Source organism: Schistocerca americana, chromosome 2, assembly GCF_021461395.2.
Source record: "Schistocerca americana isolate TAMUIC-IGC-003095 chromosome 2, iqSchAmer2.1, whole genome shotgun sequence".
Taxonomy (NCBI): domain Eukaryota; kingdom Metazoa; phylum Arthropoda; class Insecta; order Orthoptera; family Acrididae; genus Schistocerca; species Schistocerca americana.
The window spans coordinates 188,673,066-188,745,154 of record NC_060120.1 but is presented as its reverse complement, the minus strand read 5'-3'; positions in this window follow the sequence as shown (position 1 = coordinate 188,745,154).

Sequence of the window (72,089 nt, the reverse complement as noted above, 5' to 3'; positions counted from 1 at the left end):
GAGCAAATCTCCAAGGTCATGGAACGTGTCAGTACTTGAACTAACAACATAAAAGTAATAACAGATAAAAATAAATGTTCATGAACCTGAAAGAAAATCAGTCCATAAGTTTAAGCAAACGCTATCAGCAATATAATGAGAATCGGCTTAATTTTTCAAGGAAATCTTCGACAGAATAGAAGGAGTGACCCATGAGGAAACTCTTCAGTTTCGATTTGAAAGCGCGTGGATTACTGCTAAGATTTTTGAATTCTAGTGGCAGCTTATTGAAAATTGATGCAGCAGTATACTGCATACCTTTTTGCACAAGAGTTAAGGAAGTCCGATCCAAATGGAGGTTTGATCTCTGCCGAGTATTAACCGAGTGAAAGCTGCTTATTGTTGGAAATAAACTAATATTGGCAACAAGAAACGACAATAAGGAATATACATATTGAGAGGCCAATGTCAAAATACCCACACTCATGAACAGAGGTCGACAAGAGGTTCGTGAACTCACACCACTTATTGCCCGAACCGCCCGTTTCTGAGTCAAAAATATCCTTCTAGAATGAGAAGAGGTACCCCAAAACATTATACCATACGACATAAGAGAATGAAAATAAGCAAAGTAGACTAATTTACGTGTCGAAGTATCACTCGCTTTCAATACCGTTCGAATAGTGAAAATGGCAGTATTAAGCCTTTGAACAAGATCTTGAACGTGGGCTTTCCACGCCAGCTTACTATCTATCTGAACACCTAGGAATTTCAACTGTTCAGTTTCACTAATCATACGCCCGTTCTGTGAGATTAAAACGTCAGGTTTTGTTGAATTGTGTGTTAGAAACTGTAAAAAATGAGTCTTACTGTTATTTAACGTTAGTTTATTTTCTACAAACCATGAACTGAGGTTACGTAATGCACTACTTGAAAGCGAGTCATGTTGCACACAACATCCTTTACTACCAAGCTAGTATCATCAGCAAACAGAAATATTTTAGAGTTACCCATAATACTAGAGGGCATATTATTTATATAAATAAGGAACAGGAGCAGCCCCAACACTGATCCCTGGGGCACCCCACACTTGACAGTACCCCACTCAGATTCCACATCACAGCCGTTATCAACATTGTGAATAATGACCTTTTGCTGCCTGTTGCTAAAGTAAGAGGTGAACCAATTGTGAGCTACTCCCCTTATTCCGTAATGGTCCAACTTCTGGAGCAATATTGTGAGATCACACAGTCAAATGCCTTTGTTAAATCAAAAATTACGCCAAGCGTTCTAAACCTTTTGTTTAGACCATCCAGTACCTCACAGAGAAAAAAGAATATAGCATTTTCAGTTGTCAAACGACTTCTAAAGCCGAACTGTACATTTGATAGCAAATCGTGTGATATAAAACGATCAATTAACCTTACATACACAGCCTTTTCGATAACTTTTGCAAACACTGATGGCATAGAAATAGGTCTAAAATTATCTACATTATCCCTTTCTCCCTTTTTATAAAGCGGCTTTACCACTGAGTACTTTAATCGTTCAGGAAACTGACCATTTCTAAAGGAAAAATTACAAATATGGCTAAATACAGTGCTAACATGTGCAGCACAGTACTTTAATATTCTACTAGACACTCCATCATAACCATGAGAGTCCTTAGTCTTCAGTGATTTAATTACTGACTCAATCTCCCTCTTGTCTGTATCACAGAGGAGTATTTCAGACGTCAATCTCGGAAAGGCATTTGCTAAGAAATTTATATGATTTCCTGTTGAAACTAAATTTTTATTTAATTCACCAGAAATGCTAAAAAAATGATTGTTAAATACTGTACATATATCTGATTTATCAGTAACAGAAATATATTTTTACTGCAAACTGACTTTATATCATCAACATTGTGCTGCTGACCAGACACTTCCTTCACAACTGACCATATGGGTTTAAATTTTATCCTGTGAATGAGCTATTCTATTTGCATACCACATACTTTTTGCCTTGCTAATAACATTTTTAAGCACCTTACAATACTGTTTGTAATGGGCTACTGTAGCTTGATTGTGACTACTTCTAACATTTTGATATAATTCCCGCTTTGTTCTACATGATATGCTTATCCCACTAGTCAGCCAACCTGGCTGTCCATTACTGCTAGTACCAAACAGCATGAGAAATGTGTTATGGAAAGCATTGTATTTATCATCTATGTTATTGGCACTATAGACATCTTGCCACTCTTGTTCCTTGACAAGTTTTGAAGAACTCTCTATTGCTGATGTATTAACTTTCCTGTGTAGTTTGCAATCAAATACGACATTGGTTAGAGTACAAAAACCTTTTAGTGTTAAAATTTGTGCATCATGGTCTGAAAGGCCATTCACCCTTTTACTAACAGAATGCCCATCTAGTACTGAAGAATGAAGAAAAATATTGTCTATGACTGTGCTACTGTTCCCCTGCACCCTAGTTGGAAAAAACACAGTTTGCATCAGATCATATGAATTTAGGAGATCTACCAACATTCTTTTTCTTGCACAATCATGTACAAAATTAATATTGAAGTCACCACATAGAATTACTTTCTGGTACTTCCTACAAAGTGAATCAAGAACCCTCTCTAGCTTAAGCAAAAATGCTCTGAAGTCGGAGTTAGGGGACCTATAAACAACAGCAATTAGAAGTTTAGTTCCACTAAATTCAACTAATACTGCACAACTTTCAAATATCTGTTCAGTGCAGTGTCGTGTTACGTCTATGGACTCAAATGAAATACTGTTTTTTTACGTACAGAGCCACTCCCCCACGCCGCAAGGAACTCCTTGAGAAACAGCCAGCTAATCTGTAGCCTGGTAAAGGAAGCCTCTGCATTATCAAATTATTTAAGCGGTGCTCTGATATACCAATAATTTCAGAGTTAACATCTATTAGCAGTTCACTAACTTTATCTCTAATACCTCTTATATTTTGATGAAATATGCTAATTCCTTCTCTACTTGGAAACATTACGTCCTCTGGAGGTGAGCCCTTAGTTAGAGGCACTTCCTTTAAACAGGTATACCTATCAGCTGACTTCAGTCTAAAAAGGTGCAGCTCTAACACCAACTACTACAGGAATTTTTCCATGAGTGATACCACTACCCACCACCACCACCCACTACACTGTCACCTATAAGCTTAGCCAGCCTCCCCTTCTCATACCTATTGAGGTGCAGGACATGCCTAGTGAAACTCCATCTACTGATAGACTCAACTGGCACCACGAGATATGATCCATGCCCTCCACCATCAGTGCCCTCCCCAGCCCCACATTAACGCACCTAACAGCCGCATGAATGTGAGGCCGATCATGACGCTGAAACAGTTGCACGAAATGCACATTAGTGCCACCAGTTTGAGTAGCTATCTTAACCAAGTCACCACTGACATCATATTCCCCGTCCCTATCGAGAGTATTACCTGCTCCACCCACTATCACTACCTGATCCTCTTTCGTAAAATTCTTACATAACTCCCCTATACTTTCAGTCACCTGAGCCAACCCTGCACTAGGCTTCACAATGCTGGTGACCTGGTACTCACTCCCCAACACTTCCTGCAACTGCTGGCCCACACCTCTACCGTGGGAACTACCTAGCAGCAGAACCTTCTTTCTGCTAGACTTTGCAACTAACCTAGGCCTCCTAATTGCTGAGGACTGCTGCAAGTTATGTACATCTACGGCTACACGAGGCTCCTCTCCACTCATCTCTGACAGTTGGTCTTATCTATTGCATGTATGCAAAGTAAAACTGTCTGAATACCTCCTCTTCCTACTTACCTTCTTGCCAACTGCCAGTTCCCATTCCCCACCACCCTTCACCCTCCTCAACCTATCTAGTTCCTCCTTTGCGCATTGTAACTGCACCTGAAGGGCACAGATCTTACGCTCCTGCTCCTCTATTAACTTGTTTCTACTACAGATTCTACATTCCCAGGAGAGGATCTCCCTAAAATGACCACTGGCTTCCCCACTGCATTCCCCCCAATGAAAATACTTTGAACAAATCCCACACCGTAATCCACTACTCACAAACCTACGACAGAGCCCACACTTTTCACTCATGGTAAAATTTTACAGTTACTGTAAAAGAAACTATACGTCTACGTTACCAAAGTTCAGTTACACCAGTAGAACTATTTAAGGACTAACAATAATGGTCTCGAAATTCTCTGCCTACTAAGAAAGCAGCTACTTGTATTAGTACTACTACAACACATCCGATACCAATACCAGCAAAATTTCACAAAATTATTAGCTAAAACCAAAAAATTAAAACGACCACTGTAACACTAAGCGAAGTTAAAACACTAAATTAAATTTTACTGAAATATTTCACTAGAAAGAATAATAAACGTCAGTTGAAAACTAAAGCACGAAATTTACTAAACGACTTCAACGCACTGAAAACTCTATAAAACACAGCGAGCGAACGATTACAAAGTTTATTAAGTCGTTATTTCGCAACAAACGGCACGCAACACCGCTGAAATCTAGTAAATTTAATAACTGTATTACAGAGCACAAATAAGTTTGTCAGTACTTAGCTTATAACCGCTACAGCTGCAGTGCACGCCGCAAAATGTAAACACATTACTAAGGCGTGAGACTTAGACGAACGACGAAAGCAGACTCACAAATAATAGACCGCTCGAGTCAATAACACATGAAGAAAGACTGAGATTAATGAAAGTCCACTAATAAGTTACTACCTCTTGCTTTTATGAACTACTTCGTTTGTATCTTGTGGGTAAATATATTTTTCGATGATCGTGAGTAGCTTCGAATAACATCTTCTCTTCCATCCGAATGTAACTGCGAAATGAATCTCGATCTTGAAACCCATGTGATGAAGTACGCTAATTCAAAGTGATGGTTGTGAGTACACTGTTGAGAACATGCATATTATACATGCGAAAACAGACATTAGACGCTAAACTTTAACTACATTCTATTTGAAACCGAAAATGTTACACAGATTCGAGTAAACTAGCGAATAACTCCTACTACTATGTGTGGACCATATGTAGTGTTACTATACGAGAAATTTTGCTGTTCAAATCGTTGACGAATCCAGAATCTTCTACTCTATTTTCACCACTCTTCCTCGACGCTCAGCTAACGATCGAATGCATCTATTTTACGTGCATTGGGGTGCAAGTCGCTATGGGGAGCACCTTCCATGAGACGTAGCACGTCGTTTCAGGGCGTATAGAAACCACAACGGCCACGATGACAAACACGTCGCGTGTGAGGATGGCTAGTGAGATGCAAGGTCGCTTTCTACGTCAGAAACAGCACGTAGACGCCATATTGGATTTATTTTGTAGTTTGAAGACTGTATATGATGGCCGTTATATTACAACTTACGTGCTATAGATATATGCTTTACCAAAACACGACCCCACTTGAGGATCCCTTGGTGCAATAGTTGCAATTACGGGGGCGTCTTGAAAAGTAAAGTCTCCGAATTTTTTGTAAAAATTCTTAATTCTTTTTACATCAAACAAACGTTATTAACATTCTACAACTTTGTTCTTCATTTCTACACACTCGTAGGTCTCTGCCGCTAGAGGGCTCCGAGTTGTAGCATGTAACATGACGATGTGTAACGTAACTATGTCGGTGCGTGAGAAACAGCTTGTTGTGATTGGGTTTCGAATTCGTACAGTTCGTTCAGACATGGAGCACCACCCCCTCCTTCAGCATGACAACGCAAGAGCACACGCGACTGCTGTGACACCTTCAACAGTTCCACGCCTGTCATCGATCATCTTCAACACAGTCCTCACTTGGCCCTATCAGATTTCATCTTTTTCCAAAACTTAAAGAACATCGGAGGCATTCGGAGGCATTACTTTTCAGCATGCTTTCGTATAAATTTATTTCAATAAGTAATATATCGATGGTTAAATCAATACGTTGTAAGATATAGGCTTCAGTTGGCACCTTGCTGTTGTATTGTAGCGGATACAGGCGCGGAATGCGAACTCAATGGTTGCCACTTAGCATCTTGTTTTCGGCGCATATTTTTTATTCGTGTTCTCTAAATAATTAAAAAATATTCGTCTTAATTTTGATAGACGTATAGTCTGTAATAATCAGTGTTATGTATATATAAGAGCGTTAGGTGTGAGTTGTTTTTACACGAGGGTTATTCGGAAAGTAAGGAACGATCGGTCGCGAAATGAAAACCACAGTGAAAATCCGATGAAGTTTTGCACAGGTGTGTTGGGCAGTGTTTCTAGTATGCCCGTCGATTACGTTACGTCGTTTTTTTTAGTTCTGAGCACACAGGGAACACGTAAAGACACCTAGAACAATAGTGTCTCCCGCCAAGTACGAGGGCATGGTGAGAAATTTCGCCTGAAGCTTTGCAGCCAACATTACATAACGGTCGTGCGTTTTCTTCTTCAAGACACTTCTCAGCCGCATTCTGCAGGGGCAATGGAGATGCTCCTGCATCGTTTTCAGTTGGAAATGTTTGATTACCCACAATACTGCCCGCAATTGTCTCCCCCTGAGTTTCATCTCTGCTCACATGAACCGCTGGCTATGAAGACAACATTTTGGCACAGACAACGAGCTGTAGGCCAGCATAGAGAATTGAGGGAAATCACTGGCGGCTGCCTTCTATAACGAGGGTATTGGAAAGTTGGTGCAACGCTACGACAAACGTCCAAGTCGGATCGACGACTACGTAGATAACTAGCTGGAAGTTGTAGCTAATTGTTGCAAATAAAACAGTTATGATTTTCACTGTGGTTTCCGTTTCGCGACCTATTGTTCCTTACTTTCCTCTTATATTATGAACATGCCAAGGACCTTAGACCAATGGATTACAAGATAGTTATCTACGTTACAGCCTGATACGATCTCAATTCAATATTTATTGGTTTATTCATATAAAAATCTTTCCAGATTATGGAATGCATCATTTTTGCAAATATTATGTATGAATGTACGCAAAAATGTACAATTACTGATGCGTGTACACACATACAAACACGCACACACACACACACACACACACACACACACACACACACACACACACACACACACTGACTCTTACATGAAGTACAGAAAATTTAACAGTAATATTGCTGTAAATAAATGAATTTGTTGTTGCTTTATCTACAAGAGATCTTGCACTACTTTCTGTACGAGATTTTTGTCTCAAGTCTCTTGCATTTTACATGTTCTAAAAATTCTTCTACTGAACAGATGCAGTACCCTTAGAATTTTAGTAAAAATTGAGGGTGTTGAAATAATTTTCATCTTGTGTGGAAGACTTACTGACCGGAACTGGAACTTTGCTTTTTGCCTGTTAACAGGTTAATGAATATTTATGTTTCTGTTTGTGTAAGCTACATACAGAACACGATGGCTAACTTATGGTCAAGGAAGCAAATCTGTATTTTAATGGAGACTGCGTAGTAATATTACACGCGTTCAATTTTCGTAAACTGTGTGGTTTTCGCGCCTGATGCTGCTGGCAACTGCCACTGGACAGCGCTACAGTCGCTAACCACGATGATGAGCACGTTATGTTCTGTGTGACGTATCATCTCATTTCCGAGCGTGCGCCAATCACGACGTAAACGACACTTGGTGTGCTGTTCCATGGGAGAAGGTCCCGTGTGAGGGTGGTTTGGTGTACGCCTGTGAGGTGGCTGGCTAGAATCCAGGCGGTAGAAGAAATGTCCATCACCACTATTAAGCTGTAAAAAGGAGGAGAGGTAACGGGGTAAAATTCCTGACCACCTGTCTTTGCGCTGTTGCGGTCAATTAGATTCCAAACATCTACGCAGGGTCTCACGAAGAGAGGGCATGTGATGCTTCCGATGGTGAACCGTCCGTCGGGCGGGGACGTTAAGTCTGGGGGCTCGTTTATGCTCTTCGAGAGGAGCAGACTGTGTTTCGGCTCCGGTCTCTACCCTCTACCTTCCGTCATCATCGTACAACGCAAACGTAACACCATACTACAGTCACCCATACTCAATGGATACACTTAGGACACAGCTCTCAGACATCACGTAGAAAGGGGTCACTGTGCTGATAGGAAAAGAAAAGCCTTACCTAACAAGTAAAATTAACCAGTGGAAGTAATAAAAAGGGGAGGGAAATGTTGGAGAATATATTGTACTACATGAACATTCATTTATTTGCTACTAGTAAACTAGATATTCGATAAAAGACAAGTTATTACAAAGTAATTTCTCCTTTGAACTAAGGTTAACTGATTACCGTATTGTAGAACGGTGGCGGCGTCTGTTTTACGAGAGCATGAAAACTATTTTTGTGGTCAGCCAGAAAGCGATGGAGAACATACTGACCATAGGATCCAATCTGCAAAGCCACTGCCTTCTTTTGTCCACTGAAAGAAATGTTTCTACTCTGTTTTCTCAGCGGGATCAGGAACTATTATTGAGTTCTAACTGATTAAATTATATTTAAGAAAATTCCAAGCGCACAACATAGTAATATTCCTGATAACAATAATAATAATAATAATAATAATAATAATAATAATAATAATAATGTTTGTGTCATAAACAGCACTATGAGCAGTTCGGAGACGACCTCTACCGTAAGTTCGCATTAAATGGCCGTTCGCCCTGACTTTTGATAATCAGAGTTAACTGCTCGCCACCAAAGTGGAAAAATAGTATCACCACCTGCCATGCGGGTTTGTTAACACTACGGACGGCACACAAACAGTTACTTCCGTGAAATCTCAGCGATACAGGACGGTGTTCAGTCCTCGCGAGTTCACTTCCTATTTGTGCCAAAAACATCTAACCCAACATGCTGAGTGCTGAGCTGCCATGACGGCGTATCTGGGCGCAGCGGGCGGGCGGCAGAAGGAAACACCTGCTGTTATCCGCTCTGTCCCCAAGTAGCAGCATCTAAATTTTTGTATGAATGGAATCAAGTTTGCTATAATCACAGAAAAAAGATTTAAACTTAGACGTCTAGAATTTCTAGAATGGAACTGAGAGTAGAATATGACTTCTGAACTGCATCTTTAAAAGACATATTGACTGGTATTTGCATCAAAGTCTTGAGACTTGTTATAGCTCTATTATTTAATGGATGTAATTAAGTGTTGTAGTTAGAACTGTCTATCATTAATATAACTGATACTAAATCTGCTACAAATAACGACGTTTCTGTTCCAAATTTACTTTTCAGTAAATTACTCGAAAACTATTAGAGGTAGCCTAACGGGTGTCCGATAATTAATGTTTTTACATCAAACTGACGCTTAATACGAATTTTCATCTTTTTAAGTGTAATATTTAGCGCCTTAAATTTTTCTTAAAAACGTGAATTGTGACCAAAATATTGCTCCAATCAAGTTGAGACCTGTAACGTTTGAATTTGACATACATTTGCACATTCTGAGCAATTTTTGACTTTCTAGCTTTATTATTTAGCGTCACTTTCGGATTATGTTCAAATCAGTTATATCATTGCAGCAGAGTGACGTCATCGACAACCATAAATATTTCGACAGGAGCACACCCTACCATTTTCAAGCCATAAATGCAGCGAATAAGCGCCGTGTAAAGAAATTTAAAACATCAGTTTTCAGAGAAAGTCTAGAAAGATACCACTAACACATGCCGTAAACACTAGCGTCATCACAAACCAAAGATGACCGATGTTAGAAATTATCGATAGTGAAATTAACAGTCGATGGGTGAGGTAGCATTAACTCTGTCAGTCTGTTTTTGACGAGGGAGAGAGCAGGATTCCATGCAGAATTTAAACAAAAATCACCATCTCTGTTTGTGTCCGCCCCGTTAGCTGAGTGGTCAGCGCCACAGAATGTCAATCCTCAGGACCCGGGTTCGGTTCCCGGCTGGGTCGGATATTTTCACCGCTCAGGGACTGGGTGTTGTGTTGTTCTAATCATCATCATTTCATCCCCACCGACACGCAAGTCGTCGAAGTAGCGTCAAATCGAAAGACTTGCACCCGGCGAACGGTCTACCCGACGGGAGGCGGCGTACTCTTGACATTTCATCTCTATTAGTAAGGTTACTTACTAATTTGATTTCAACAGTTTTCTCAATAACACTATCACAGTAGCTGGCAGTGCATGCCAGAATCTCTGTGTTGTTATAGTACATACAATGACCAGTGCCAAGACAATGTTCTGCAATGGCGGATCTTCTGAGCTGTTGCACACTTGTGTGACGCTTGTGCTCAGTATACCAGTCCTCCACATTCCTAATAATCTGACCAATAGATGACATTCCAAAACTGCAAAAAATACGGTAGACACTAGCGTTACGTAAACCGAGATCATCCCATATGGAACCTGAAATGACCCTGATGTTAGACGGTGGTCGAAAAACACCACATTATTTTAAAGCGAAATGCGACCAATCCTTTTCTAAATGCTTCCTGCGTGACGCAAAAAGGCCGTAAACTTTGGTGCTAGCTCGGTATTATCATCACTCATCCAATGCACAGTCGGTCGACAGCGCAAGACACGTATGATCTATCTCTCACTACAGCCATTCTGACGAAAGGTGGGTTCGAGATAGGCTAGCTCAGCTGACAAGGCCGGCCGCTGTGACCGAGTGGTTCTAGGCGCTTCAGTCCGGAACCGCTCTGCTGCTACGGTCGCAGTTTCGAATCCTGCCTCGGGCATCGATGTGTGTGATGTCCTTAGGTTATTTAGGTTTAAGTAGTTTTAAGTCTAGGGGACAGATGTTAAGTCTCATAGTGCTTAGAGCCATTTGAACCATCAGCTGAAAACCACTCAGGGACCGAAATGACATGGTCTACGTGAGTCGAGGTACGAAGTACCCCTTCACGTTGAGCCGCATGGTGACAACGGGTCAGGCTGCAGATAAAAGTTAGTGTGAGAAGGCTTCCTATAAACGGCATGTCCCAACGTGCCATCAACCTTCCTCCTGTCCAACACATCTTGAAACAAATATTCGAGTGGATTGAATTCAGATGTTTTAAAAAGTCATTCAAATTCTCACCGGCATGAGGACAATCAGCAAAAGTATCGTCTACAAATCTGGAAAAAAAAAGCAGGTTTCAAGGCCGCAGACCCCAAGGCACATTTCTCGAAGTCTTCCTTAACCCATTCGATCATCGTGTTGTCAATCGACACCATCATGTTTCACCGACTGCTGAGTGGAAACACAGAATCTCTGCGTTTCGTCATGCTTGTGGTGCATGACAATCTAGTACAGGCGTGAACGACATGGAGCGCTTTAGTCTCCTTTGTCGTGCTGTGTTACGTGTGCTGTAGTGTGTGGAAACATGCTTCACATTTTTTACTTTCTGTTTCGAGCCTGTCGAAGATTTATAGAAGACAAAGGTGTTACAAGTTTCTTAAAAGTAATGTTATTGTATGATACTTTGGTGAATGTTTTTTTGTTACATTGTAGCTACATTTTTTCAAGTCTGGTTGTTGTCATTTGACACCATTGTGATGACGTGCGTTCATGTTGCATGGAAATTCTCGTTTTTGTAGATAATATTTTTGATGTTCAGTCGAAATAATTTTGAAAGCTTATCATTCTTAATATTTTCAATGGATATTCCGATTATTTTCACATATCACATACCTCATCTCAGTAAAAATTTTAATTTTTGAGACTCTGATATGGCGAAACTTTCCGACAAGGAAATTGAGTAGATTCTACTGGAGCTCAATGACAACGAGCTTCCAGAGTTCTCAGAAAGTGAAGAGACTGGACCTGAATCTGTTGGAGTTGCAGCAGATACGAGAAATGAAGGAGCACAACGGGAGTGCCGGGCCTCACAACATGAAAGAGATACTCTAGAACCTGAAAAAGAAGTTTCACAAGCAGAAAATGAACAGCCGCAAGGTAACTTCATATGGAAAAAAATATCTTTCACATGCCTTGACACTACTTTCAGTGGTCCAGATATTATAGCTCATGAAGTGAGAAGTCCTGCTGAATATTTTTCAAAATACTTCACCAATGATTTTCTGGAATTGATTTTGGAACAAACAAGTCTGTATTCAATGCAGAAAAAGGGAAGTGCCAGTGAAATGTACCAGCTCTGAAATACAAAAACTGGTTGGAGTGTATAAATTAGGATTTTACAGATTGAGTACGTATTGGGAGCCTCAGACAAGAATGTCTTTGATTGCAGACACATTTTCCGTAAATAGAATATTCAAACTGAGAAATCATCTTTATTTAGTCGACTATGCGAAAGGTGGCTCTCTGGAAGACAAACTTTGGAAGGTGAGGCCACTGCTAAATAGAATCAGGGAAACTTGTCTCAGTATGAGAAAAGAAGAAAGGCGAAGTATTGATGAGGAAATGGTCCCTGTCCCTTTCAAAGGAAAGACTGTAATGAAGCAATATGTCCGTGGTAAGCCAAACCCTGTTTGTCTAAAAAATTTTGTTCGTTGTGGAATTTCCGCAATTGTATATGGTTTTGAAATATATCAGCGCAAGAGTACGGGAAATCGAGGCGAGCACAAGCACCGGGGCCTTGGTGGTTCCATTGTGATGCGACTGAGTGAACACATTCCACAAGACTCTGGGTACAAACAATACTTCGATAATTATTTTACATTTATGTAACTGGTGCGTGAATTGTTGGAAAAGAAGATCTTTTCCATTGGGACCATCGGAGCTGACAGGTTACAAAAGTTCCCACCGAAATCCGAGTCTGAACTGAAGAAGGACGGAAGAGGATCTGCCGATGTTTGTGTGACCACTGATAAAGGTCTCTGTGTCGTTCGCTGACTCGATAATAGTGCTGTCAGTCTCACTTCCTCCAACGTGGGTGCGGACATTATCGATTAAGTAAACAGGTGGAGTGCAGCACAGAGGCAACATCTGGCGGTCATAAGACCACCCATGGTAAAGGATTACTGTGCATTTATGGGGGGCGTTGACAAAATTAATGTTTTGATCTCTCTGTACAGAATACGCGTGAAAACTAAGAAGCGGCCTGTAAAAGTAATTTTTTACGTGGTCGATCTCTCCATATGCAACTCACGGCTACAATACCTGAGAAATTTGGATCCAAAGGAAAAGGACGTAAAGAGAAAATGAATGTGCTGAAGTTCAGAAGCCGGGTAGCTGAAGCTTTAATTCTAATGGAAAAGGAAAACAGTTCTAGGAAAAGAGGACGTCCGCGATTGACTGAGGATGAGTTTGAAGTTGAAGAACCCACAACGGATGCAGTAAAAACATAGCAGAGAGAGGTGAGGCCAGTTTCAGATGCCAGATATGACGAGTTTTCTCTTTGGCCACATTACACTGAAGGGAGGGAGCAAAGAAGCAAATTAGAAAAACGCACTGGCAGAAGCCGAGTTCAATGTTCCAAATGCCATGTAACACTCTGTTAGAACAAAAATAACAACTGTTTTGTTATATTTCATATTAAATAATTTGTTGCAATAAATTGTGTCACTTGCATGTTGTACTAATTATTTCTGTGCCAAGAAACTGTTGACCGCCTTCTTTAATTATATATACCCGTAGCGACACACTGGTGCCAAATGACATATTTTTCAAACACCATTATCGAAATTTCTTTTTTTCAGAAAACATGTTTAGATAAATCATTTGATCAAGTAGAACGCAAAAATAAAATTTTTCTTTGGCGAAGAAAAAATTGTGACTGAAAAGGATAAACAAACGGCCAATATTAGGTGACACAGGGCTTCCCATCGCAACTCCATCTGTCTACTTGTAGTCTACTCATTGAGTAAAAAGTAAGTAGTAGTCAACAAACGTCGAAATGGGTTCGTTAATTCAGCACCCAATCTAATCGCAATCAGCCATAACGAATCAGACGGAGGAACACGACTGAAGAAAAACATCATTTTATTTGAACATTGTATCCGCCGGGCTGTGTGGTGCTGCAATCTACCTTTGAATGTATAGCCATTAGCAGCCAACAGGTTCTGTGTTTGGCTCCCAGTGCGCGAGGTACCACTTAATTGCATCAGTTGTGCATTGTGTGCCTTGTGTTTTGGCGGTATTACGCAGTTTCTTCCCAGTCTGCTGTAGATAATCTCTGTAAAGATTTTTATATTCTTTTTTTTACAACGATTAATAGAAATCTACAGATGTGTTCACAACAGAAATTTATTGGTTCAACAGTGTCATATTCATTTAATGGCTTTGCCTTTTTGCCAGTGTATTTAGACAGGTTCTATTGGTGCCGTTTGTTCATACCAGCGTCTAAATTTTTACAGTTATACGTATATTTTATTCGGAGCTGTAATCTTATGTTACTTTCCTCGACTTGATACGAAACGGAAAACTTCACAAACTACTGGTTTGTTTTTTTCGCTGAATGCATGCCTTCCCCCTCTTTTCACATTTCTCCGAGTTGAAAGCTGCCTTAGAAGCACAAGATGAAAAGAAAGCTGGTCACATTTTCCCTCATAATTACAGTTCCACGTGACGAAACAGTTTATTATTGCAACGTCCAAAAGTAATTATAAAATAGTTATCTTCTGCCAAAAGCATTTTTTCCGCTGGTCGAACCGGTCCACAGCTGCCATTACAGGTGCGTACACTGCCATGGATACAGGACAGGATATAGCGGGGGTTGTACCACCCCCTATTTTTTTCTTTTGACGAATCTTGGACCTTTCGGGTGATGAGGAGTCGACAAAATTGTAACTGGCTTATTAACTTACCATTTTATTGCAGATACACGCCCTTTCGTACGGGTGTGATGTGCGCTTACAGGCAGTTGGAAAACTTTTCCAGGAAGGAGCACGAGGAGGCGATGCAGACTGTGCAACACATCGGAAGCAAGAGATAAGAATTGATTTCATAAGTGGCTACTGCAAAGCGCCACTATGTATTCAGCCACGCTTTGAAAGATATTATAAAAATGTTAAACTTAGAATAAGTTAATTTGTTTGACGTAATAACGGTATTTACAGCTCCTAATCGCTAGTAAAAAAGTTATTTTAAGTGGAACGTGTATGTATCGCTGAGGTCGAATAGGAATAAATTTAGAGAATCTCCTATTCCTCCTCGAGTCCTAAGGGGCATAAATGTCCACTTAAACTGATTACAGAACTACTAGCATTGCTCTTGAAACTGTATGGTCTGCACAGACTATTTTTTCTTTAATCGAATTTTTATGTTGTTCTGAATGGCAACAACGTGCAAAAATTTCACGCTAATTAAGGCCGTAGAAGCGTGGTCTTTTCCGAATATACTTCTGATCAAAATATGAGTCTGGTAGGTGCAGTCCAAGGTTTTTGTTAATCATGCCTTTTGTGTTCTTGTGGGGATGTTTTCATAGAACCTTTCATCCCCTAACACATATTTGTTTATGTCTAACCGAGAAGTGAAGTAGCAGTTTTCATAGATTAAGTTTAAAATTTTTTTTAGTACAGTGAAATACTTTCTTAAAAATTTTCCTCGGCCATTTCACCCCATTAGGGGTTGAATTTCCAAATACAGTGAAACATGAAACTTCCTGGCAGATTAAAACCGTGTGCCGGACCGAGACTCAAACACGGGACCTTTGCCATTCGCGGCCAAGTTCTCTACCATCTGAGCTACCCAAGCACGACTCACGCCCCGTCTTCACAGCTTTACTTCTGCCAGTACCTCGTCTCCTAACTTCCAAACTTTACGGAAGCTCTCCTGCGAAAATTGCAGAACTAGCACTCCTGAAAGAACGGATATTGCGGAGACATGGCTTAGCTACAGCCTGAGGGATGTTTCCAGAATGAGATTTTCACTCTGCAGCGGAGTGTGCTCTGATATGAAACTTCCTGGCAGATTTCTACAGTGAAACATGTTTTTTTATTTCTAATAGCGAAGCCAAATGCAAATTTGCACAAAGAGATGACATCACAGCAGCTGAGAAGAGTGCTCCACCTACCATCTTCGAAGGATGCCATGGGTCTGATGATGGTCATGTGATATGACCGAAACCGGTCACCTATGTTCTTGTAACATACGTGGTGTGATCAAGACTGAATTTTGAAAACAAAAAATCTAAAAAATATTGATCACTGTTCCAAAAATGTTTATTAAAATTGTTCAAATTTGCACAGCTTTATCTTTGAAAATGCTTTCCTAATGAAATTACTTCAAAAATCTTTTCAGCCCTATTCCACTACCTTAGGGGGCAAATTTCCAAAAACACTGAAACTCGTCTTTTTTATTTCTAACCAAGAAGCCAAATACCAATTTTCATAGATACACGCTTTAATGATTCTTTAATAATGACTTATTTTCAAAAATCTTTCACCCACCGTTTTACTCCCTTAGTGGCTGAGTTGCAAAAATGCTGAAATATGTATTTTTGTTATTTCTCGCTGAGAAACCATATACCACTTTTCGTAGTTAGAGCTTTAAAATTGTCTACACAGTGACATATTTTCAAAAAGTCCTTCATCTCCTATTTCACCACCTTAGGAGAGGAATTTCGAATAACCCATTCTTAATGGATGTCTACAGTGTAAGATCAACACCCTCTCCAAATATCAAGTCTCTGTCCTTGGCGGTTTGGGCTGGGCGCCTATGGGTCAGCCAGTCAGGATACTGTCTTTTATATATATATAAACAGCAGTCGGAATTTAGATACATGGACCGACTCAGCAGCCATTCCAAAAGCGAGAATTAATTTTTACAGTAATATGCAAAATTTTGATTAATTCGATTACACAAAGGTTAATCCGCATCTCTCTTCTCCAGCATGACTTCTGGAAAAGCACCAGAGAAAAGGAAAGAAATAGTAATATTACTTCGAGTTTCATGGGCTGGCGGAAGAGGCGCGTGTGGGAGAAGCTACAGGAAAAAGGAATGTAGAATGAGGGAGGGGGGGGGGGAATAGAAGGGGGAATAGATTATCGGGCGGGCAGCTGTGCAGCACTGGCCGACCACGCCGCCAACGCAGATGTGCGTACGTATGCGTGAGTTTGCTGCGCTAATGGTGAGCGACAGGGGCGTTGTGCAACGTGATTACGCCTTCTCTGTGTTCCCGCCTCCCACACGCGTCCGCCTGTCACGTCGCGTTTTACTGCACCGGACGCAAATGTCAGTGTCCACTACCTGTGATACTCGTCAGCGGACAAAGGATCGATCCACGATATTCCGCTGACAAACAAAAAAATTGCTTCCCATTGAGCTGGAGTGACTTACCAGCATATTTCCAATAAAAAACCAACTACCGACGGCAGGTTACAGAAATACCTTACAGACAGTAAATACTAAAGTCTTATTATAAACAATCCTGTCGGAGAAATATCCGCAACTGAGCATTATACCAGAGGTTGAAAATACCGCTACAGTTTTAAGGTTCTTTTATTTAGAACACGACCGGTTTCTGGCTCTTATGCGCCCATCTTGAGGTGTCGTACTGAGAATAGCGAGAGACAGCAGATCATTTCGATACGGAGCAGTGCACATGAAAAACAAAGCTCAAAACATTCCATAAAAAAATTAAAACATTTAAAAACCACAGGTCGGGCCAGGAGCTGTAAAACCTAAGTCAAAGCCAAAGTGACACCAGGCAGTACTAAAGACGACTGTCTGGATAAAGAAATATGCCAAGAGTACCAGGACACTTACACCTGGTGCTGTGACTCTGAGCGCCGCGCTGGACGAGTACAAGACGCGGTGTGCTACCAGAGAGTATGGCGTAGCGGACGCGAAGGAGGAAGCAAACTGGTAAATCAGAGTGGCAAAAGTACTGCCATCTGTTGACGGGAAGAAGAAAGCGGGGCCACTAGCCGTTCACAATTTCAATTGGAATGAGCGCCTGGTCCCCGGCACGAATCCGCCCGGAGGACTTGTGTCCAGATCCGGTGAGCCGGCCAGTCTGTGGATAGTTTTTAGGCGGTTTTCCATCTGCCTCGGCGAATGCGGGCTGGTTCCCCTTATTCGGCCTCAGCTACACTATGTCGGCGATTGTTGCGGAAGCAGGTTCTCCACGTACGCGTACACCATCATTACTCTACGACGCAAAATAGGGGTTACACTCGTCTCGTGTGAGACGTTCCTTGGTGGGGAGCTCCACTGGGGGCCGAACCGCAAAATAACAATGAAAGAGTGGTTCGGTGTGGGGCGGTGAGGGTGGGGGGGGGGGGGGGGGGGGTGAAGTGGACTGCGGTAGTCGTCGTGGGGTTGAGGGTTGTGGACCACTAGGCCCCCAGCCAACATACAATACAAATCAACATAAAAAGCGTTAAAAGTGCATTACGCGTGGCGAAGGAACATGTTGAACAGGGCAGTACAGAACTGTAGTAAAACTGAGTGGAAACTGGCGAAATAATATTTATTTATAAACCGTAAAACACAATGAAACTTGTACTCGTCCACAACGGACCTCGGAATCACAGCATCAAGTGTAAGTGTCCTGGTATCCTTTGCATATTTCTTTACGCAGGCAGTCGTCTATGGTACTGTCTGGTGTCGATTTGGCAGGGACTTAGGTTTTACAGCACCTGTGGTTTTTAAATGTTTTAATTTTTTTATGGAATATTTTGTGTTTTGTTTTTCATGTGTATTGCTCCATATAAAAATGATCTCCCGTCTCTTACTATTTTTAGTATGACACCTGAAGATAGGCGTATAAGAGCCCGAAACCGGTCGTGTACTAAATAAAATAACCTTACAACTGTAGCGGTATTTTCAGCCTCTAGTAAAGTCTGATTTTTGTTGTGGTCTTCAGTCAGAAGACCGGTCTGATGTAACTCTCCACACTACTCTCTCCTGTGCAAGCCTCTTCATCTCTGCCTAACCAGTGCAACCTGCATACAATGAAACTACTTAACATAGCCAACCAAAGAGTCCATCCACAATCGATTACCAAGTTAATCACTCGTTGATTCATCAGGACATGTCCTGCCTTCCTTTACTCGAGATATATCAAACATCTTTTCTCCCTTGTACTATTCAGCATCATTTCATTCATTATCGTATCTACTGGCCACTAAAATTGCTACACCACGAAGATGACGTGCTACAGACGCGAAATTTAACCGACAGGAAGAAGATGCTGTGATATGCAAATGATTAGCTTTTCACAGCATTCACACAAGGTTGGCGCCGGTGGCAACACATATCAAACATCTTTTCTCCCTTGTTCTATTCAGCATCATTACATTAATTATCCTATCTACACTACTGGCCATTAAAATTGCTACACCACGAAGATGACGTGCTGCACACGCGAAATTTAACCGACAGGAAGAAGATGCTGTGCTATGCAAATGATCAGCTTTTCAGAGCATTCACACAAGGTTGGCGCCGGTCGCAACACCTACAACGTGCTGACATGAGGAAAGTTTCCAACCGATTTCTCATACACAAACAGCAGTTGACCGGCGCTGCCTGGTGAAACGTTGTTGTGATGCCTCCTGTAAGGAGGAGACATGCGTACCATCACGTTTCCGACTTTGATAAAGGTCGGATTGTAGCCTATCTCGATTGCGGTTTATCGTATCGCAGACATTGCTGCTCCCGTTGGCCGAGGTCCAATGACTGTTAGCAGAATGTGGAATCGGTGGGTTCAGGAGGGTAATACGGAACGCCATGCTGGATCCCAACGGCCTTGTATCACAAGCAGTCGAGATGACAGGCATCTTATCCGCATGGCTGTAACGGATCGTGCAGCCACGTCTCGATCTCTGAGTCAATAGATGGGGACGTTTGCAAGACAACAACCAACTGCACGAACAATTCGACGACGTTTGCAGCAGCATGGACTATCAGCTCGGAGACCACGGCTGCGGTTACCCTTGACGCTGCATCACAGACAGGAGCGCCTGCGATGGTGCACTCAACGACGAACCTGGGTGCACGAATGGCAAAACGTCATTTTTTCGGATGAATCCAGGTTCTGTTTACAGCATCATGATGGTCGCATCCGTGTTTAGCGACATCGCGGCGAACGGACAATGGAAGTGTGTATTCGTCATCGCCATACTGGCGTATCACCCGGCGTGATAGTATGGGGTGCCATTGGTTACACGTCTCGATCACCTCTTGTTCTCATTGACGGCACTTTCAACAGTGGACGTTACATTTCAGATGTGTTACGACCCGTGGCGCTCTAGCCTTCAGTCGATCCCTGCGAAATCCTACATTTCAGCAGGATAATGTACGACTGCATGTTGCAGGTCCTGTACGGGCCTTTCTGGATAGAGAAAATGTTCGACTGCTGCCCTGGCCAGCACATTCTCCATATCTCTCACTAGTTGAAAACGTCTGGTCAATGGTGGCCGAGCAACAAGCTCGTCACAATACGCCAGTCACTACTCTTGATGAACTGTGGTATCGTGTGGAAGCTGCATGGGCAGCTGTACCTGTACACGCCATCCACGCTCTGTTTGACTCAATGCCCAGGCGTATCAAGGCCGTTATTACGGACAGAGGTGGTTGTTCCGGGAACTGATTTCTCACGATCTATGCACCCAAACTGCTTGAAAATGTAATCACATGTCAGTTCCAGTATATTTGTCCAATGAATACCCGTATATCATCTGCATTTCTTCTTGGTGTAGCAATTTTAATGGCCAGTAGTGTACCTACCTTATTTTCTCCTGCAACACGAAATTTCAAAACTTCTTTCCTCTATTTGTCTGTGCTGTTTATTGTTCACCTTTTAAACTGCTTTATTGCTACTACATTCTGCATTTTATATACTACTGACTACTGCTTTCAGTGTCTCATTTCCTAATTAAATTTTCTCAGCGTCACATGATTTGTATTCGACTAATTTCCATTACTTTTGTTTCGTTTTATTTGGAGGTCCGCCTTAGATCTTTTCAAGATAATATCGATTCCATAGGATTGATCTCCCAAGCTGTTTGTAGTTTGTGACAGAATCACAGTGCCAGTGGCAAAGTTAAAATTTTTATTTCTTCCCTCTCTACTTTTCAATTTTATGCTGACGTCCACACACACACACACACACACACACACACCCACACACACACACACACACACACACACATATATATATATATATATATATATATATATATGTGTGTGTGTGTGTGTGTGTGTGTGTTTCATGTACATATTGGTCACCACGGGTGACAGGAGTAGGAGTACCCATAGGCATGCCATCTGCCAGTTCAGAGTAATGTCCTTATATCTGTTCGGAGTAATATATATATATATATATATATATATATATATATATATGTGTGTTCAGAATAATGTCCGTGTATATACGGACATTAATTATTTATTTATGGACGTTACTCTGAACAGACAGATGCATGCCTACGGGCACTCCTCTGTCACCTGTGGTGACCAATATGCAACATGTACATGGAAGACTTTCAGGACGCGGTACTAGACTCAGCACAATTAAACCGACAGTTTTTTACTGATACGTTGACGATATGTTCGTCATTTGGCATCACTGGAAAGGTGAGCTTTAAGTTTCTTGCAATATCTGAATCTCCACAATTAAATTCAGTTCACCATGGAGTTGGAGCAAAACGGTGAGCTGACATTTGTTGGATGTACTGGTACGGAGAAAGACGGGCGGAACAGTGGGACATAGCGTCTATCGGTAATAACAACGGACCAGTACCTTCACACCTCCTGCTGTCAACATCCGTCACAAAGGAAAGGAGTGCTAAACACGCTGGTCCAACGAGCTCGTGCGGTCTCTGACACAGAAAGCAAAAAACCGGAGCTGGACGTGTTGCAGATAAACGGCTATAGCTACCGCCAAATCCGACGCGCCTCAAGCGGAACACCATATCACAGCCAACACCCTATGAACCAACGGGAAAAGGTAGCCTACATTCCATACGCGGTCCACGTATCTGGAAAAATCGGTAGAATTTTACGACGACGAAATATGAAATGCGTGTACCGCCTACTGGCGAAGACCGAAAGTTAATACCTTTTAAAGACAGTGAAACGCGACCTGGGACTCAGGAAATTTAGAGTATATTACATAGCATGCAAGTGCGGAGATGCGTGTGTCGGAGAAACTATTCATACAATTGAAGAAAAGTGCACGGAACACAAACGGCACAACGACCTCCAGCAGCCCACAAAGTCATCATTGCTGAACATGCCTTAAAACCACAAAATGAAACACGAAGATTCTGCACGACACGTACCACTTTTGGGACTGTGTATACAAGGATACTATCGAAATCCGTCTACATGAAAGTCTCATCAACAAGGACAGTGGATAGTTAAGCGTGGGCTCCGGCACTGAAAATTCTCCAGACGCAGCAGAAACGTATCGCCGAGAACGGCGAAGGCCGAGCGCGGACTCAGGACCCGAGCGCGATCCACCCCCATCACCATGGTCGGCTTATTGTGCGGTCCATAAACGGAGTCAGTGGAGGGGGAGACGACTGGTATACATACCGCACCCAATGATCCAGAACGTCAATGGGGAGGATGATGATGATGGGACGTTACGCCTTCGAAAATTCGTTCCACAATAGTCAATCAACCCGGCTGCAAGCCCGACATACTTTCAAGCAACTGGATCAGTATTATCCCAAGCACGAAGACATCGGTACACCAGAGTGTCACACGACACTCTGTTGTAAAATCTGTTGTCGCCGACAGAGCGATATGGACGTCTCAGGTGGCTCGCGAGTAAGCTGATGCTTCTCACCATCACACGCGCAGTAGAAATAACTCACGCTGAGGTGACAAAAGTCATGGAATATCTCCTGATGTCGTGTCGGACTCCTTTTGTCCGGTGTAGTGCAGCAGTTCATGTAGCAAACCGATGAAAAGCCCCTGCAGAAATAGGGGTCATGTTGCCTCCATAGCCGACCGTAACTGCGAATGCGTTCCCACTGCATGGTCTTGCGTACGAACTGACCTCTCGATCATGTCCCATAAATATACAAAGAGATTGATGTCGGGAAATCTGGGTGGCCAAATCATTAGCTCGAACTGTCCAGAATGTTCTTCAAACCACTCGCGAACTACTGTGGTCCGGTGACATAGTGCATTGTCATCCATAAAAATTACATCATTGTTTGGCAACATTAAGTATATGAATGGCTGTAAATGGTCTCCAAGCAGCCGAACGTAATCATTTACAGTTAATGATCGGTTAACTTGGACCAGATGGTCCAGTCCGTGTCATGTAATCACAACGCGAACCGTTATGGAACCACCACCAGATGGCACAGTGCCTTGTTGACAACTTGGATGTATGGCTTCGCGAAGTCTGCGCCACACTCGAACCCTAACATCTGCTCTCACCAACTGAGATCGGGACTCAGCTGACCAGGCCACGGTTTTCCAGTCGGCTGGGGTCCAACCGAAATGATCAAGAGAGCAGGAGAGGCTCTGACGGCGATGTCGTGGTGTTAGCAAAGGCATTCACGTCGGCCGTCAGCTTCCATAGCCCATTAACACCAAATTTCGCTTCACTGTCCTAACGGTCACGTCCGCCGTATGTCCAACTTGCAGTGTTGCTTGTCTGTTGGTACTGAAAACTCTGTGCAAACTCCGCTGCTACTGGTCGTTAACTGGAGGTCGTCGGGCACTGTGCTGTCCGCGGTGAGAGGTAATGCCTGAAATTTGGTATTCTCGGCACACTCTTCACACCGCGGACCTCGAAATATTGAATTCTCTAACCTGTTCCGAAAATGAAATGTCTCATGCGTCTGGCTCCAGCCACCATTTCGCGTTCAAAATCAGTTAATTCCCGTCTGGAGGCGATAATCATTCCGAAACCTTTTCAGAAGAATCACCAGAATACAAATGATAGCTCCGCCAATGCATTGCCCTTCTATATCCTGTGTACGCGACACTATCGCCATCTGTATGTGTGCATATCGCTATCCTATAACTTTGGTCGCCTGTGTTTCTAAGACTTGGTTAATTTAATTTGTGAAATAATTACTACATTATTGTACCTGGATTATTAGTAATTTATGAAGAAGAATGAATGTAATATAAATTAAACAGACTAATAATGACATAAACTGCAATATCCGTGAAGAAATATTTTCAAATTTACCTTCATCTTTCCATCCTGGCACACAGTTTTTTCCCCCATCGGCGTCCTAATCTAGATTAACAATAAATCGAGAACGTCCCTCTTCTATTATCCTTAGTCCATTATTGTTAAGATACACTGATGCGCCAAAACGTTTTGACCCCCTGCTTAATGGTTTGTCTGCCCGTCTTTGGAACTAAATACATCACCGATTCTGTTGGTAGGTTTGTGGAGGTTTGTGACGTTAGATATTTACGCACAGGCTATGTAATTCGCGTAAATAATGGATCACTGATTTTCGTATGCTGTGATGGAGCCAGATATCGCCCCAGACGAGTTCCGTAGGATTTATATCAGGTGAATATGGTCCCCGAGACATCAACGTAAGTTCACTAGAATGCTCCTCAAACCACTGTAGCACGGTTATGGCTCCGAGACACGGACAACTTTACTGCTGATAGAAGAAATGCCGTCGAGAAAGACATCAAGGATGCAGGGACGCAGGTGGTTCGCAGCTATCAGCGTGCCTTCTATTACTACCACAGGTCTCATGCAAACACAAGGGAATGTTTCCCACAGCATAATACTGTTCCCACCAGCCTGCATCCGTCACGCACTGCACGTTTCGAGCCGCCGTTCTCCTCGGTGGCAGCGTTTGTGGAGAAGATCAACGACCTAGTGCAGTAAAAACGTGATTCACCAGAGGAGCTGACATGTTTCCATTGATCGACGGTCGAATCCTGATGGTCCCATGCCCGCTGCAATCGTAACTGACGATGTCGTTGGGTCTACATATGAACACATGGGGGTGGTCTAATACAGAGCTTGATGTTCAACAACGTACGATGAACGGTGTGCTACGAAACACTTGTGCATGCAACAACATACCAGCATTACACTCTGTCGGCACAGATGCCACAGACCTGTCCCACTTTAGCGAGCAGACAAGCCTCCGAACCCCAAGTTCTCTGAAGAGTCGTGGACATCCAACGATTTAGCGCCTAGTGGTAGATTCAGTCCTACCCCATCTTGTAGATTCCCAACACATTAGCATGTGAAAATTCGATCAACTTTGCCGTCTCCGAGATACTCGTTCACAGATTCTGGTTAATAATAATCTGTCCTTTATCAGAGATGCCTATCTGAATGGATTTCCCCATTTGCAGCCCATATCTACGCTAGGATGATCCCCCACCTGTGTCTTCTACGCTTACATTCTTTTGTTCCCGCGTCCCGTGCCCGCAACGCCAGCAGGTGGCATACCAGTGTCACGGTGGGCAGTGGTTATAAAGTTTTGGAATATCAGTGTTGGGTTCCTTTTTTAAGTCTCAACACTTAGTAACCATTGTGGAAATATAACCACTACAAACCGGGAGACGCGTCTATACTGACGTGAAACCGGTAGCTGCGAATAAAGCACATTCACACAGCTACGAGTCTTTTAGAAACACATCATTCTTGACTTTCTGTCATAATTTTATGATAATTTGAGTGATTATTGAATGTTGAGTGTTGTTACTGTTATTCACAATGTCTCTGAGTTGTGGTTGCCCGCCCCGAAAGTTGTTTGCTGCCTTTTCCAATTAGTTTCTATGACATTTCCGGAGCACCCTATTCTTATAATGATAATTTTGCGTACAATCTTATGATTTGCACATTCTTGCACTTCACTCGATTTTCCAACAAATGAATAATTTTATCTAATATAATCACGTCCTCTTCAAAAGGCCTCTATATTTAAGATTTCGGTGTCTGTGATTCTGCTCGTTCTGGCTCTGATGCAGATGGAATTAGTTTCTCCTCCGTGTTGAATTTTGTTTGGACGTCCTATTATCACTGACGTGTTATCTCTTCAGAGAAAGCTGTGAGGGCGTTGATGAACTGGTTTTATTCCAAGTGCCGCGAACAAAATTTCACGTTGGACTCTATCAGAAGTCTTTCTGAAAAAGTCTGATCTATTGAAACTTCCTGGCAGAGTGAAACTATGTGCCGGAAGGAGACTCGAGCTCGGGACCTTTGCCTTTCGCGGGCAAGTGCTCTACCATTTGAGCTACCCAAGCACGACTCACGCCCCGTCCTCACAGCTTTACTTCTGCCAGTACCTCGTCTCCTACCTTCCAAACTTTACAGAATCTCTCCTGCGAACTTTGCAGAACTAGCATTCCTGCAGAGTGGAAATCTCATTCTGGAAACATCCCCTAGGCTGTGGCTAAGCCATGTCTCCGCAATATCCTTTCTTTCAGGAGTGCTAGCTCTGCGAGGTTCGCAGGAGAGCTTCTGTAAAGTTTGGAAGGTAGGAGACGAGGTACTGGCAGAAGTAAAGCTGTGAGGACGGGGCGTCAGTCGTGCTTGGGTACATCAGATGGTAGAGCATTTGCCCGCGAAAGGCAAAGGTCCCGAGTTCGAGTCTCCGTCCGGTACACAGTTTTAATCTCTCAGGAAGTTTCGTATCAGCGCGCACTCCGCTGCAGAGTGAAAATTTCATTCTGTCTGATCTATTATTTACTAGCCATTTCATGTTACTAAAAAAAATATATATTGATCTTCACTAGGTTGCAAGATAACCGTAATGAAACTCCCTCGTAATGCGATGTTTCACATCTCGCAGGGTCTTTACGAAACCTGGAGAATGACAAACTCCCAGTGTCCTTTTTGAGTTGCTGCAATTTCTTGCTTTACAATCGCTCCCTTTAGTAAAAAAATTGTTTAAAAATCAGTGTAAACGATATTAACCGCATATCGTATTCAACAACCTAGCTTACTATACGTTTGGTTTCCTACTGTCGCGGTGTATAACAAACATGGACAGGAGTGTTGCAACTGGATGTGTTAGACTGTGCCCACACTATGAGAACATCTGAAAATGTGCGGGCTTCCATGTAACAATATCTCTCGCCCTTTGATTACTGATACGTCTCGTGAAAGTCTCAAGCGAATGCTACACGGCGATATGCGTGTAATGTTGAAATATTTAATCAGTAAAACGAAAGAAGGAAGGACGCTCTTTTCGATCTTCTTAAACTTCACTTTGAAAGAGAATAATTGAGAGTTCGTTTACTCCACTGCAGTGATCGACCAGTCTATACGGGCCAGCTACGCCAAAAAATAAATTTATACATGTCTGGAGACAATACCGGACAAACGCAGAAATATACACGATGATGAAATGTGAGGAACCCAGAAGGGGAGGAGGAAAAGAAATGAAACTTCGTGCGTTGAGAGAATATGTGATGTAATTTCAGTGATTACAAAACAGAGGCAAATTTACAAGGAACATGACACTATGAGCCAATTTATCGGTATAACGTTGCACGCCCTCTTGCCTGGATTCATGCTCAAGCCATAGTATCTTCTCCTGGCGCAAACTAGCCCACAACTGTTGTAAGTGATCCCTGATATCCTGGATGTTGGCAGTGGGATAGAGTTGACGTCCAAGCTGCTCCTGCGTATGTTCTATCGGGGACAGATATGGGGATCATGCTAGGAGGGGGGGGGGGGGGGGAATACCACAGCTTCATCCAGACAGTTCGTAGAGACGCATCACGTGTGGACAAGCATTGTTCTGTTGTAAAATGGCACCACAATGTGTCGCACAAGTAGTAACAAGAGGACGCAGGCTGTGTGTACCATTGTACCGTCAGAGTCCCCTCAGTCACTGTCAGCCATAAGCTGAGGTCATACCGATGGCTCCCCTCATCAGGACGCTGGACGCAACAGCGGTGCGCCTCTCCAAAACACTGGAGGAATGAAACCTATCTCCAGGCCGTCGCTATACTCGCCGATGATGGTCATCCGGGATACTGCAGAACCGTGATTCATCTATGAACACAATGCTTCGCCATTCATCAACAGTCCAAACACAGCCGTTTGTGTTAAGGTGTTAACAGCACCCTACGCACGGGACAGTAATTCCCTGTCCGTCTCTTGCTACTCACCAACCAATGTTGAGGGATGTCACAGAATGTTGCTGGGAGTCCACTGCTTGTTCTCGGATGGCAGGCGCACATGAGAAGGGATTACAATTTGCTTGGTGCCCAGTACTGCGCTCTTCCCTTTTGCTGGCCAGACATGGTCGACTGCTACCTTCTCGATGAACATGCCTGCCCTCACGTTCCCATGCACTCCAATATGGGGCCACTGACACATCCGAATGCCCCAAAAAGCTGGGTACTGCACGATTCGACCAGCAGCCGTTTCAAAGTTCTGTTAGGTGCTGATGATGCTACCTCATAATACTACGCGGCATCTCCGAAACCTTCACAGAGGTTACTCAATATCTGAAGATACTGACGCCATTTATATACTATATCGGGTCTAGTAACAACGCAAAACACGAACAACATAAATGGACTCTGGCGGTCGTTCTACTTGTCATAGAGAAATGCAGTTCTAATCATTTACATTCCCTCCGTTTGTGCGTACGTGTAACGAAGGTACATTACATCCAACCATTCCTTCTGCGTGCTTCGTGTGTTTCGTCAAGCAGTGTAAATGTGTGTAGCATGGGTTTTATGGGAATAAAATTGCCATGCTTTGCTATTATAAATGATGAATCTGCTCCTGCCTAGTCAGATCGATACAGAATGTACCGCAAATAGGATATGGCAACAGAGAGGCAGTGGCTTCGGCGCCGTTTCTGTAGTGGCGAAATGAGGGGGAAGAGGAAAAAGGGAAGCAGAAAGACGGAGTAGGAGGGTGAAGAACAAGTAGAGGAGGAAGAAAGGAAAGGATTCGGGAGCAATTAAATCATATCTATGCGGCGATGTACGAGAGTAAAGCATTGGAACTTTCGGACTGGACTTTGATTTGATGTACCCAGTCTCATTAAGGTAACTGGACCGTGTACTGGATACTACAATACAGTGCTATGTCGCGTATCGGATAGTACAGTAATGTTTTGTCGTGTATCATGTACTAAAACTCAGTTTTTCAGCCTCGGATGGCAGAAAATAAAACCCGTAGATGAAGAAATACCCCTCAGAATACTATCTCTGACAATCATACTTACAAAGCTCAATTTATTTTATCATCTACATATCTGGAGGTGATATCTTCAGAAGAAATATGATTCTGAAAAAACATGATTGTGGCTAATGGGTGATTTGCTTCGATATTGACTGCGCTCTTTGTAAAACTCAAAGAGTCAACCAAATAATTAAGGAATTCAAGTTAATAAGTAGTTCAAAATCTACACTTCTTAAAAAGTTACTATCTTTTGATAATTCATATTTCACTGGACGACTCAAAGGACGGAATTAACACATTGTCAAAACTCTGAAGCTATGATAAAAATCAGGTATGAATTATATAAATTGCATCTGAAATCGAAATTCTGAAAAATACTTTATTCACACAAATACGGGCACTAACGTCTTGTTTGGATTTTTGTAACACTGACACAATATTTTAAACCTGAAAAGTCAACGTATGTATGAGTATCAGCAACAACCGAAGAGAACAGCTTCTTTCAGCTGCTGAAAACAGGAACGCTAAAGTACATTTACACGAGAAATGATCATTAAAATTACTAGCATCTGCTGAATAGTTGACCTAAATTTTAACAATTAACAGTGACCAGCATAAAGAAGTTAATATGTGAAACTGTGTTGACTCTAGGCAATTGCGACATGTTTGACATGGGAAGAACGTAGAGGCGGAGTCAGCCGGCAAGCATGTTCATGGTCAGAGATATTTTATGATATCTACGTATTTTAAAGTGTAGCACAATATTTTAAACCTGAAAAGTCACTGTACAGACTGACACATAAGAGGCGTCAGAAGCACTAACGTATCATGAAGATTACTGAGACTAATGGTCGTTCTTTTATTTTATGTCAGTTAAATCGATTATGTAAACTGCTGCGAAACTACTGCTATGAACGTGTAGATACTAACTACAAAGTTTACACTTCTGCGCGATCATTAAAACAAAGCTATGCGTATTGTTCTCCCTCATTTTCTTCCACAGAAAAGGAGAATGTAGCGCTAGCACTCAGTTCGGCACTCACGTGCGAATTCCAAACGAGAATTCTAGGTGAGGCCAAGAGCAAACTCAACGAAAATATGAGGCGTATATTTCAGTTTCTTATTTTGTTCGTTACGGCTTTCCATTGATCGGCAGTGAGTAACAAAAAAGGAATCACGTTATTGTTGCAAGCAACTCGATTTTGGACAATGTGTTTGTCCTTGTTTGGAACTGAAGCGTTTAAATGGTGAATTATTGAGACGTTTAACATCTCATTTAAATCCATGTTGATCTCAATAAAAAGGCTAAGCAGCGGTGTGGATCAGCTAGAATATGTATAGCTAATGGTGGGGAAGGGAGGGTGGGGGCGAGCGGGGGAGGGGGGGGGGCGCAAAATGAAAGATTTCCCTGGGCGTCTGTTACCCTAGTTACACCAATGTATGCAGACTAACAACGCAAGAATTTATCACCCTAGAGCTTCGAAGTACACGTTGTTACAAGAAGACATCACAGCGCATTCGGCTCATCAGAATAAGTTTCTGCAGAAGACGTACTTATTAGAAGAGTTTCTATAATTCGTTTAGTTGTGTTAAGTGAGAGCTCGTGTTAACTGGTCCAGACTGTACAGCACAGTCTCCTAATACCTGTCAGTTGTTTCAGCTGTCAAGATAAATGTTCCCACTGCCTAATACCAATATACCACTATTTCTGAAAATTGAATGATGAGGATCAAAATGTAGTTGATCCACGGTTGACCTACAGTGACTGAAAGAAAGGTTAATTGTATAAAGCAGAATAATATTAAGTAGTGCCAGATGTAGCTGTCACAAGCCACGACAGCATTTCTGGTTATGGCGACATCGATCAGACAGGGATTCCAGATAGCTTGTGTCCGAGATCAAAGTTCATCTATACTGGTTACAGACCAGCGTCATGGACGATACGCTGGCCGACGAAACACCGCATATTCCTAACAGCCAACTTGCCAAGTTAATGGATGAGCGAGATAAACCAACGATCGTAGTGCATCTGTACTATTACAACAATTTTTGAGCATCGTACGGGGTAATTACGGCCCGAACTGATCAATCAGAACACTGGTAAAATAAGAAAATTAGCAACTTTGTTGTTGTGGCCATCAACCGCAGCAAATTTATAAATATTCGTTTTATAAATTGAAACAACTTTTTTCTGCTGCAGTGTATATTTATTTATGTTGCAGACTCGTTTCGGCTTTTAGATTAAAGTGGATTTAATGACCGTAGAACGCAGAGATCAGTACAACAGCTGCCAGAAGGACTGCCTACTGAGCTGGTGGTGTCTACAAAAAACCTCAGAGCTGTACATGAAATATCCTCTCTACAGAACAGTAACAACAAGGCCATGGTGGAACATGACATCAAGAGTAGGAGCATCAGACGCCAGATGTCATCTTCCACCCTCTTGTTGTTGTTGTTGTTGTTCTGAGGAGGAAACGTTTTGTGAGCTGTTCTTCTTGTACCTGATTACTTCGGTCATTAAATCCACTCAAGATGCCTTAATATAATAGGTGGAGCGCGTCTGGAACATAAATAAATATAGACTGCTGGAGGAAAAAGGAATTATAGTTCTAAGAAAAATACTAGGACCCAAAATCAGCAATGAATAACAATACAGGTTAAGAACTAATACAAAACTATATCTGACAGTTGAAGAGGTAACAGATACAATGAGAAGAAGGAGATTAAAATTCTATAAACAAATATGTAGAGCGAATAATGACAGAAGAGCTGAACAATTCTGTATCTTACCAAACAATTAGAAATTCAAGCTCTCGTTGGAGAGTGTAGTATTAAGAGATATCGAAAATCTCGGAGTCTACAAGGACACAATCATGAAACACTGTTAAAAGAAGGAATGGAAATGGTAGCCTTTCAGGATAGGAAAAAATTATTAACTTAAAAAAGTGGACACCAGCAGCGAAGGAACAACATTCTCGAAGAGTGAAAGAAGTGTGAGCCAAAAGAAAACTGCAGTTTAAAACAAAGAAGCTGAAACAATGTTGATTTATCGTACCCACTAAAATGGTTTTTCGAAATAAGGAAATGAAAAAATAAGGAGATTAACCTTTATTTTCTCATTTTATACGATCGAGTATGTGAAGAGAAGAAAGAAGATTAGAGTTTAACGTATCGTAGAGGTCGAGGTCATTAGAACGGAGTACAAACTCGAATTGTTTCAAGCGTGGAGAAGAAAATCGACCTTATCAAAGGAACTATGCTGGCATTTGCCTGGAGCGATTTAAGAAAATCACCGACGGCCAAATGGGGATCTGAAACGAATAACCGAATGCGAGTCCAGAGTGATAACCAATGTTCCCCTTAACTTGGTCGAAAATTTGCCGACATTGGTTTCGTGTCCAGTCTTAGTCCAAAACACTTTCAAGTACAATTTCAAGATATTTAAATTGTCCAATTTTACATGATTTTTAAAATTATTGAAAAATGTAATTGTTATTGTCGATGTTAAAAGTTCTCAAATGCCCCTATATTAGTTACAAAGCATTTGTTGTATTTTAAAAGAAACGTTGACAGAAGCCTTTGTAATGAGAATTAAGCACTTCACTAAATTTGCTGCGACATGCGAGAGGATAGTTTGGAGAAACAGAATTAAGTCTTGCTGCGAACAGTTGGTTGGTATTGGAATTGGTGAGTTGCTAGACAAATGATTTTAACAGGTGTAACCAGAATGAAGATGGCAGAAAACGATTGGGTGGGAAAAGAGAAGGAAACCTTGAGGTGAGAAGTGATAGGGGGAACTACTAGGTCTAATGGGAAGGACGTATTTCACTGTCTGGATGGGAAACACTGATTAAATTACACGGGGTGCCTGGAAGAGAAACGCTGGTGAAATTACACGGGGAGATGGTGTGAAGGATTTAGGATCAATGAGATATATTGATACTGACTGAACAACAAGCCATAATGGTACCTAGGGGAAAAAAATCTGCAGGGTTGTTGCAGACGAGGTTTCGGGATATGTACGATGTGCGAAAATGAGGAGACGGGGAGACGGCGGGCGGGATTTGATTTGGTAAAGTGGAGATTAAACATAATATTCCTTTACTAACGCAACAAAATAAATTATCCAATCCGAGATTCCCGGCATCTTAATTTAGGAGAATTGCAGCCAGGCCTTCTGGTGCGAATGCCACCCGAAGCCATGAGTACAACCACGATACGACAAAATTACCGGAGATGCTAGGAAAGACAGGGTTTACAGTGTCGACAGCGGGATCGGTACAGAACAAAACCCTTATATAAGCAAGTCAGTAATCCCCACCAACGATTCTTTAGAGAATCGAACTCCCATTTATAAAACAGATCCGTTTTAACAAAAGTTAATTTTTCACATAGTCAATGTCTATGAAGTCATATGTCTTCAGCTGCATGTTGTACAATGATTTTATTTGCGTGTACATTCAGCTTATATGTGGATACTGTCTGCAGAATGTGTTGCGAAAAGAGTTGGTAGCAAAAAAGTATCGAGGCTGGCGCTGAAGCTTACTGCATCAACAGCGGAAATGTAGCAAGTGATAGATGCACTTGCTCCTGTCAATCTGAAATATGGTATGAATGTAGTCTAGGTAGTTTTAGGGACTCAAGATATACAGGGTGTTACAAAAAGGTACGGCCAAACTTTCAGGAAACATTCCCACACACAGAGAAAGAAAATATGTTATGTGGACATGTGTCCGGAAACGCTTACATTCCATGTTAGAGCTCATTTTATTACTTCTCTTCAAATCACATTAATCATGGAATGGAAACACACAGCAACAGAACGTACCAGCGTGCCTTCAAACATTTTGTTACAGGAAATGTTCAGAATGTCCTCCGTTACCGAGGATACATGCATCCACCCTCCGTCGCATGGAATCCCTGATGCGCTGATGCAGCCCTGGAGAATGGCGTATTGTATCATATTGTATCACAGCCGTCCACAATACGAGCACGAAGAGTCTCTACATTTGGTACCGGGGTTGCGTAGACAAGAACTTTCAAATGCCCCCATAAATGAAAGTCAAGAGGGTTGAGGTCAGGAGAGCATGGAGGCCATGGAATTGGTCCGCCTCTACCAATCCATCGGTCACCGAATATGTTGTTGAGAAGCGTACGAACACTTCGACTGAAATGTGCAGGAGCTCCATCGTGCATGAACCACATATTGTGTAGTACTTGTAAAGGCACATGTTCTAGCAGCACAGGTAGAGTATCCCGTATGAAATCATGATAACGTGCTCCATTGAGCGTAGGTGGAAGAACATACTGACGAAACTAAAATGAGTTCTAACATGGAAATTAAGTGTTTCCGGACACATGCCAACATAACATCTTTTCTTTGTTTGTGTGTGAGGAATGTTTCCTGAATGTTTGGCCGTACCTTTTTGTAACACCCTGTATAGCCAGTGTCTAAGATTGAACCTCTTAATGAACAGATTACACTGAGGAGACAAAAGTCATGGGACATCTCCTAATATAGTGTCGGATATCATTTTTAGTGACTTAGTGCAGAGTCTCCACGTGCCATGGACTTAAAAAGTCGGGGAACTCCCGTGCAGAAATATTGAACCATGCTGCCTCTGTTGCCGTCCATAAATGCGAAAGCGTTTCCGGTGCAGGACTTTGTGCATGAACTTACCTCTCAACCATGTCCCTCAAATGTCGGACGATCTGGGTGGCCAAATCATTCGCTGGAATTGTCCAGAATGTTCTTTAAACCAATGGCGAACAGTTGTAGTCCAGCGACTTGACGCACTGTCATCCATAAAAATTCCATCGTTGTTTGGGAACATGAAGCCCGTGGTGATGGAGTTTCAGATTTGTGTGACCTATCGCGTAATTGAAATTTAGCTGATTTCTTTTAGTACTCATGTCATTCACCAAAGAAGACGAAGTAAATATTCCTGAATTCCAATGAAGAACGACTGCCAAGATGAGAAACATAGAAGTAGATATCCTCGGTGTAACAAAGCAGCTTAAATCACTTAATAAAGGCAAGGCTCACAGAAAGATCCGTACCTAAAGACTGGAGAATTGCTCAAGTCACACCAATACCCCAAAAGGGAAGTAGGAGTAATCCGCTGAATTGCAGACCTATATCACTAACGTCGATTTGCAGTAGGGTTTTGGAACATTTACTGTATTCGAACATTATGAAGTACCTCGAAGAAAACGATTTATTGACGCATAGTCAGCACTGATTCAGAAAATATCGTTCTTGTGAAAGAGAACTAGCTCTTTATACTCAGGAAGTAATGAGTGCTATCGACAGGGGATGTCAAATTGATTCCATATTTTTAGTTTTCCAGAAGGCTTTCAACACCGTTCCTCACAAGCGTCTTATAACCAAACTGCGTGCCTACGGAGTATCGCCTCAGTTGTGCGATTGGTTTCGTGATTTCCTGTCAGAAAGGTCACAGTTGGTAGTAATAGTCATCGAGCAAAACAGAAGTAATATCCGGCGTTCACCAAGGAAGTGTTATAGGCCAGCTATTGTTCCTGATCTATATTAACGACATAGGAGACAATCTGAGTAGACGTCTCAGATTGTTTGCAAGATGATGCTGTCATTTAAAGTCTTGTAAATTCATCAGATGATCAAAACGACTTGCAAAATGATTTAGATAAGATATCTGAATGGTGCGAAAAGTGGCAATTGACCCTGAATAAAGAAAATTGTGAAGTTATTCACATGAGTACTAAAAGAAATCCGCTAAATTTCGATTACGCGATGAGTCACACAAATCTGAAAGCTGTAAATTAGGTATTACAATTACAAATAACCTAAATTGGAATGATTGCATAGATAATATTGTGGGTAGAGCAAACCAAAGACTGCGATTCATTTGCAGAACACTTAGAAGGTGCAACAGGTCTACTAAAGAGACTGCGTACACCACGCTTGTCCGCCCTATTGCGGAGTACTGCTGTGCGGTGTGGGATCCGCATCAGGTGGGACTGACGGATGACATCGAAAAAGTACAAAGAAGGGCAGCTCATTTTGTATTATCGCGAAATAGTGGAGATAGTGTCACAGACATGATACGTGAATTGGAGTGGCAATCATTAAAACAAAGACGTTTTTCGTTGCAACGGGATCTTCTGATCAAATTTCAATCACCAGTTTTCTCCTCCGATTGCGAAAACATTCTGTTGCCACCCACCTACATGGGGAGAAATGATCATCGCGATAAAATAATAGAAATCAGGGCTCGCACAGAAAAATTTAAGTGCTCGTTTTTCCCGCGTGCCGTTCGAGAGTGGAACGGTAGAGAGACAGTATGAGGGTGGTTCATTGAACCCTCTGCCAGGCACTTTATTGTGGATAGCAGAGTAATCACGTAGATGTAGATGTAGATGTAGAATGGCTGTAAATGGTCTCAAAGTATACCAATGTAACTATTTCCAGTCATTGGTCGGTTCAGTTGGACCAGAGGACCCAGTCCGTTCCATGTTAGCACTGCACACACCATTATGGATCCGCCACCAGGCCTCACAGTGCCTTGTTGACGACTTGGGTTCATGGCTTCGTGGGGTTTACGCCACATTCAAACCCTACCATCAGCTCCTGTCAGCTGAATTCGGGACTCTTCTGACCAGACCACGGTTTTCCAGTCATCCATGGTCCAACCCACATGTCGACGAGTCCAGGAGAGGCTCTGCAGGTGATGTCGTGCTGTTAGCAAAGGCACTCGCGTCGGTCGTCTGCTACCATAGCCCATCAACATAAAATTTCGCCGTACGTTCATAGTGCGTCCCACATTCATTTCTGCGGTTATTTCACGCAGTGTTGCTTGCCTGTTAGCACTGACAACTCTACGCAAAGGCCGCTGCTCTCAGTCGCTAAGTGAATGCCGTCGGCCACTGCCTTATCCGTGGTGAGAGGTAATGCATGATATCTGATATTCTCGACACACCCTTGACACTGTAGATCTCGGAATATTGAATCCCCTAACGATTTACGAAATGGAATATCCCATGCGTCCAGCTCCAACTGCCATTCCCCATCCAAAGTTCGTTAATTCGCGTCGTGCGGCCACAACTACGTTGGAAATCTTTTGAAATGAATAACCTGAGTACAAATGACAACTCTGCCAATGCTCTGCCCTTTAATACTTTGTGTACGCGATACTACAGCCCATCTCTATATGTCCATAACGCTGTCCCATGACTTCTGTGACCGCTGCGTATGACAGCATTTTAAATTTTTTACCTCGCTCGTTTATTTTATGAACTACAGAAAATCAAATTTTTCTTGCTCCTAGACGGAATTGGACAGGCAACCTGCTACTGCTGATCGATGACAGTTTCAGCCGTATAACATCTACATCTACACAGATGACAAAATGGTGGATATCGAAATAGACGACAGATGATAGAGAAACAGTTAAAATCGCTCAAAAGAGGAAAGGCCGCTGGACCTGATGGGATACCAGTTCTATTTTACACAGAGTACGCGAAGGAACTTGCCCCCCTTCTTGCAGCGGTGTACCGTAAGTCTCTAGAAGAGCGTAGCGTTCCAAAGGATGGATAAAGGCACAGGTCATCCCCGTTTTCAAGAAGGGACGTCGAACAGATGTGCAGAACTATAGACCTATATCTTAACGTCGATCAGTTGTAGAATTTTGGAACACGTATTATGTTCGAGTATAATGACTTTTCTGGAGACTAGAAATCTACTCGGCAGGAATCAGCGTGGGTTTCGAAAAAAACGGTCGTGTGAAACCCAGCTCGCGCTATTCATCCACGAGACTCAGAGGGCCATTTCACAGGTAGATGCCGTGTTTCTTGACTTCCGCAAGGCGTACGATACAGTTCCCCACAGTCGTTTAATGAACAAAGTAAGAGCATATGGACTATCAGACCAATTGTGTGATTGGATTGAAGAGTTCCTAGATAACAGAACGCAGCATGTCATTCACAATGGAGAGAAGTTTTCCGAAGTAAGAGTGATTTCAGGTGTGCCGCAGGGGAGTGTCGTAGGACCGTTGCTATTCACAATATACATAAATGACCTTGTGGATGACATCGGAAGTTCACTGAGGCTTTTTGCAGATGATGTTGTGGTGTATGGAGAGGTTGTAACAATGGAAAATTGTACTGAAATGCAGGAGGGTCTGCAGCGAATTGACGCATGGCGCAGGGAATGGCAATGGAATCTCAATGTAGACAAGTGTAACGTGCTGCGAATACATAGAGAGATAGATCCCTTATCATTTAGCAACAAAATAGCAGGTCAGCAACTGGAAGCAGTTAATTCCATAAATTATCTGGGAGTACGCATTAGGAGTGATTTAAAATGGAATGATCATATAAAGTTGATCGTCAGTAAAGCAGATGCCAGACTGAGATTAATTGGAAGAATCCTAAGGAAATGCAGTACGAAAACAAAGGAAGTAGGTTACAGTACGTTTGTTCGCCCACTGCTTGAATACTGCTCAGCAGTGTGGGATCCGTACCAAATAGGGTTGATAGAAGAGATAGAGAAGATCTAACGGAGAGCAGCGCGCTTCGTTACAGGATCATTTAGTAATCGCGAAAGCGTTACGGAGATGATAGATAAACTCCAGTGGAAGACTCTGCAGGAGAGACGCTCAGTAGCTCGATACGGGCTTTTGTTAAAGTTCCGAGAACATACCTTCACCGAAGACTCAAGCAGTATATTGCTCCCTCCTACGTATATCTTGCTAAGAGACCATGAGGATGAAATCAGAGAGATTAGAGCCCACACAGAAGCATACCGACAATCCTTCTTTCCACGAACATCACGAGACTGGAATAGAAGGGAGAGCCGATAGAGGTACTGAAGGTACTCTCCGCCACACACCGTCAGGTGGCTTGCGGAGTATGGATGTAGATGTAGATGTAGGTGTGCATCTACATCGATACTCCGCAAATCACACTTAAGTGGCTGGCAGAGTACAGGTGGGAGAGAAAAGCGGCCACTTCCTTTTCAAAAGCACCTTTCGGGCATTTATGTTAAATGAGTTAGGAAAACTACGGAAAAGTGTGTGGCTGAGTAGGGACTTGAACTTCGCTTCTACCTTATGCGAGGTAAGGTCAAAACCTTAACCTCGGTGCCACACTGCCGTGAGCTGCTGTTTTTGCAGAACTTTACACACACGTCAAATCTCTGCTTTTTATGTTGTGGTCAAGTTGCGGATCAGAACGGCGTGGGTTGCAACAAGGTCACACGTGTTCACGTGCACGGATTACTGCCTCCGATAAAAATACGCGTGATTAATATACATATGTAAGCCCATGTAAATCGCTGCGGATTGCGAAAGACGGGAATGCCTTTGTGTGATTAATTAACTGATAATTTAGAGCTTCGTGCTGTCAAACAGGGATTAGAGAGCAGAAGTTGAAATACGGTCTTTCCCTGTCACTGAATTCTGAGACGTATTTATGTTGTGGTCAAGTTGCGGATCAGAACGGCGTGGGTTGCGTGTTCACGTGCAAAGTGACATTCCCGTTTCACTTAGCGTAGTTGATCAAAAACTGCGCATTATTTACCTCATAGGTTCAAATGGCTCTGAGCACTATGGGACTTAATTTCTAAGGTCATCAGTCCCCTAGAATTTAGAACTACTTAAACCAAACTAACCTAAGGACATCACACACATCCATGCCCGAGGCAGGATTCGAACCTGCGACGTAGCGGTCGCGCGGTTCCAGACTGTAGCGCCTAGAACCGCTCGGCCACCCCGGCCGGCTATTTACCTCATTTCTACGTGTAGGGCACTGCAGTCATGTTTCTCAATTACCTGTTATTCATTCTTCGACAGGATAGCACATTTTCCTGTCGTAATAAACTAGCTTATCACGATTCTACATATTACTAATTTTCTTCTAAGTGTACCCAACGATCATGATAATTTTAAAGAACGACATCGTTTCCGTCAGACTTTTACGAGGGCACTTCAAAAAGAAAATTACGCGTGTTATCACACGCTAGGACCATCGTGCAACAAGAGTGGCACTTTGTCACAAGAAAGTAGATTTTTGTGAGACCAGCAGACTTTTCTGCAGTGGTATGGGCAACAGGTACAGGTGGCAATGACATGGCTGCTGTAAGTGGAAACTTACTCCAACGTTGGTGGTGGTGGTGGCGGTGGAGATGTTTGCATGGGCGCACGACGGGAAGGTCTTTAGCACCCGCGCAAAAACAGATTGAGACGAGTGTCAGTAAAATACCCAGAACAGAAAGATAAAACAGAACGTATAACATAGGCAACATAAGCTGGAAAGCTATGTGCGTACCCACACCGGAGCATGGGACGAAGTATTGCATCAGTGATAAAACATGAAACGGACAATGGTAGAAGAAGCTAAAACAATATAGCAGATGGATATGGCTGTCTGACCGCAAGGAAAAGAGGGAGGAGCTAGCAACTCTACAACACACTAAAACCTCCAGCGCAAAAGTTGAGGCAAGAGACCAGTCACATTGCAAAACTGTAAAATCCTAGACACACTTGTCTTACTATCAGCTAAAATAGAGGGCACATCTCCACCAATTTTTGCTTCTGCCCTTGCATCACGGTATAAAATTCAATCCGTTAAAATGAGACGGATAGAGATGGGCACAGCACAGACATCACAAAATGGGGGATCCTCCCGCCGTAATAGAAAGCTATGTGTGAGAGGACAGTGCCCAATCCGAAGACGTGTGAGGGTCACTTCATCCCGCCTGAGCAACTGGCAGGAGTAACACCTTAGCCGAGTTGTTGACTTCACCAACCGCAGCATATTGGCCGCCACCGCCAGCCATTCTTCCTCCCACAACTGCATGCTCTTCCTGTGAGTGCAGAAACGACAGACTGCAAGGCAGTAGGACTTTGTGCCACATCCCGCTCTCTGCAGGCCCCCTTGGCAGCCCGATCGGCCTGTTCGTTTCCCCATATTCCGACATGACCAGGCACCCAGCAGAATGACACCTGCTTACCCCGCCGTTGGAGCAAGTACAGTTGGTCATACATCAGCTATACCAACTCTTCAGCTGGGCACAGATTCTGCAATGATTGTAAGGCACTAAGGGAATCGGAGCAGATGATAAACCGATTGCCCCGAATGCGATGCATTTGCTCCAGTGCCTTCAGGATCGCGTGGAGCTCTGCTGAGAAAACGGTATATTCGTCAGGCAGGCGAATCCTGGTGGCATGATCAGGGAACACTACAGAACAGCCATCAATGTAAACGACGGTAAAACCGTGATGCACATCTAAAATGTTAAAAACAGAGATTGGAAAGTAGAATCTGGCGTACTATTGTTATAATTAGTCAAATCTAAAATAAGTCTGGGTCTCTGAAGGAGCCAAGGTGGAAATCTGCTCCAACCACGACGTAAAACATCAAGATCAGCCATATCCATCTCGAAAAGGAGGGAGAAGATGGTAGGACAGGCCTTAAGAGATTAGGAAGTAACTTCCATGATAGTAGTGGGAGCTGTAGAGGGTAGAAACCACAGAGGACGACAGAGATTAGAATAAAACCAACAAAAAAAGTTTCTTGACGCATTATTGGAGATCAAGCCTCAACAGGGAGAAGGATGATGCGTCTGATTCAACTGCTTATGAGTGAAAACGCCCGTTATAAAGAGTGCCATTGTGTGTATAGGTGATTCACAAGTAGAATTTTTATTCTTCGTAGACCTTCAACCATCAGGTTGATTAGCAGCAACTGGCCATGCATTTCTGTCCTCCTCTTGATAGTGGTATAGGTGGTTCAGATGGTATCCTCCATGTTGTGGTTGATGTAATCTAGCCGCGGTCTGCCTCTTGTCTTCTTCCCTTCTACTGTCCTTTCAATGATACTTTGTGTGCCGTTCTACACCATCGACTGCATACCGATCAGCGCAGCGCCGCACAACAGCATCATGAAGGTGAAAAGGCGCTGACCTGCGAGCCAAAGGAATGAACGGCAGTGCCACACTACCTCAAGGAAGATTCAGCTCCCCTTGTCAACGCTGACGTAACCAACAGCCCATCGCTGGTTTGGCCTGTTTCGGTTGCAGTCATCGAGAACATCGGTAGTGAGTGATAGGAAGACGATACTTATCCTACATTCTGCGAGTAGTAACAGAGCGTAAATGTAACTGCATGCAAGAGGTACAGGAAGCATATCAAGCCATGTCATGACAAGAAGTTAAGGTATGTTTTATTCAGTTTTAAAAATAAAGTAGTATATTAATCTCCAAGTGTTATGTACAGATCATTTTGGTTTCCTGCCACTGGCCATTGCAACTTCTCTCCTTCCTTGTTTGTGTCGGTGCTGACTCCCACACTAGCTGACACAACACTTTGAAAGATACAATCATGTCTCAGCATATGGCTGATCGATGTGTGCCTTCTGTGATGGATAAGCTTCAAGAGACAAGGCTTCGTTTCCTTCACTCTGTGGAGCATCTCTTTGTTTGATATCTTGTCTGTCCAGGAAATCTTTAGCATTGTGCAATAGAATCACACCTCGAAGGCTGTCTTAGTAAGGTATTTACTGTAGATGTTCGTCAGTGTAGCTGGATGTGAAAAGAAATGAATATGTTATTAAGTTATGTTTTTGGGGGACTGTTCCGTCTCGTATTATGAATTTTTCACGTATGTGAAATGAAATGATAATCTAAAAACAAATCGAAATTCCTCTATGTAGGCTAGTCGTAGGGAACATTAGAAATTTCTTATGTATTGCAAAATATATGTTTTGTAATCGTTGTAAGTCAGTTCAAAGTTCAGAAGAAGAGGAAGTTATACCACCAGAAGATCACCTACGCTACATACATACTCCACAAGCCTCTGTTCATTGCAAGGTGAGCGACATTTTGTACTATTGTTTTAGATTTTTGGGCCTAATCCATTTGTATATTCAGGGAGGCAGAAATGACATTCACGCATCTGTAGGCATCGTAATCTCTCTTTTTCTCTTGACCCCTACGAAAGATATATTTTGCTAGCAGTAAGGGGGCTGGCTGACTGCATCCGAGCACAGCCTGCTTGGTCGCCAAACTCCCCAATGGCAACTATGAATGTCGACCCACACTTCCTCTTACTTCCCCCTCCACCTACCCTTTTGGCCATTTGGATGAAGCATAAATGATGAGAAATTCATAAATGGAACATAACATAACAACCAAGATTAAGCTAAAAACACATGGTTGCCAACTTGCATCCCTATAATTTATGACCCAGTGCGGCCACCAGACATTTTTCTGAGGTATCCTTATCTTAAATATTATAATTTATGACACAATACGGCCAACACACTATGCCATAAATATAGCGCTGCTTAAGGTATGTCTGACATTATGGTATTGCTAGACATTTGTAAAAACGGCGAGCGATTTAAAAAAAGCCAATTTATGCAATAACCTTTAGCCAGACATTTACATGTCAAAAATTACACTGCTGGTCACAGACACACTGTAAAAGTACATCAACAAACTACTTTGATACCCCTGTTCCAACTACTACCGAAGGTATTTTTTATGCAGTGATACTGTTGTCACAAACACTTAGATAGGAAAGAAGCAATTACATCTTTATTTAAAACCAACAACACGCATAATGGCCTCTGCCACATTGTTCACTCTGTTAGTGTGTGGGGCGGTGCGTGTCCAGTAGTGCCGCCGCCTGGCGTGTAGGTAACAGGCCTTGTGTAGATGACTGCCGCTATCAATACCCTTCCCCCCATCCCCACCTTCCCATATTAAAAGCAAAGCTATGCAACTGCCAGAGTGAGTGCACACCAAGGGCTACAGCCGGACCCCAGAACAAACAGACATTAAGCACCACCGCACCCCTGCCAACAGAGTTCGGGTGGAGTGTACAGCTACAGTTGCCCATGCAGCTTCAACACGATACCACAATTCATCGAGAGTAGTGACTGGTGTATTGTGACGAGCCAGTTGCTCGGCCACCATTGACCAGACTTTTCAGTTGGTGAGAGATCTGGAGAATGTGCTGACCAGCTCAGCAGTCGAACACTTTCTGTATCCAGAAAGGACTGTATAGGACCTGCAACATGCTGTCGTGCATTATCCTGCCGAAATGTAGGGTTTCGCAGGGATCGAATGAAGGGTAGAGCCACGGGTCGTAACACATCTGAAATGTAACGTCCACTATTCATAGTGCCGTCAATGCGAACAAGAGGTGACGGAGACGTGTAACCAATGGCACCCCTTTCCATCACGCCGGGTGATACGCCAGTATGGCGATGACGAATACACACTTCTAATGTGCGTTTACCGCAATGTCGCCAAACACGGATGCGACCATCATGATGCTGTAAACAGAAGCTGGATTCATCCGAAAAAATGACGTGTTGCCATTCGTGCACCCAGGTTCGTCATTGAGTACACCATCGCAGGCCCTCCTGTCTGTGATGCAGCGTCAAGGGTAACTGCAGCCACGGTCTCCGAGCTGATAGTCCACGCACCTGCAAACGTCGTCGAACTGTTTGCGCAGATGGTTATTATCTTGCAAATGTCCCCATCTGTTGACTCAGGGATCGAGACGTGGCTGCACGATCCGTTACAGCCATGCGGATAAGATGCCTGTCATCTCGACTGCTAGTGATACGAGCCCGTTGGGATCCAGCACGACGTTCCGTATTACCCTCCTGAACCCACCGGTTCCAAATTCTACTAACAATCATTGGACCTCGACCAACGCAATGTCGCGATACAATAAACCGCAATCGCGGTAGGCTACAATCCGACCTTTATCAAAGTCGGAAACGTGATGGTACGCATTCCTACTCCTTACACGATGCATCACAACTACGTTTCACCAGGCAACGCCGGTCAACTGCTGTTTGTGTATGAGAAATCGGTTGGTAACTTTCCTCATGTCAGCACGTTGTGGGTGTCGCCACCGGCGCCAACCTTGTGTGAATGCTGTGAAAAGCTAATCATTTGCATATCACAGCATCTTCTTCCTGTCAGTCTGTTGCACGTCATATTCGTGGCGTAGCGATTTTAATGGCTAGTAGTGTACAGAATGAGATTTTCACTCTGCAGCGGAATGTGCGCTGATATGAAACTTCCTGGCAGATTAAAACTGTGTGCCGTCCGAGACTCGATCTCGGGACCTATGCCTTTCGCAGGCAAGTGCTCTACCAACTGAACTACTTAAGCACGACTCACGCCCCGTCCTCACAGTTTTACGTCTGCCAGTACCTCGTCTCCTACCTTCCAAACTTTACAGAATCTCTCCTGCGAACTTTGCAGAACTAGCATTCCTGAAAGAAAGGATATTGTGGAGACATGGTTCAAATGGTTCAAATGGCTCTGAGCACTATGGGACTCAACTGCTGTGGTCATAAGTCCCCTAGAACTTAGAACTACTTAAACCTAACTAACCTAAGGACAGCACACAACACCCAGCCATCACGAGGTAGAGAAAATCCCTGACCCCGCCGGGAATCGAACCCGGGAACCCGGGCGTGGGAAGCGAGAACGCTACCGCACGACCACGAGATGCGGGCGTGGAGACATGGCTTAGCCACAGCCAGGGAGATGTTTCCAGAATGAGATATTCACTCTGTAGCGGAGTGTGCGCTGATATGAAACTTCCTGGCAGATTAAAACTTGTAAGGTGTCAGGCAAATCCAACACCTTCCATGAAAACCCTGACATGATAAGCAAATCCAGTAGTATGTCACATAGCTCCGAATAAATCGTGACATTAAATTAACGAAAGTAATACGAGTAACGAGTGAGCAAATGAAATACCACAGACTAAATGCCTAAATGCATGTCATACCTTCCCACCGTGAGACAGACACAGTTCCGAGGGGAGAAACGAGAACAGAAGCCGAGAGCAAAACCGTGTTAAGCTGGAAGGCCCTACGATAAGGGACGGACACCCACGTCGCCAGCTAACCACTAGTACCACCCCAGCTGCAAGTTTTAGCGTGAGACTTTTTCGCGTCTCTGTTACGTTGCAAACTTTAAAAACATTGCCCCACCACGAAAAGTATAACGTTTCTCATTGGCTAGACAGAATTTTTGGTAGGCAGAGCTTAAGGTTAACATTGAGACCCTGATTGGTCAGATGAAAACACAGCGAGATAGTTTTTTTAAACCAACTTCGGTAAATTGTAGTAAGGAGAGGTTAGGAGAGAGTTGCTTCCGAGATGCCGAGGTGAGCGGAGCTGTGCTGCCCGCCGCCCCCTGACGAACACCGACAAGGTAATGAATGCACGCGATGCCGCATAACAGCGCATAAAGCTTCACTCAGAACTACAGAAGTCTCGTCTGTTACACCCCCTTTTTTTGCATAATATTAGTGTGGATCGTCAATTAAAGCTCATGGTGTTCACATTTGCCACTTGAAGTAAAAATCTGAAACGCGATGATTTTTCTGTTATATAGTTATTGAGAAGCCACATTAGCCACTGTAATTTACGACAAGTTAGATAAGTAATTAAAGATAATTCAGGGTCACTGTAGACCATTTTGATAGTTTTCTCTTTTGTGAAACTTAATTTAAACCTAGATTATAGATGTGATATAGCATAGGCCATCCTTCGATCCATTGTAGAACTTGGAAACCCATTCAGGGAATATTCGTTCACATTTTTGTTGAACACAGTTGGTTTTTACCATCCTGTACTAAAACATTTCCTTTTATCAAATGGCTCTGAGCACTATGGGACTCAACTGCTGAGGTCATTAGTCCCCTAGAACTTAGAACAAACCTAACTAACCTAAGGACATCACAAACATCCATGCCCGAGGCAGGATTCGAACCTGCGACCGTAGCAGTCGTGCGGTTCCTTTTATCAATAGTGCAATTTATAAACAATGTTTTGTGAGTAGAATACAATTTCCAATGATAAACTTAACTGCTTTTGCGACGTTATTTTACCAGATAACTAAAAATAGGAAAGCCTTGAACCCCTTCCACTAAATTTAGTTAGTATTAAGATTCTTTTACAGGGAGTGCAGTGGAGCTGACGCTGAAATCATTAAGTATTTGGTTATATCATCGCTAGTCTCACTGAACTCTTCTGAACTCTACATGTCATGTGTGGTCTGGCGTCTCCTTACCAGCAACAGGTCCCAGGTTCAAACTAGTCAATTCCCTAAAAAACACGCTCAGAGCGTCGTTGCGCGAAAGTGGTAGGGAGACACGAATTAGAACAAACAGAGACCACGCAGAATGTTAGAAACTGTGTGTCGGATCGAGACTCGAACTCGGGACCTATGCCTTTCGCGGGCAAGTGCTTTACCAACTGAGCTACCCAAGCACGACTCACGCCCCGAGTTCGAGTCTCGGGGCGTGAGTCGTGCTTGGGTAGCTCAGTTGGTAAAGCACTTGCCCGTGAAAGACAAAGGTCCCGAGTTCGAGTCTCGGTCCGGCACACAGTTTTAATCTGCCAGGAAGTTTCATGCTAGTAGTGTAGTTTCAGAAAAAATGGCTGATTTATTCAAGATAAAAAGAGCTTCACGAATTGAGCAAGTTAATAAGTTACAGGTCCACACCTGGCCCTTACGCGAGCTGATATTCAACTTGGCATTGGTCGATTTATTGGGGCTCCTGAGGGATATCATGCCAAATTCTGTGGAATTGTGGGGCTCGATTGTGAAAAATCCTGAACTGGTTGGCGGTGCCTGCCCATAATGCTCCAAACGTCCTCAACTGTACAGGGATCCAGCGACCTTTCTGGCGAAGGAAAGGTTTGTCAAGCACGAAGACTAGCACTAGAAACTCTCGCAGAGTGTGGGCAGGCATTATTTTGCTGAAATTTAAGCCCAGGATGTCGTGCCGTGGAGGATAACAAAACGGGCATGCAGTAACGTCGACGAAACCCATTGCTGTAAGGGTGCCACGGATGGCAACTAATGGACCTCTGCTATGAAATGAAAAAGGACCACAGACCATCACTCCCTGTTGTCGTGCCGTATGACAGGCGACAGTCAGATTGGTACGCTACCGCTGTCCGGCCCATCTTCAGATACGTCTTCACTGGTTATCGGGACTCTGTTCGAAGCGAGACTCATCACTGAAGACAATTGTACCCTAGTCAGTGAGATTCCAGGCTGAATGTACAAATGGACTTGTTGGTGTATAGAGGTCTACGGTAGACGGCGCAGGGGGCTCTGTGAGCTCAGCTCCCTTTCTGTGAGCCTCTTCTTGATGGCCCTTGTGGTCGCTGAAGCACCACTCGCTCGTCGACTCGATGATATGGTGAGTCCGGGGCTCTGAGTGCCTCTCTGACGATTGCTCGGTCCCCAAGTTATGTCGTCTCTCTAAGTGACCACTACGTTCTTCACGCTGTGTTCGGCCATGGTTCACTCACTCCTACCAACATCGTCGAACAATGGAATCTCTCCTATTCAAATGTCAAACCGATTCGGCCATTACTCCAACCGGCTGCTTTGAACCCATCTATACGTCCTCTCCCAAATGTTGGCATCTGCGTATGTTGTTCACGCGTCTGCCTGGGAGGCGTAATTACTGTTCAGCTCAGTACAGAAAAATGAAATTCGCATTGACTTTATGCCCTGATATCAACATGACTCCTATTTACCATCCCTGTTAGCCGCGAGGAGAAATTGTGCTGCAGCATCACACATTCATCCATCGGTCGTTACAGTTTTGCATTTTCCGTCGCTACCTGTTTGACTAGTGATTTGTGACTAGTTCGCGTAACTCCTTCATGGTTTGTCATTTTTTTGTCTTACAGCAGACACATAGTAGAGCGTAGATTATGTGAACGACGGTCAACCAAACGACCTCTTGACCGAACTATTACTCACTCGCTCATGGCTTCCTCCCCCCGATAAGGTTAGCCCCTTTCCATAACCTCCCCCCCCCCCCCCCGCCCTCCCACCCATTACACACCAATTCCAGGCTGCCGACAATAGTGACCGTTTGCACTTTGTTACGATCACTTCTGTCAATTTCTTTGCATAAAGTAAACTTGCGATTTAAAATACCTAAGCAGAGATGTGTTATCTTTTCTGTGAGATATAAATCCACTAATAAAAGGCTTGAGAAAAGTGAATCAGCAAATAAGTTATCTAATGAGTAGAAGGTTGGTATGTCGTCAGTTAGGGATATAAAAAAACAAAAGATGATCATCATACCTGAGCTTCATTCCACTGATGGATCGACTAGCCGTAAAACTAAGTAGCTCGCCACGAACTCGAATTTAGATGACGCTGTTTACAAGTGGTTTGCACAAAAAAATTACAAGGAGATCTTATCTTTGATCCCAATCCACGTGAAAAGGCGAATCTAAAGAAAATTAGAAGGGCCGTAGGATTTTAAAGCCAGCACGGGCTGGTTAAAACGTTTGTCAAGACATGGCATTCGTGAACTCCAAACACAATGAGAAAAACTGACTGCTAATTCTTCAGAAGCTTATTCTTTCAAAATCAAATTAAGCAGCATACTGAGGGAAAGAAGATTACGCCCTCGAAAACGTTTACAACGGCGACAAAATTGGGCTCAATTGGAAAGCTTTGAAAAAACGTTGTGAATTAGCAGCAGCTGGCCCTAAAGTAAGCAAGAGCCGCATTGACCGTATTATTGCGTTAGCTTGTGCTAATGCTAGTTGTAGCCACCCACTGTCTGTTCTCCGCATTGGTAAAAGTAAGGAACAGCGTTCTTTCTAATAAGTTAATGTGACTGCAATGCCTATTTTACACGCCTCGCATAAGAGCACCTGCACAGATAATACGATTATCACAGAATGGATGCTTTTGTAACGTGCGTGAAAGCTGATCAGTTAAAGAATGGCAAAAGGGAGAAATCATTACTGCTCTTTGGCAACGCACCAACTCATCCTTCATGTGATATCTTAAATGAGAAGGACGAGTTCATAATAGCGATGTTTCTTCCACCGAACGTAATCTCCTTATTATACTGCCCATGGCTCAAGGTGTTACTGAAAGTTACAAATAGTTTCATGTAATATTATTGTTACGTCAGTTATTGTCAGAAATAAAAGAAGAGGGAGAAATCATAAAATATTTATATGAAAGATGAACTAATGGTAACACCATAAGCCCACAGTAGACCACACAAAATGCTAAATGAACCAACCGATTTGCTCCATTTGCCTAAGCAGGAGGATGTGTGTCATACTCGTAACTTGACCCTTTACTGTAGGATAGTGACGCTAAGACTATCCTAGTTTTTGGTATATCAATGGTCCCCCGACCAAGGGCTGGCCAAAACACTTCGCTCTACCTTTCTGTCACCAACAGAACCCGAGGTATGAGTCCTGGAACAATCCTGTTTTTATGAGCGGCGTTTTGGAACATATTACGTAGAACATGCTGCCGCATGCGTATCGGTAACAGATCCTTCTCTACAGATACACTACTGGCCATTAAAATTGCTACACCAAGAAGAAATGCAGATGATAAACGGGTATTCATTGAACAAATATATTATACTAGAATTGACATGTGATTACATTTTCACGCAATTTGGGTGCATAGATCCTGAGAAATCAGTACCCAGAACAACCACCTCTGGCCGTAATAACAGCCTTGATACGCTTGGGCATTGAGTCAAACAGAGCTTGGAAGGTGTGTACAGGTATAGCTGCCCATGTAGCTTCAACACGATACGACAGTTCATCAAGAGTAGTGACTGGCGTATTGTGACGAGCCAGTTGCTCGGGCACCATTGACCAGACGTTTTCAACTAGTGAGAGATTTGCAGAATGTGCTTGATAAGGCAGTAATCGACATTTCATGTATCCAGAAAGGCCGGTACAGGACTTGCAACATGCGGTCGTGCATTATCCTGCTGAAATGTAGAGTTTCGCAGGGATCGAATAAAGAGCAGAAAATTGGTTCAAATGGCCCTGAGCACTATGGGACTTACTTAACATCTGCGGTCATCAGTCCCCTAGAACTTAGAACTACTTAAACATAACTAACCTAAGGACATCATACACATCCATGCCCGAGGAAGGATTCAAACCTGCGACCGTAGCGGTCACGCGGTTCCAGACTGAAGCACCTAGAACGGCACGGCCACACCGGCCGGCAATGAAGGGTAGAGCCACGGGTCGTACCACATCTGAAATGTAACGTCCACTATTCATAGTGCCGTCAATGCGAACAAGAGGTGATCGAGACATGTAACCAATGGCACCCCATACCATCACGCTGGGTGATACGCCAGTATGGCGATGACGAATACATGCTTCCAATGTGCGTTCACTGCCATGTAGCCGAACACGGATGCGACCATCATGATGCTGTACACTGAACCTGGATTCATCCGAAAAAATGACGTGTTGCCATTCGTGCACCCAGGTTCGTCGTTGAGTACATAATCGCAGGCGCTCGTGTCTCTGACGCAGCGTCAAGGGTAACCGCAGCCATGGTCTCCGAGCTGATAGTCCATGCTGCTGCAAACGTCGTCGAACTGTTCGTGCAGATGGTTGTTGTCTTGCAAACGTCCCCATCTGTTGACTCAGGGATCGAGATTTGGCTGCACGATCCGTTACAGCCATGCGGATAAAATGCCTGTCCTCTCGACTGCCAGTGATACGAGGCCGTTGGAATCCAGGACGGCGTTCCGTATTACCCTCCTGAACCCACTGATTCCATATTCCATATACTTTCCTCACGTCAGCACGTTGTAGGTGTCGCCAACCTTGTGTGAATGCTCTGAAAAGTTAATCATTTGCATATCACAGCATCTTCTTCCTGTCGGTTAAATTTCGCATCTGTAGCTCGTCATCTTAATGGTGCAGCAATTTCAATGGCCAATAGTGTACTTACCAGAAATAAAACTGATAATGGATTAATTTGCGCCGCCCGGGGTTCCCGAGCGGCTCTAGGCGCTACAGTGTGGAAACGTGCGATCGCTACGGTCGCAGGTTCGAATCCTGCTTCGGGTATGGATGGGCGTGATGTCCTTAGGTTACAAGGGTTTAAGTAGTTCTAAGTTCTAGGGGACTGATGACCTCAGAAGTTAAATCCCATAGTGCCCAGAGCCATTTGAACCATTTGATTAATTTACTATTGTTCAACTGAGATACCAAGTCAGGCTGCAGCAGCCGGCAGAGACACAAGCAGCAACAGGAAAGTAGCCGATTTTGTAACATTTTATGCGTTCCTAACCAGGAGCGAAATATATGGTTTCATCAGACTGCTTTGGTAGCTTCGATTCTTCGATTTCTGCGTGTTTATTCCTTTTGCTTACGTTTGTATCGGAAAGTAAGTCGCTTTTGTGACATGTTACAAGTTTCTAATCAGGAACGAATTGTTTACTCCCACCTGAGTGCTTTGGCAGTTTAGTTTTTGAATGTCTACGGGTTAATCTAATTTATTAGACACAGTGCTTGCGTTTTCTTTAGTGTCTACAGTAGAGTTCCGTAGCGCATGTCAATAGGCCTTTGTCTGTCTGTGTAGTACAGTCCCCCATTCGGATCTCCGGGAGGAGACTGCCGAAGAAGAGGTTACCATGAGAAGAAGATTGAATAATCAACGGAAGGATAACATTCTACGAGTCGGGGCGTGGAGTGTCAGAAGCTTGAATGTGGTAGGGAAACTAGAAAATCTGAAAAGGGAAATGCATAGGCCCAATCTAGATATACTAGGGGTCAATGAAGTGAAGTGGAAAGAAGGATTTTTGGTCAGATGAGTAAAGGGTAATACCAACAGCAGCAGAAAATGGTATAACTAGAGTAGGACTCGTCATGAATAGGATGGTAAGGCAGAGAGTATGCTACTGTGAATAGTTCAAAGATAGGGTTGTTCTTATCAGAATCGACAGCAAACTAACACCGACAACGATAGTTCAGGTATACATGCCGACGACGCAAGCTGAAGATGAGAGATAGAGAAAGTGTATTTAGGGATATGAAAACCTAATAGTCATGGGAGACTGGAATGCAGTTGAAGGGGAAGGAGTAGATAAAAGGTTACAGGAGAATGTGGGCTTGAGACAAGGAATGAGAGAGGACAAAGACTAATTGAGTTCTGTAACAAGTTTCAGCTAGTAATAGTGAATAATCTGTTCAAGAATCACAAGAGGAGGAAGTGTACTTGGAAAAGGCCGGCTGATACAGGAAGATTTCAATTAGATTACGTCATGGTCAGACAGAGATTCCGAAATCAGATACTGGATTATAAGGCATACCCAGGAGCAGATAAAAACTCAGATCACAATACAGTAGTGATGAAGCTTAATACATTATCCAGGAAGAATCAATACCCAAAGAACTGGGATACGTGTAACGCCGGAAATGCATATCCTCCTATTTCAATCTATTGTATTATAAATTTTTTTACTTATTTTGTTACCTGAAGATATATATATATATATATATATATATATATATATATATATATATATATATATATGCATTTATGTCGATGTATAATTGGTTTGTTTTGTACATACAGGGTGATTCAAAAAGAATACCACAACTTTAGGAATTTAAAACTCTGCAACGACAAAAGGCAGAGCTAAGCACTATCTGTCGGCGAATTAAGGGAGCTATAAAGTTTCATTTAGTTGTACATTTGTTCGCTTGAGGCGCTGCTGACTAGGCGTCAGCGTCAGTTGACGCTAAGATGGCGACCGCTCTACAGAAAGCTTTTTGTGTTATTGAGTACGGCAGAAGTGAATCGACGACAGTTGTTCAGCGTGCATTTCGAACGAAGTATGGTGTTAAACCTCCTGATAGGTGGTGTATTAAACGTTGGTATAAACAGTTTACAGAGGTTTGTGTTGTTTAACGTCCCGTCGACAACGAGGTCATTAGAGACGGAGCGCAAGCTCGGGTTAGGGAAGGATGGGGAAGGATATCGGCCGTGCCCTTTCAAAGGAACCATCCCGGCATTTGCCTGAAACGATTTAGGGAAATCACGGAAAACCTAAATCAGGATGGCTGGAGACGGGATTGAACCGTCGTCCTCCCGAATGCGAGTCCAGTGTGAGTTTACAGAGAATGGGTGTTTGTGCAAAGGGAAAAGTTCTGGATGGCTGAGAACGAGTGATGAAAATGTAGCACGCATCCAGCAAGCATTTGTTCGCAGCCCAGGAAAATCGACTCGCAGAGCTAGCAGAGAGCTGCAAATTCCACAATCAACTGTATGGAGAGTCCTACGAAAAAGGTTAGTTATGAAACCTTATCGTCTGAATTGAACGTCAACTACCCGAGGCGATGGATCGGCCGCCAGGCAGCCCGTGACAGAGCACTTCATCACTGGCCTCCAAGAAGCCCTGATCTTACCCCCTGTGATTTTTTCTTATGGGTGTATGTTAAGGATATAGTGGTTCGGCCACCTCTCCCAGCCACCATTGATGATTTGAAACGAGAAATAACAGCAGCTATCCAAACTGTTACGCCTGATATGCAACAGAGAGTGTGGAACGGGTTGGAGTATCGGGTTGATATTTCTCGTATGTCTGGAGGGGGCCATATTGACATCTCTGAACTTGTTTTTGAGTGAAAAAAACCTTTTTAAATACTCTTTGTAATGATGTACAACAGAAGGTTATATTATGTTTCTTTCATTAAATACACATTTTTAAAGTTGTGGTATTCTTTTTGAATCACTCTGTATAATTTGTAATTTTATGCTGGATCTGGCCTAGGGAAAACTATACTATCGATAGGTCGTCTGGAGAACCAATGTGTTTGGGATCTTTAGTAGTGTGAACTCTGCGCGTGGAGCGCGGGCAGAGGAGAGTCTGCATGGAGTAGGGCGGTGGAGCAGGTGTGTTGCGTGACGCTCCCGCGAGTTGCCCCGCTTTCGGGGTTTCGCAGCATGTAATTGCGCTCGACTTGCTATGATAGTTTCTGGCACGGTGTCGCGGACGGGAAACATTAGCTGGCGCACATCAAGAGCCCGTTTCGCCTGGTGACCGTGTCGAAAACAAGGCGCGCCAACATCCAGCTTCTGCAACAGCGACGGCCGACAATGAGTGATTGTCGCCACCTCCTCGATCGATGACTTCAAACCTACAATCAACGAACAAGGAAGTCTGGAAGCACGTAAAGTTTTAGAACTGTATGGCAGACCTCAGCTTTTAAAATTGTTCCATTTGCATCATAAAATTACAGCAACTTAGCATGAACCTTTGTTTGTCCCAAGTGCATTACCAAGCAGGGTCCCTTCCTTTTCCGAAATGAACAAGAGTGTCCTTGAAATTCAAACGCCAGCATTAAAGTAATATCATTCCATTTCACTGCTTTAATTTCAAAGTTCAGTTAAAGTATTCATAGCTGGATACAATATTTAGATTAAGCAAGCACAAATTAAGATTACGAGTTTTGTTGCCATATTTTAGCTTACCTGTGACTGCAGCTCGGCTTGGTACATACTAAATTTTACTATTGTTAATTGTTCAGAATCATTTAATTTAAGTTCAAAGTTAAATCTCTTGTTTCAAAATTGCGTACCTTCAAGTAGCTTTTGAAATGATTGTTGAGGTAGCCCAAGACTAACCTTATTTTACTGAATTTCGTAGTGCTTCAAAAATAAAGCTCACTCACTATATTAACTTTCAATTTTCCGGTTTTATTAATTCTTTTGCTAAATTAAGTCAGAGTGTAGCGAAATTTATTACTTCTGACAAACATTCAGTTTTCACACAACACATATCAACCTTCAGTTGCCACACTTTTAGTGCTAATTGTATGTGCAATAACCTTTCTTTTTCAGTTATTATAGTAGTTGTCCATAGGACTGGCGACCGTATTTTTCCCCAAATCTCAAATATCTAATTAACGCCAGTTAATTGTTAACGTAACGACTACACCTTTACTTTCTTTATTAACTTTACCCATTTTCAAAATTAATTTCCACCAGTTTCATTTGAATTTTTCCTTTCATTTAGATGTAACCCTTTCCTCCCTCTTTACCGACTGATTAACTTCGGTGACGATTGCTTTTCCCAAATTTCCATTAGGTACACGCGGTTTAATTTTTACTGTCATTAAGGTCGATAAGTGAGGGGGAGGTTACATATGGAAGTACTAAGAATGATGAGATACGGTTGAAGTTCTCTAAGGCTATAGATAGAGTAATAAGTAATAGCTCAGTAGGCAGTACAGTTGAAGAGGAATGGACATCTCTAAAAAGAGCTATCACAGAAGTTGGCAAGTAAAACATAGGTACAAAGAAAGTAACCGCGAAGAAATCATGGGTAACAGAAGAAATACTTCAATTGATCGATGAAAGGAGAAAGTACAGAAATGTTCCTGGAAACTCAGGAATAGAGAAATACAAGTCGCTGAAGAATGAAATAAATAGGAAGTGCAGGGAAGCTAAGACGAAATGGCTGCAGGAAAAATATGGAGACGTCGAAAAATAAACGTCTGTCGAAAGGACAGACTCAGCATACAGGAAAGTCAAAACCACCTTCGGTGACATTAAAAGCAAGAGTGATAACATTAAGAGTGCAACGGGAATTCTATTTTTAAATGAAGAGGAGAGAGCGGATAGATGGAAAGAATACATCAAAAGCCTCTATGAGGGGGAAGATTAGTCTGATGTGATAGAGGAAGAAACAGGAATCGATTTAGGAGAGATAGGGGATCCAGTATTAGAGTTATTATTTAAAAGAGCTTTGGAGGACTTAAGATCAAATAAGGCATAAGGGATAGATAACATTCCATCAGAATTTCTAAAATCATTAGGGGAAGTGGCAACAGAACGACTATTCACTTTGGTGTGTAGAATGTATGAGTCTGGCGACATACTATCTGACTTTTGGAAAAGCATCTTCCACATAATTCCGAAGACGGTAAGAGCTGACAATCAGCTTAACTGCTCATGCATTCAAGTTTCTTACAAGAATAATATACAGAAGAATGGAAAAGAAAATTGAGGATGCGCTAGATAACGATCAGTTTGGCTTTAGGAAAACAAAGAAAAGTAGGGGTAAGCTATTGGGAGAGCCAGGTCATATGAAATATGTACAACAGCCAAGAGGGAATAATAAGTCTGGACGACCAAGAACGAAGGGCTCGTATTAAGAAGGGTGTAAGACAAGGATGTAACCTTTCGCCCCTACTGTTCAATCTGTACCTCGTGGAAGCCATGATGGAAATAAAAGAATGGTTGAGGAGTGGAAGCAAAATTTTAAGGTGAAAGGATATCACTGATACCATTTGCTGATGACATTGCTATCCTGAGTGGAAGTGAAGAAGAATTACATGCTCTGCTGAACGGAATGAACAGTCTAACGAGTACAGAGTATGGATTGAAAGTAAATCGAAGATAGACGAAATAATGTGAAGCAGTAGAAATAATAACAGCGAGAAACTTAACATCAGGATTGATAGTCATGGAGTAGATGAAGTTAAGGAATTCTGCTACCTAGGCAGTACAATAACCATTGACGGATGGAGCAAGAAGGACATAAAAAGCAATGACAAAAAGGGTATTCCTGGCCAAGAGAAGTCTACTAATACCAAATATCGGCCTTAATTTGAGGAAGAAATTTCTGAGAATATACGTCTGGAGTACAGCATTGTATGGTAGTGGAACATGGAGTGTGGAAAAACCGGAACAGAAGAGAATCGAAGCATCTGAGATGTGGTGCTACAGACGAATGTCGAAAATTAAGTGGACTGATAAGGTACAGAATGAGGAAGTCCTGCACAGAATCAGAGAGGAAAGGAATGTGAAAAACTCTGGTAAGATGAACGGACAGGATGATAGGACATCTGTTAAGACATGAGGGAATGATTTCCATGGTACTAAAGGGAGCTGTAGAGGGCAAAACGTGTTGAGGAAGACAGAGATTCGAACATATCCAGCAAATAACTGAGGATGTAGGTTGCAAGTGCTACTCTGAGATGAAGAGGTTAGTATGGGTGAGAAATTCGTGATGGACTGCATCAAACCATTCAGAAGACTGATGACCAAAAAAAAAGTAGTATAGGGACTGTGATTGATGCGTGTGAATGCGAGCCGAGTTAGTGACACTTCCTTCTCAGCTCCAGGCTATGATGGCTTCGTGTACAGAGATTGAGGCTGCAGTGGATGGGCATCACTGTTTGGGGCCGGTTGTGGGGATCCAACATACATCTAGCATGACTTTTGAGACTGCCAATTGGTCAGCGCCAGTGACCATCCCAGTTACTTCTCCCAGTGAGATTGATCCTTCCCCAGTGGTCGTGTGGGAGACCGCTTCAGAGCGTGACAGATGGCGAAAGACTTCCCAGGGGTCGAACATAAGGCATCCCCAGTTAGTCTGATGAACATGTTCCAGATGCTTTCTGCAGGTGACACTGTCGCTCAGCCAGATGTAGTCACCTATCCTGTTTCAGAGGAAACCTCTCAGCCTGCAAGATCTGGGCAGTCAGAGAGGGTGGGATTATTGGTAAATGGGAGCCCCAATGTTAGGCGCATTATGGGGCACCTTAGAAACATGGCTGCCAAAGAGGCAAGGAAATCCAACGTGCGTTCCATGTGGGTGGAGTCATTCCAGATGTGATACGGGTTCTTCCAGATGTCATCAAGAGCACAGGATGCAGCCAACTGAAGTTGGTGACTCACGATGGTACCAATGAAATGTGTCGCTTTGGATTGGGAGAGATTCTTCTGGTCTCGGGTGGCTATCAGAAGTGGTGAAGACTGCCAGTCTTGTTTGCGAGATGCAAACAGAGCTCACGATTGGCAGCTTAGTCAACAGAACCGATTGCGGACCTGTGGTACAGAGGCGAGTGGAGAGTCAGACGGTTCTGCGACTGTGTAGGCTGCAGGTTACTTGACTTGCGCCATAGGGTGGTGGGATTTCGGGTTCCGCTAAATATGTCAGGAGTCCATTACCCACAGGAGATAGCTACACGTCTATCAGGGGCTGTGTGGCGTGGACTGGACGTTTTTATAGGTTAGAGGGAGAAACACGAAAAGGGCTTCAGTGTCAAAGGGTACGGGTCGAATACGGGAAGAATATCGATCTAGGAACCATCCGTATAACAGTTGTAAACTGTAGATGTGTTGGGAAAATGCCAGAGCTCCAAACGCATATAGAAAGCACTGACGCTGAAATAGTTATAGGCACTGAAAGCTAGCTAAATCCGGAGATAAGTTCAACCGAAATTTTTGCAAAGGACTTTTCAATTAGGATAGGTTAAACACAGTCGGTGGTCGCGTGGATGTCGCTGTTAGAATTAGTTTCTCTTTTAGTGAAAGTGAAGCGTGTAGTTCTTGAGAGTCAGTATGGGTAGAGGTTATTCTTGGCAACCGGAATAAAACAATAATTGGAACATTTTACCGACCCCCAACTAAGGTGAAACAATTTCTAAAAGATTCAAAGAAAACTCAACTCTAATTTCAAACTCGTACCCGATTCGTACAATTATAGTTGGTGGTCATTTTAATCTATCCTCGATATGTTGGCGAAAATATATCTTTAAATCGGGAGGTAAGCATCAAAACATTATCCTAAATTGTTCTAACTGCATTCTCTAAAAATTATTTCGGGTAGTTAGTTCATGAGCCCATTCGAATAGTAAACGGTTGTGAAAACGCACTTGGCAACAAAATCCTGAGCTAATAACGAGCATCAACACAGATGTAGGGATCACTGAACACAGGGCTATCGTAGCGAGACTTAATACCGTAACTTCCAAATCACCCAAAAATAAACGAAAAATACACCTTCTCAAATGGTATCTTTAGCAATTGAAGATATGTAGCAAATAAATTAAGAATAGACTGAGCGGTTCCGGACTGAAGCGTCTAGCACCGCTAGGACACAGCGGCCGGCTTCAAAGAGGAGCAGCACGTTTTGTATTATCGAGAAGCAGGGGAGAGTGGGCCACGTACATGATACAGGATTAGGGGTGAAGATCATTAACACAAAGGTGTTTCTCGTTGCGGCGGGATCTTCTCATGAAATTTTAGTCACCAACTTCCTCCTCCGAGTGTGAAAATATTTTGTTGACGCCGACATACATAAGGGCAATCAGGTGTGCGTTTTTACCGCGCGCTGCTCAGGACTGGAACAACAGAGAGTTATTGTGAAGGTGATTCGATGAACCCTCTGGCATACACTTGTAATTTCCAGAGCATCTTCTTCAGTGAGGGTGCACTCACATTGCTAGAACTTGTACGAGAATCGGTAGATTGACTGTCGCGGGTAATGAGTATACTGGGAAGGGGCACTAAAAACGTAGTGTATGGACAGTAAGTTGGAAATGTGGATCTCCTGGGGAGCGTGTCAGAGATAAGTCCCTGCATTCGCACTATTCTATGTGTCCACGATGTCTCAGTCGGATAGAGCGTCTGCCATGAAACCAGGCGATCCCGGGTTCGGGTCCGGGCGGGGCACACATTTTCAACTATCCCCGTTGATATTTAAAACGCCTGTAAGCAGCTGATGGTCTGGATTTCATTGTAATTTCATTCTTCGAGAGCTGCAAGATCACCGATGGTATCGTTTCTTTCTGACATGTCCGAACAAACAGATACCATCTTCATATTTAAAGCCTGCTGTTCCATGCGACGGAGTTAAATCTTCCGACGGCTTAAAGTCAATGGAAATGGAACATTATCTACTGTATATAAGTGTGTTGGAGGGAATCTGGTTTGCTGTTGTCAACGGGCTATTCAGTTTCAGTGATTTGCTCAAATTTAATTTGTATTGGGTTTGGGGGGGACGGGTATGGTGGATGGTGGGACTAGAGAAGGATATAAATCATATTCTTCATGAAAGGTAAAAATAAACTTTCATATAAATGCCTACTTCATCGCATTTAGATAGCTACTTTCTTCTTTTCTTTACTATTGTGAGAGAAGCCACGAAAAACAGAAGTATTTGATTGGTTATGACGGCGTTTCCCGACCTTTTACGACTCGTGAACCCCTTCTACAACGATCTGAGTTAGGTGAATCGCTGATTTTTAAATACATATAAAACAGACATGTATAAAATTAATTCCAAGAAAAAGGTTTAATAACCTTAAAACAACTTTACTCTTAGCAGTAACCTAAAGTTACTCTAGTTACGGCTTAAAAGTTACACATCGTGTAGACCTAGTTGCAGTAATAAATACAAGTTTTCATTGTAATTACTCACCTCTTTCTTGGAATGCAGTGATAAGGTTGCGCCTGCTTTCCATGCCACAGAACTCTGAAATGAGAACCACAGAAGTTAAATAAAGTCTGAAATCATTTTCAGCACAAAGTCTATATCTGTATTTATTTTTGAAATAGGCATACGCGGAAAACGACTTTTCGCATAAATATGCGGATGAAAAGGGTAATGAAGCAGTTATGGCTTTATTCGCTAACTCTGGGATCTCCGTTAAAGTTAACCAAAATCCAGTAAGTCAATATCAGTGGAAATTTCAAGAAGCTGTTCTTTTTTCATTTACGCTTAATTTGGGATTGCGAATCTAATTGTTATTATTGTACATAGCAGGGAAACATTTTCTAAACGATTTTCCAAGTCTCTTCGAATGTTCTTTATCCATGTTTACGACGTTTTCATCCAAAGAAATACAGTTAGTCGTGAAGGGTATCGAAACACTCGATTTGATTCCTATTGAATGATTCCAACTGAAATACATTTCCCAAAAGTTAAGTTTCATACCAAATGATTCGATATGGTCTTACAAAATATAAACATTTATGTCTGACCCCTGCAGAGATATAATTAAAAGTGTTAGTTTTTGAGAAAATGTCTCACAAATAAGCTAAAATTTGAAGCCGGATTTCATCTTCCACACGCTTTGCTTTAAGCTTATATAGTCTGAAATAGAGAGCTGCATCAAACCAGTCTCAGGACTGAAGACCACAACAACAACAACAACAACAACAGTCTGAAATAGCTCTATCTCGTGATAGCCACCTAACTTCAGCATGAGACAATAAACACTTTTAAATGCTTCCCACTTACTCACAAAACACTGCAAAGATGGGAGAATTTGTAGGACGAGTCTTAATAAAATAAATTATTTTCACTACATTGTCCAGCACAGATTTCCATCCATCGGGAATGCGTTTAGAAACAAGAGGCTATCTATGAATACAACAGTGTATGCAACAAGTGTTGGGTGCTACCGATTCCACTTTGGCAAAAATCCCAGCATAACACTATATCATAGATTTCGCACCATCTGAACAAACGCCTACACAGCGAGTCCAGCCCATCGAATTTACACGAAAGTATTCGTCGGTTAACTTAAAGATATCTTCTTTCGTAGTTCTCTCTTTTAATGGTCTTCAGTATAGTAGCTCCTCTTCTACAGACTCCCCATCAATATAATGAACGGAAAGTAACAAAATGGCTGAATTGGCAACATCAGTTGATTCGTCGAGTTGAATCGCAAAAGAAGGACTGGCACGAACTATCTTCCAAAATTTCATTTCCTACTTAAATTGACCGTTAATCGTATTGTCGGACAGTGGTACCATATTGACTTTTTTGTGAAAGAGTCTTCAAGAATGACTGTACTACATCATTTAGACATGGCTGCACTAAATATGGAGCTGTTGAATGATGTTTTGCAGTTTTAGCAATTCTGTAACCGACGCGCAAGGCGCTTCAGTCATTCTGGTTGTCACCGTTTGTAGCGGATACAAAAGTAATTAAATCATTTTTCCACTCGTTAGCTTTCTGAGTAAAAACGTCAAATGATTTGTTTACGTGTTTAATTTCTAAATGGCGTTTAAGTAGAGAAGGTTTCAGATTACTGTTAGAAAGAGTGTCGTCGGAAACAACGCACTGTGGTCACGGACAGTCCTTGTCACCTATACATGAAAATCCAAACCTAATGTAATTATCATCGTACTCTCTTTTCTTTAAACTCGGTTCACTCTTTCCTATTGACACATATCACTGAAAGCTGACTAACTTTTTGACACAACACTAATTTCTGATTTTGTTAAACCCTGTTTCCTCTTCAAAATTCATTTGTCAACCACTTGTCCATTTTAATGTGAACGGAAACGCTTCTGATATACAACTGACAACTTACTGCATTTGCCACAAGAAAAAATGAAGGAGGCTATTGTTGACAATCAAAGGTCTGACCGCCATGTAACCTTTCCTTAGTGGGGTCGCGATACTGTTGTTACCATTGTTAGAACACAAACAAGCTGGCACAATAAACTTCTGCTGGAGTGAAATTAAATGTATTCCAAACGTTGTTACATAACTGCAAACCAGAAACTCTCGTAAATATTAATTTGTTGTGGAAATAATTTGATAGGTTCCCGATGTTACACAAATATAACAAGGACAATTATAGGGTTAATCAAATCTTAAAATAATAATAATTATTATTATTATTATAAGAATTATAATTATTATTATTTTGACAATGCCGCAGAAACTAAGGAAACAGTAATAAGCTTAACATCGGAACGCGTCCTTATCGATCACCATAAGGGAAATCAGAGCTCGCACGGAAAGATAAAGGTCTTCGTTTCTCTGCGTGCTGTTCGAGAGTGGAAAATAGAAAATTATTAGGAAGGTGGTTCGATGAGCTGTCTGCTAGGCACTTCTAAACTACAGAATATCCATGTATATGTAGATGGGTAAGAAGGGAACTGCCTCAGACTGCAGACGCCTCGACATCGATCATGGTGTAATAAAATGAAGAGCGTTTAATTTTAGTCTGAGGGTATTTCCTTTTTCTAATTAATCATACAGCGACGTTCCCCGTAGCGATAGTTTAAACCAAGTGGTTGATGGTGATTGGGAGACTGTCGGGAATTTTAATTAAAAATGAAAAGCTGTGGTATGAAGTTCCGAGAGCATCGAGGATTTATTGAGCATCACTTTCTAGAACGCACGGAGACAGCACTGAGGCGACATTTGCGTTCTGGGCCGCTATTTGTCAACGTTACAGTCACATGATAGTACATTTTACTGCGCATTCATCGACTTCATTATCAGCTCTTGGATGTGCTGTGGGAGGTTTGTAGTTGACTGTTGTCGAGTCGGCACGAAGAGCGTAGTTTGAAATGACTGTCTAAAATTTTCGTTTCAACTGCTCGATACATTAAACCGTGTTTGCACCACATATGTTCAGTAATATTAATCGAATCATCGACGTCCATAGTCGTGGATGAAGAAGATGTTACGAAGAATGTAGGTGTTGTTTGAGGATGTTTGTTGCAATACACTAAAAAGCTTCGGAATGCTAGGGAGAACACAATAGATATGCTTCACCGACTATAATCACACAGCGCAGTACTGAAACACTATCTCATTTGCACATTGCAATTGTAATCATCATTATCATTATCAGGCTGGATGACATTATAGAAACCGACACATATGGCTGAGCGCACATGATGAGCGGTGCCTGCTTTGGTCCTATCGATTCTCCTCCAAAGATCGTACCCTTCCGGCTCATGATGCGACCTCGAGCTGAACGAGACAGAATCGGCCGAGCGAACGTACGGAGTGAGGCGGAGTCAGTAACAGCGTTGGGGGCACCCAAAGACTGGAAAGCTGAGCAGGTCGCACCAATATCAAAGAAAGGTAGTAGCAGTACTCCATTACATTACAGTCGATATGTAGGAAGATTTTGGGACATATATTGTGTTAAAACATTATGAATTAATAATAAGTTTACTGAAGTTCTTTCAATTACAATTGGTATGAATCTGTGGTTTGCTCCACAGATTTCTGAGCATTGTCCAAAGAATAGTCCAGGTCGGTTTATTGTAAATGTTCCTTGGTTTAGTCGACCTGGCGTTGCGTCAATTTTAACCCCTAATGCAGGTACTGCTCATCTCGAAGAAAACTCTCTACTGACACACAGTCAACAAGGATTTAGAAAATATCGTTCTTGTGAAACACAACTAGCTTTTAACTCGCTCGAGGTGTTGAGTGCTATTGACAAGGGATTTCAAGTTGATTGCAAAATTCTGGATTTCCGGAAGGCTTTTGACACTGTGTCACACAAGCGGCTTGAAGTGAAATTGCGTGCCTATGGAATATCGTCTCACTTATGCGACTGGATTCGTGATTTCCTGTCAGAGAGGTAACAGTTCGTAGTAACTGACGGAAAGTCATCGAGTAAAACAGAAGTGATTTCTGGCGTTCCCCAAGTTAGTGTTACAGGTCCTTGCTGTTACTCATCTACATAAACGATTTGGGAACAAACTGAGCAGTCGTCTTAGGTTGTTTACAGATGACGCTGTCGTTTATCGACTAGTAAAGTCATCAGGAGGTCAAAACCAATTGCAAAACGATTTAGAGAAAGACATCTGTATGGTGCGGAAATCGGTAATTGATCCTAAATAACGAAAAGTGGGAGGTGCTAAAAGGAATCCGTTAGATCTCGGTTACACGATAGTCAAATCTACAGGCTGTGAATTCTACTAAACAGCTAGGAATTACAATTACGAACAACTTAAATTGGAAGGAACACATAGAAAATGTTGTGGGGTAGGCTAACCAAAGACTGCCTTCTATTGTCAGGACACTTAGAAAATGTAACAGACCTACAAAGGAGACTGACTTCGCTACGCTTGTCCGACCCCTTTTAGAATACTTCTGCGCTGTGTGGGATCCTTACCATATAAGATTGACGAAGTACATCGATAAAGTTCACAGAAGCACAGCCCGTTTTGTATTATCGCGAATAGGCGAGTGAGTGTCACTGAAATGATACAGGATTTGGGATGGACATCGTTAAAACAAGAGCGTTTTTCGTGGTGGAGGAATCATCTCACGAAATTCCAATCACCATCTTTCTCCTCCGAATGCGAAAATATTTTGTTGACACCGACGTACATAGGGTGAAACGATCACCATGTTGAAATAAGAGAAATCAGAGCTCGTACGAAAAAGTATAGGTGTTCTTGACTTCTAAAATTTTCCCGGCGTATTTCTTCCTCCAGTAATTTTCGGGTTTGCAGACGATCCCATCAACATTCTGCCACGATTTTTCGGTCCAGAGACGTCCGGCGATCCTCAAGCGAGTAGAGGAAGTACTGAAGAGACGTGATGCAGTCATGGTATTTATAGCGAATTCCGCACATGGTAATCATACTCGTGGCTTACGGCGCATGAGTTGGGAGGTCCCATGCGTGAGGCAGCCAAGTAGTGTGTGCTGCCCTCAGTGGTGAAGTAAGAACAATGTAATCGATGAGTACCGGCTGAGCATGTCGATTCCGTTGCGACCGCATAATTTTAATAATTGGATTCCAATTTTTATCCAGGTGAAGGCCGTCATCACGATTCATTAAATTATGAGCAAGACGTATTATCACGGATTCTGTAATTACAGGGTCCCACAACCTGGAAACCGGTGCTAAAATTTTGGTATAATTGTATTCCATTGCATGTCCCATGGAAATGCAGTGTTCTGCCACTGCTGATTTTAAAGGTTTCCGCAGACGGGTGTGTCTTTCGTGTTCCACACAGCGTTCCTGGACCGTTCCTGTCCTCTGACCTATACATGCAGAACCACACTCACAGGGAATTTTATAAACACCCCTTCCTCAATTGTAAAGACTTTAACGGATCCGACTAAGGCCCAGCTCTTTGCTGGTGGACGGAAGGTGACATTAATATTATTCTTCCTAAGCAATCTGCCTATTTTAGAAGACACTGTAACCTCCCTACAAAATTGTTTCACATTTAACCTTCCCACAAAATTCATTCACATTTTATCTAAGCTCAAAACAGAAAAATTCCTAAACCTCTCAACAGTAAAAATTATAATTATGTCGTTCACATTCAGTGTAACGTCCCAACAAAAAAATAAATTCAGTAACCTGGTAATAATACAATGCAACTAACCTCTCAATTAAATTTTCGCTCACTTATGACTTTTCAATAATTCACTGTGAATTTAACCTGGTAAATTTAGGACGACAGCAGTGCTGCGTCATGGCCCTGAAAGATCATTCTGAATAAAAAAAGGAAAAATTCTTACCTCAATGAAGTCGCCGGATAACGCATATATATCTGCTCTTACAATAATTTTTTCTGGCACAGCCCTGTGCAATGCTGGCCGATTGATCTGTCATTTTTTTTTCTTTTGCAACAATCGGGATGATCATGGATGGGAGAAATTAGTAAATTCTTTAAATTGAAATGAATAGTTGTTAAAAGCTACTTTTTATGAGGAAGATTATTATTACGAGATTTTTAAAACATTTACATGGGACTTGAGATAACATTACCACATATGCGCGAGGCTGCTTTTTACCATATACAATAATACTCAGTCTCCGGCATCGCTGCACCACGACCGGGCCAGCCAACACGATACACCAGACCAGACCAGAGCAGACTGCAGACTAGAAACAACTTACTGCTACAGCTACACAGTTCCTACTGCAGTCAACACTGCTCTCTGGTCAGAGATTCTCTTATACCTTGCATATCGCAGGCAGTGCATGAGCAATACATCGAAATTACATCTGCCCGCCAGCGATGGTGAGTCAATTGGACTTGCCATGATCAACAAATTTTTCTATAATCTACTTAATTAACTAAGTTTACAGTCACAGAGTATACACATATATATAAGTGCAGAACATGAAATGAAATAGAGTGCACATGCACTGAGTACAGAACATATCATGAAATGTCAAAATTTATACGCAATGAGCACAAAACATATTAACAAATGACATAAAGTGCATACACACTGTATATGTTTTTACCATTTTACAAGAACTAGGATATGCAATGAGTACAAAACATTAACAAATGACATAAAGTGCATATGCACTGTATATATTTTTTTACCATTTTGCAAGAACTAGGAAAGGAAAGGAAAGGATTGCATCATGGTTGTAGCACAGTAGGTTGCACGTAGCTGCACTGAAAGTCCATATCTTTCTACAGAAGCACAACACCAAGTGAGACAATCTGAAGTTCTCTTCCCTGAAGTATTAATCAGTGTAGCCAAGACACTGATATGGTGTATTAATATTCAATGTTATCATTTTGGTAGTACATTAGGTACACCAAACAGTAGGACCATAATGACATCTCCATCGTTCAAGGTGGTGGACAGCATGATGTGTCAACACCACATTCTTGTAGAATCCACACTCTTTCACCAACATAGAATTAGTGCAAAATCCAAATATAGTGCTCCATGATCATGAGGATGGACAGGACAAACGGATATTGCAGTCAGGAAGGACATTAAGTCTTATGCTAGTCAGCATTCAGAATTACACTAGTCTATCAACCGATTTGAGTAATTGTTGGCGGTCATTGCCTAGTTACTAAACATTTCTGTACTATGTATGGAGCATTACAGAACATTATTCATAAGTCATCTAATTACAGTAAATATTGGCACTCATTGGCCAGTTACAAACCATTTTTATGCATTATTCAGAAGTGATCATTCAAAGCAAGAGTTAATTAATAGCATAGCATTTACATAATTCATCTAGTTGCAGTAATCATTGGCTTTCATTGGCCAGTTACAAACCATTTTTATGCATTATTCAGAAGTCATCATTCAAAACAAGATTTAATTAATGGCATATCATTTACATAATTCATCTAGTTATAGTAATCATTGGCATTCATTGGCCAGTTACTAAACATTTTTATACATTGTTCAGAAGTTATCATTCAAAACAGGAGCTAATGAGTATAGCATCAAGCTACTGGTATTCATATATAATAGCATGTAAGTGACATCAGACAAATTTAAAATATAAGAAATAGTGGCATTCATTGGCCAGTTACAAAGTATTCATATAGTTTTATAAAACATTATTCAGTATTATTCAGAGGTCATCATTCAAAATGAGAGTTAATTATTGGCATAGCATTTATAGAGTTTAACAAAAATATTATTTACAGAAATTATTGGCATAGCATTTATGCATTATTACAAAACATCATTCAGTATCACTCAGAACTCATCATTCAAGTGACATAGGACATATTTAAAATGTAACACACTTTAACTATTACTCAAGGTCTGTGGTTAGAAAACATCATTCAGTATTACTCAGAACTCATCATTCAAGTGACATAGGACATATTTAAAATGTAGCACACTATAACTATTACTCAAGGTCTGTGGTCCAATAATACATAGATATAATGGATTCAATACATCTGAGAAATTTGCATTATATTTAGTACTAGAAATATCTCTTAAACTAGTAGCATACATTTTTTGTGCTAGCAATGCATTGCGTTGGGATCGATAATTAATTGCTGGGGCATGAAAATATTTGCTTTTGACTTATTGCTGTAAATAACGATTAATAACGTCATTCGTCATGAGTCAGCTGTAGCAAGGTTATGAACAAGTAGAGTATATGTGATCACATTCATGAATGACACACACAAATGGGTAAAAAAATGCAAGTACTAGAACGGGTTTAATGACTAACTGCTTGTACCATATTAATTTAGCTTCTCCTGGACAAAATACAAAATGGATTATTCAGCTGAAAGAAGAAACGCATATTATGCTGAAAAGTAGTGAACTTCGAATTAACAGGTAATGAAACGTGTGCTCAATATGTATGTACTCTAGCTGTCCTTTCCAAAACATTCAGTCATTATACCATGCGATATAAGACATACTGTCAAAATGAACTGCAACAAATACTTAAATAACTACACAGCATTTCTTAACTAACAGTAAATGTATAAAGTACATCATTATCCCCATCTGCAAAGAAAAACTTCATTATTCATATTACCATAACTTCATTACTATCATCACCTGCAAAGAAAAACTTCATTATTCATATTAGCATATTCTTCATATAACTATTCACCATCATTCATTATCATCTGCAAAAAAGACACTTCATTATTCATTATTCATATTACCATTTACTTCATACAACTATTCATAATAGAGTTTCTTACTTCTAGCATATTTCATCACTAAAACTAAGATGTGTAGTTCTGTCTGACAGCCTGCATCAATCGCCTCGTATTCTGAAAGAAAAATAATTAGTTAAGACTGCTATCATACGATGTGTATAGTATATTCTTGTTAATGCTTGTTAATTCTGATCCATTTACTCTTCATGACGAGGTATTGCATTTTCTTTCGTTCATTCCGAAGATGAAATTCCCATTTCATAGTAATCCACTATAGTTTGTTTAAGTTATATCTTTTACATGTTATTGCTTTCTGAAAATGATGAATAAGGATTAATATCTTGCATTTAAATCATGTTCTCATTAAATAAAAACTTGTTTCTAGTGATATAATTAAGCATACAGCATAGCATGACAGAAAACGTATTATGTCAAAAACATAGAGAGTGTTCAGGTGCAAAAATGTACACACAGTCTCATAATGCAGAAGCCAAAAGTGTAGAATAGTCAAGATATTGAGATATCATAAGGAAAAATGTCAAAGTCAACTGGTGTTTGTTATATCTTAAAGATTTCGTAGTGCATACAAATGAAACAGGAAAACAATCATACATACACGAAAAATGGCAAATGTGCACGGTCTGATATATAAAGACAAGAAAAGCGACCTGCTAACCTTACTTTCCCGGGCACTTGCCAGGAAAAAATATGATAATCATCAGTAAGTAGTCACATACATAGAATTGCATAATTGGTCATAAAATATGTAAGTTTATCTGGAAAAATGTGCACAGTCTGATGTGTAACGACAAGAAAAGCGACCTGCTAACCTTACCTTGCCGGGCACTTGCCAGGAAAAAAATATGATGATCATCAGTAAGTAGTCATATAAATATAATTGCATAAGTGGTCATACAAAAATCAGGAAATGGCATTACAGTATGATAAATCATAAAGTATGTTCATTCAATAAAGGGTTTAATATTGGAGTCATGGTGATTGCCCCTGCTTTTTCTGGTTCTCAGAGTTTCGACGTGTACTACATTGGGGTGAGGAATGCTGCGAATTCGATATGGACCTGCGTATAAAAGCTCAAATTTACTGCATCTACTCTTTCCTCTGTTGGATAAATAATGTGTGCGTACTAATATCTTCTGTCCAACGTGAAAGTCACGGCGTGTACAAACCTGTTTTTGCTGTCTTCTCTGGCGCTCTGCGGCACGTTTGATGTTGTTGAGTGCAATGTCAATTATTTCATGGTGGCGTAGTCGACGAGATGTAGGAAAGGATACTAATTCTTTAATCTTGTTAGGTGGTTCAACATTTTTCAATATAACAGTCGGAGATAGCATAGTAGATTCATTTGGTATGGAATTAATTACGTCTTGGAATGAGAGTACGTGTGTGTCCCAATCAATATATTTTTTATGGCAGTATATTCCACATAGTTTACCAATTTCTTTCATTAGTCGTTCACAAGGATTCGAAGAAGCGTGATACCTGGATATATAGATCGGAGAAATGTTTCTTATTCGTAACATATGTGTCCATATAGCAGATCGAAACTGTCGTCCATTGTCGGAAATTACTTTCAATACATGCCCTACATGAAATAGAACATGTTTTACAAATGCATTCGAAATAGTTTTAGCAGTAGCTTTGCGTAACGGTGTGAAGGTTACAAATTTCGAAGTGAGTTCAACAGTGACAAAGATATAACAAAAACCTCTATTAGTTCTTGGAATCGGACCAAAAATGTCTACAGCGGCCATGTGTCTCAATTTAACAGGTACAATGGGATGTAACGGAGGAATATGTGAAGTCGTGTCTGACTTAGCTTTCTGGCAGATTTTACATGACGCTAAAATTCGTCGAATACGTTTCTCCACGTTGGCAAAATAACAGTTCTGTCTCAGTATAGGAAAACATTTTCTGGCTCCGTAATGTGCGTAACTTAAATGAGTATACCAAATTAATTTGTTAACCAGTTCGTCAGGAATGCATAGTAACCAGTTGTTGCTGTCAGGGTGAGAGCGGCGAAACAGAATGTTATTGCGTACAGTGTAATAGTTTCTGATGGTAACATTATTCCTATCTTGCCAAAGGTGTTTAATTTCTTTCCATACGTTGTCTTTACTCTGCTATAGTGCTATATCTCGTAATGACGCCGAAATGAAATTTTCAAATGCAACTTGTTGAATATACATGACGCTAAAATTTGCTTAGCACAAGTTGGTTGCGATGTCTTGCTGATTGTTGCTGAGAGAACGGGATAGTGCGTCTGCTACAACATTTTGTGTACCGGGAATGTGAACAACTGTAAAATTAAATTCCTGTAAATAAAGTTTCCATCTGCTTAACCTGTCATGTGT